This window comes from Cucurbita pepo, chromosome 10, assembly GCF_057944985.1.
Source record: "Cucurbita pepo subsp. pepo isolate OVF chromosome 10, ASM5794498v1, whole genome shotgun sequence".
In the NCBI taxonomy this organism is placed as follows: Eukaryota; Viridiplantae; Streptophyta; class Magnoliopsida; order Cucurbitales; family Cucurbitaceae; genus Cucurbita; species Cucurbita pepo.
Genome location: NC_141807.1, coordinates 19,523,835 through 19,594,374, shown reverse-complemented (window position 1 = coordinate 19,594,374; position 70,540 = coordinate 19,523,835). Strand labels below are relative to the sequence as shown.

At 38.3% G+C, this 70,540-nt stretch overlaps 7 protein-coding genes across 11 annotated transcripts; 2 read left to right on the top strand and 5 right to left on the bottom strand.

The window, feature by feature from the left end:
• Positions 1-23,016: 23,016 nt before the first annotated feature.
• LOC111803271 (Tetratricopeptide repeat (TPR)-like superfamily protein) lies at positions 23,017-26,521 on the bottom strand. 2 transcript variants are annotated; one of them, XM_023687600.2, is made up of 2 exons: positions 23,953-26,519; positions 23,017-23,808 (listed from the first exon to the last, which is right to left on the bottom strand). In XM_023687600.2, exons 1-2 carry the CDS (start codon positions 26,199-26,201, stop codon positions 23,805-23,807), a joined length of 2,253 nt encoding a protein of 750 aa, XP_023543368.2. In that variant the 5' UTR covers positions 26,202-26,519; the 3' UTR covers positions 23,017-23,804. The 2 variants fall into 2 exon arrangements, with proteins under 2 accessions (XP_023543368.2, XP_086983529.1); XM_087127403.1 differs by having other exon boundaries at positions 23,017-26,521.
• Positions 26,522-27,643: 1,122 nt separating this feature from the next.
• On the bottom strand, positions 27,644-50,958 carry LOC111803303 (5'-3' exonuclease family protein). 2 transcript variants are annotated; one of them, XM_023687643.2, is made up of 15 exons: positions 50,704-50,918; positions 50,103-50,334; positions 49,368-49,447; positions 45,892-45,930; positions 44,859-44,877; positions 42,246-42,299; positions 37,916-38,043; positions 37,334-37,402; positions 37,113-37,198; positions 34,968-35,077; positions 31,562-31,612; positions 30,649-30,707; positions 29,570-29,614; positions 28,520-28,594; positions 27,644-27,943 (listed from the first exon to the last, which is right to left on the bottom strand). In XM_023687643.2, exons 1-15 carry the CDS (start codon positions 50,890-50,892, stop codon positions 27,824-27,826), a joined length of 1,356 nt encoding a protein of 451 aa, XP_023543411.2. In that variant the 5' UTR covers positions 50,893-50,918; the 3' UTR covers positions 27,644-27,823. The 2 variants fall into 2 exon arrangements, with proteins under 2 accessions (XP_023543411.2, XP_023543412.2); XM_023687644.2 differs by lacking the exon at positions 42,246-42,299 and having other exon boundaries at positions 50,704-50,958.
• Positions 50,959-53,368: 2,410 nt separating this feature from the next.
• LOC111803304 (Peroxidase superfamily protein) lies at positions 53,369-54,947 on the top strand. Its single transcript, XM_023687645.2, has 4 exons — positions 53,369-53,620; positions 53,706-53,894; positions 54,208-54,370; positions 54,449-54,947. The coding sequence occupies exons 1-4, from the start codon at positions 53,396-53,398 to the stop codon at positions 54,826-54,828; spliced, it is 957 nt and encodes a 318-aa protein (XP_023543413.2). The 5' UTR covers positions 53,369-53,395; the 3' UTR covers positions 54,829-54,947.
• A 365-nt stretch (positions 54,948-55,312) lies between these two features.
• LOC111804381 (extradiol ring-cleavage dioxygenase) lies at positions 55,313-57,591 on the bottom strand. Of its 2 annotated transcripts, none has more exons than XM_023689161.2 (3): positions 56,772-57,591; positions 56,095-56,471; positions 55,313-55,678 (listed from the first exon to the last, which is right to left on the bottom strand). In XM_023689161.2, the coding sequence occupies exons 1-3, from the start codon at positions 57,006-57,008 to the stop codon at positions 55,489-55,491; spliced, it is 804 nt and encodes a 267-aa protein (XP_023544929.2). In that variant the 5' UTR covers positions 57,009-57,591; the 3' UTR covers positions 55,313-55,488. The 2 variants fall into 2 exon arrangements, with proteins under 2 accessions (XP_023544929.2, XP_023544930.2); XM_023689162.2 differs by lacking the exon at positions 55,313-55,678 and adding an exon at positions 55,877-56,006.
• Positions 57,592-57,739: 148 nt separating this feature from the next.
• Positions 57,740-59,826, bottom strand: LOC111804382 (complex 1 protein, LYR family protein). Of its 2 annotated transcripts, none has more exons than XM_023689164.2 (3): positions 59,687-59,826; positions 58,833-59,221; positions 57,740-58,218 (listed from the first exon to the last, which is right to left on the bottom strand). In XM_023689164.2, the coding sequence occupies exons 2-3, from the start codon at positions 59,049-59,051 to the stop codon at positions 58,105-58,107; spliced, it is 333 nt and encodes a 110-aa protein (XP_023544932.2). In that variant the 5' UTR covers positions 59,052-59,221; positions 59,687-59,826; the 3' UTR covers positions 57,740-58,104. The 2 variants fall into 2 exon arrangements, with proteins under 2 accessions (XP_023544932.2, XP_023544933.2); XM_023689165.2 differs by having other exon boundaries at positions 58,833-59,195.
• A 1,504-nt stretch (positions 59,827-61,330) lies between these two features.
• On the top strand, positions 61,331-65,097 carry LOC111804546 (extradiol ring-cleavage dioxygenase). Its single transcript, XM_023689392.2, has 3 exons — positions 61,331-61,696; positions 63,960-64,336; positions 64,669-65,097. The coding sequence occupies exons 1-3, from the start codon at positions 61,460-61,462 to the stop codon at positions 64,877-64,879; spliced, it is 825 nt and encodes a 274-aa protein (XP_023545160.2). The 5' UTR covers positions 61,331-61,459; the 3' UTR covers positions 64,880-65,097.
• A 657-nt stretch (positions 65,098-65,754) lies between these two features.
• On the bottom strand, positions 65,755-70,264 carry LOC111803957 (PHD finger protein At1g33420). The gene is made up of 5 exons (XM_023688580.2): positions 69,837-70,264; positions 69,269-69,395; positions 68,866-69,081; positions 66,838-67,446; positions 65,755-66,738 (listed from the first exon to the last, which is right to left on the bottom strand). The coding sequence occupies exons 1-5, from the start codon at positions 70,210-70,212 to the stop codon at positions 65,946-65,948; spliced, it is 2,121 nt and encodes a 706-aa protein (XP_023544348.2). The 5' UTR covers positions 70,213-70,264; the 3' UTR covers positions 65,755-65,945.
• Between the last annotated feature and the right edge of the window lie 276 nt (positions 70,265-70,540).

Here is a 70,540-nt window from a genome sequence, read left to right as displayed (position 1 = left end):
TTAATGGATGACATGAGAAATTGCTACTATTTTTACAATACCCCGCATTGAGAGTGGATGAAGGACTACATAAGTAGATAGCATAAGGAATCACTATTGTGTGTTTGATAACCCGCCTTTAGAGGGGACGAGTGACTAAACAAGTAGATGATTGAGGATATAATATTGTATGTAGAATAAACCCACCTGAGAGTGGACGAGGCACAACATAAGCAATATTGTGAGAAGCTACTCCAGTGTGTGGAGGAAACCTACTCTGAGAGAAGATAAGGGACTACACAAATTGAATAACTTGTGATAGACACTAGTGTGGTGTGAGGTAACATTCACGGTTTCCTGAACTAGGCTGAACTTCTTAGGACTCTATGGCAAGCTCGTGGAAACATATTAGGTTAAGAATGCGATGAGAGCCTACATGTAGGCTGCTTACTGAGTATTTTATAATCACCCATTTCCCCTTTTCTTTTCTTTTTTTCTTTATTCTTTTATTTCCATTATCTTCTTTTCGTTGTTGTCCGATTTCTCGAAACCTCAAAAATGGCACTATATATCTTATAATTTATTTTATATGATTTGAAAGCAATGAGCGGAAGATTGATAGATTAGGTGAAAAGAGAGATTTAGATAATAAGGTTTATTTCATTGATTGATGAAAGAGCATAGGTATGCATAATTCATTTCATATAGAGTTGGTAGGAGAGGGAATTAGTTGGGTTGGCAAAGCTTGTAAGATCTGCATTCCCAAACGCCAATGAGCGGAACAAAAACTTCACATTCATAATATTGAGCTACCCATACGCCATTGATGACGGCCTCCACTTCCATCTTAAAGTAATAGAGCTTCCCGTTCAACGACACTTGGACTCTAGCATCTATCAAACCCTTCAACCTCAGCTCGAGCCCTAACGCCTGGGCAATAAAATTCAGTGCAAATTGTGCGATTCCAAGAATAATTTGGTCGGCCAAATTCCCAATCGGTTCGAAAATTCCAAGCTTACTACCACCTACTTGTCCGATCGAATCCACCACACCTCCTATGACTCCAAACGTCATCTTGAGCTTTGATGGACAGGGTAACTCTAATATATTAAGAAACCCTCGTAATTCTTCTGCTTTGCTTTGTTTTGCCTTAGGTCAATTGTTTACCACTTTCACCTTTATATATACATATGCTACTCCTCCTTCTTCACCTTCAACTTATGAATCCACGTACATTACATTTGCGAATCTAATTCCAATATAAAAAAAATAAAAATAAAAGTTTCATACTTGTCTACGTATCTAGCTAAATAGATAATTTTGAATATAATTCAATTCATTTCATCATATCATCAAGTTTCTAATATATATCTCTAATTCACCAATATCCATTTTTTTTATATTGCAACTAAGACATTCAACTTTGTTTTATATTAAATTTTGCTTTGTTAAGAATTTTGTATAATAATAGAATCACCGTCTAAATTATATCATCTAGATTGTATTTACTTAATTTTCTCTGAAAATTAAAAATAGAACTTAAATTTTTAAAACCTCTTCAATCAAATTGTTTTCTCAATACTTTTAGAATTAAATAATGTAAAGAAAGAGATGATTTTCTTTTTAAATCTGTCGAACAAAATATAAATTGGCATAAACCTTCCCCTCATTTAACATAAATTGATAGAGATAAATTTTACTTTATATTTTATATGAAGAAAAGAGACCAAAAGAATTATACCCTTACAAAACTTTTAATTAAGTATTTTTTTAAAAAATATAAATTTCATCTTTATATTCTAAACCATCCATAAACTTAACTTTAAAACTTTAACAAATTCCTTTATATCCAAAACCTTAAATTTTATTATTGTATTGCAGGACATAGAATGTAGACCTAGCGAAGTGATTTAATAAATAATATATATATATTGTAAATTCTTGATCTAGAACCATAACGAAATTAAAATAAATAAATAAATAAATAACTATAATCGGTAAATCAATTAGTTCTTACTTTTTGTTGTGGTAGATACAAAAACTTTAAAATTGAGATTAGAGTTGAAAAGAAAAATTAAAGTTATATATAAAAATACGTGAAAGAAATGAAAGAAACGATAGAAGAAATGGAAGAATGTCTAGAAGTAAATTTCATAATTTTTGTAAATTTTAGTTTATCATCGACGTGAGGAACAAATTGGAATTTGGAATTCAATTCCACGTGCTTACATGAAGTTGCTTATAGCAAACAAGTAGGTGAGAAGGTTTCGTCTATCAAGTATCTATTGTGATAAGCCTTAATCAACATTAGAATTATGAAAATGGCAGATCCAGAAATTTAGATAAATCAATTTAGCATAGATTGTATTTAGTGGGAGAACGATACATAACGAGATATCATATGCTCCGTCTCATTGATTTACATCATGAAATTTGTACGTGCCTCACGAGGGTTTTTGGATTGTCATTACAAAAGATGTTTGTATGGGTCAATATCATTTAGAATTTCATGAAAATTATTTTCAAAATAGCAAGGGGGAGAATGAAATATGTCGATATTTTCATAACACAAATGATAACGATCATTAGTGTATGTTTTTATCTTCTAAAGTTTATTGAAAAGATTGTAGAGCAAGAAAATGGAAGTAGAAGGGATCTTATTGAGTATGTAAAGGGACTCATTAGACCGAATTGGACCCATGGGCCATGTCTGATTACGCAGCCCTCAACCAACGCACACGACCACAATCCAGCTCAACCCAATAGAAGATGCTTGTGACCCAACATACGCTCACGGCCCAGTGAGCCACACGGTGCAATGGATACTTGCCCGCCCGAGAACGTAACCCGACCCAACTCGAAGACCCGCGCATTCTCTAGCCTCCTTATATATGCGTGATGGGTGTAACTCACTCGGCTTGACTCTGACTGGAAAAAAAAAACTTATTAGACTATGGTCTTAGATGATAATATGACGTTATATGAGTATGTGAAGACGCTATGTGATGATGTGATGACGTTATGTGATATTGTGATGACGTTATATGAATATGTGAGGATGTACATGATATGATGACATGATGATGATGATGCATGAAAATATGATGATGTAAGATGAATGATGATGAGATGATTTAATATGATGATATTTTATATTAAGATGATGTGTGTATTAAATGCGTTTAAGCATTATGACGATGCGTTTTCTAAGACACAATCCTATTTGGTGTTAACAATGATGAATGTATGAAGACCAATGTCTCCATGTTACTAGGGTAATGTGTCATAAGAATAATTTAAAGATGAATACTATAGGGACCTCATGCATTTTTGTATACATATACATCCGGTTACTTCTCCATTTATGATGATGAATACAGACGCGCAAACGATTATGATGATGATGAGCATGCCTCACATGACACTCAGGGGTCTGCTGACCTCCGAACGTCGTTACAGACAGCTAGCTCGACTATGATGGGTCCAGGACGGTGCGAACCGCCTGGGGATCCACGCTCGCACACGAGAGTCGTGTGTAGGGAAGTACTACACATACGATTTGTCAAGTTTGGAGGCTACCCCTATGATGGTTTTAACGATAGGTCCCTAGATCATGAGTTGAATGTGTTTGCATTCCCTGACTCCAATAATGAGGTCACTTACACAGTATTTCTAAAATACTCAGGCCGTGTGCTACTTCAATTCAAAGTAAAGGCAAGACACCCTATATAGCTTATTTCGTCATCGCAATTCAAGACCATGACACATGCATAGGGTAGTTCTACTTATTTTCTTAGACTTTGGTTAGAGTAGTGTGTTTGTAATTTTAACACTTATTTATTTCATTTAGTATTTTGTTGTGTTGTTTCAAAGATGTTTTAGACCACATAAGTCCGTGACAGTGTTTTAAGATGAAGTTTATGTTTTATTATATAGTTTAAATTCTTATTTTCGCATAAAATAGTTACGTTATGATGACGGTAACGGCTCTAGGTAAATAGAAATTTATGGTCATTACAAGTCTAAAGTCGAATCGAGTCGAAAGTAGGAGTTTCGAGAATCCTCCAAGAACGGTAAGAAAATATGTTTTAGCCAACTTTGGTCGTGAACAAATTTGCATATATTTGATGAAAAATTCCAAGAAAAATACATTAATGTAGATGGAATAGAACTCTACAACTTTCATGAAAGAACCAAATAGAGATGGATTCTATATAAAAAGATATAAAAATAGGAAGAGGTCGAAAAACTCATCAGAATCTCGAAATCAAAATTTCGTAGGCAAAACAAGGGAGGACGCGTGTCGCACAACGAGTGGAGAGGCGCGGTTGGCCAAGAAGTAGACACAAGTCGCACGTGATTGGAAGATGGGAGTGTTGTGATATGCGCTCTGAGTGCTAGATGGACGTTGTTAATCTATTGAGCATGTATGTAGGGATTGTCTGTGTTTACTTGATCTTTAGGAATATTCTTTTATTAAACTTTCATGAATGCTTAGATCATGATTTTTGTGTACTAGGTAACCGACAGATTATCTCTCTAGTAAAACATACATATATCAAAGCAAGTAAGGCGGCAGAACCAGAGTAGTTATGCAATGTCTTAGGTCACGTTACTAGTACGCTGAGTGTCACAATCGCACTTTGATGGCAGCGGACTTGCGATTGTGCGGCACTCATTTCCCAGCAACGAGTTAAGCCTACTTTTTCTTGAGTCACCTACGGCCAAGCGACGTATGCTCGAGCCTCTGGCCCCGTTTCAAGAAGAAAGTTTTTGAAAACGAGGGCCGAGAGATTTCGAAAGAGTGTTTTGAAAGCAAGATTTGAAAATTTGAAATTGGTGTTATATGGGAATGTAAGCAAAAAGGCAACAACAACGGCTTACTGCATATAACTATCGGGTAGGAAGAAGTTGACAACTAGTCATATCCCCTTATAGAACATTTTGGGGCATGTTTGCCCAGGCGGGTGTAGACGTGATTCTGGTGAATGGTCATACACCCCCGTATTGACCCGATATGAAATGGTAAAGATCTATCTAAGATGAAAGCATGAAAAAGGGGTTTGGAATGGGCATGCAACCATATACAACACGCCTTGGACAAGATAACCGTGACATCCTCCCCCATTCAATTGGTTGACGTCCCTGTCAACTGACTCGAACAAGCAAGACTGAGACATCTGTCATGTGGCCATAAGCAACATCCTTTAGACAAGCATGACCGTGACATCCTCCCTGTCAACCGACTTAGACAAGCAAGACTGGGACATCTGTCATGCGGCCATAGGCAATATGCTTTGGACAAGCATGACTGTGACATCCTCCCCCACTCAATTGGTTGACGTCTCTGTCAACCGACTCTTTACAACTCTATGTTGTAGGCTGAGGTTGACTTTTAGGTCTCTTCAATGTGGTTCCAGCTGATTTCAGTGTTGTGGAGTTTTGTCAAAACTGTAAGGAGCTGTTGAAAACTGCTTCTTGGTTCATTGGCTCTTGGCGTCTCCTCCACAAAGTTTACCCTACATCTTGCTTCTGGATTCTTCTTCTATGTGTGAGGTCCTGTCACCTATCTAGGCTTGACGTCTTTTACTTCGGAAGAGTAGCGTTAAATGTTACTGACGTGGACAACGGGGCTAGTCTGCATCCATGGGAGCAAATGGATCCTATACGACCTCTTTCCGATCTTGTGAATAACTTTGACTGGTCCATAGTATTTTCTCACCAGTCTTCGACTCTTGTTGCTTTGATCTCAGAGTTGATCTGACCTCAACTTAATTAGAACTCTCTCTGTCACAATATCTCACGCTCAAAGGTGTGAATAAATATGAAATTATTATTACTCAAAGATAAAAGAGGATAATACAGAGACAACTAAAATAATGAACGGCTTTTCTATGGTTGTGTTTTACCAAGCGTAAGGCTTCTATTTAAACCGAAATAAATCCTATAAATAACTCCTACAAAGACTCAACTAAAATACACCATTGAGGTTGACTCCTAATCAAATTGAATAGCTTAACAACTTGATTAATTCCATCTAACAATAAGTTGCACTAATTTTGACAGCCTCCCTTAGTGCAAGCTTATTTCTCAATAACTTCGAGAGCTTTATGAAAAAATTCAACTTGGTTCAACCGTATGTCTGCCCATGGACTTCCATTATCTCACTCAATCCTTGACTAGGAACATATATGGCCCTCAACAATTTGATATACCTGATTGCATCAAATTTTCTGATCTAAGTGCCACAATCATTCACAAGTCGACATACAATAGCATCGTATGCCACCCGCTTTCTCTTTTCAAGGGGGACCTGTGCAAATGGGAGCAAGAATGGTGGAAAAACAATCCCAAGTCCACGTAAAGTCCACCAAAATTATACAAAGCATCTACAATCACAGTGAGGATCAGCATAATCTGGTTTCATAAGTATGCCCTCTTCTAAAGCCTTAACGGTAGCCCTATATTCCCCCTACTCCAAATAAAGCACTCCCCAGCAATTTCAAAGCTCTAAAATGGGTAGGACAAAGAATCTCCGCCGCCTCCAATACCAACAGAAGCTCTTCCTTTGCCTCTTTGTATCTTCCAAGAACATACAAGCAGTTCCTAGCTCTAAAATGAGGCCTCACGTTAGTAGGTTGCAGCTCACAAGCCCTCTTGAAGCTAACAAGAGCCTCCTTGAAGAGTGGGTGCTCAAATAAAACCCTACCAATTGTCATATGCCCATCAGAAGCCTCCTCTCTCAACCGCGCTCGATCTGCTCGGGTTCTCAAAATCCCTCATTCCTTGAGAAACGAAGCATAGTCATGGCCGGACTCTTCCCAGAAAATCGTCTTCTCAGAAAGCTTCGAAGACATCCCCAATTCTCTCGACCAGCCTGCATTAGAATAGGCATCGAAATTGTCCGCCTCTTTCCTATGAATTTCCTCACATATTAAGAGGTTCAAAGTATCAGATTTCTCACGAGATAAATTCGAATACTTACTAACTCTCGATTGATTGTATAACCTATCACCAACAAATGCTAACGTGCCAGGAACTCCTTCAACATTGCCAAATATGTCATTCACTACCTGAACTAGACCTCCAAAAAGCATAATAAAGAACAACAGACCTAGAAAATTAATACTGGAAACCTTCTTAGTTCTTCCCACAGCCCTCTTACTCTCATTCTTTTTACTCCTAGCAAGAGAAGGAGGCTGACACATACCACTGCCACTCAGCTGCTGTCTCAGGCCTGCATTCTCAATCATCACAAAAGATATCTTACTATTCAATTCAGCAATAGTTGAATGCATACTTCTCAATTTGTCCTCCAACTCCTCTTCATAATGCTTTTTCCCCTACCTGGAAAGTTGCGCACTCTCTCCATTCCTCATCAACCTCGTCTTCCTCTTCTCTTCATCTTCATTTAGAGCACAGGAACTCAATTGGGGATTGATACTTTCTAATCTCAAATCCGGGTTTCCTTCATCCAGGTCTTTCTTCCTCTTCGTCATGCAAATTTTTTCTATTTCCTCTAATTTAATCTTCTGATCGACAATGACATCGTAATACCCCGCATTAAAAGATGGGCAATCCATTCCGTTAGAGACACTATAACCGAAATTTCCAGAACCCGAGTCGTGAGACGACGCTGGCTCTCACCTGAGAATTCATGATCACTACCACCGCTACCATGCTCTAGGGAAGAACAATTTACAATCCTCGGACTCTTTAAGTCCCATCCACCAGAATGGGTTGAAAAACACTAACTACCTGGGTTCTTAATTCAGAAGATTGATAGTTTAGAAACTCACCTTCATTAGGGGATTGCTTGCATGAAACCGCAGAGCTTCCAGATCCTAGAGAGCATGCAAAACTGCAAGCACGAATAGCAGCACCCCAGAAGCTTCTCGGTCAGCCTGTACGTCAACCGAATTGGTAGTTTGATCCAAATCTTCGGAGATGAGGAAATCGTCAGCCTTAGAGGAAATGAAAGGACCGTCAAGATCGCCAAAGGTTAGCTCGAAATCATCATTTTCGTTAGAAAGGAAAGGACCATCAAGATCGCCAAAGGTTAGCTCGAAATCATCATTTTCGTCGAATCCCAAATCCAAGGCCGTGAAATAAACAGAAGGGTCACCAGGGGCGGCATAATTTGCATCATCTGTAGAAACATCATCTTGATGTACAACGTTTGTTGGCTGGTCAAGAACCTCAGTGGTTAAGCAGTATTCCCAAATTGGATCGGAAGAATTTTTACTTTCATGTACAGTATTTGCTTCGGATTCTTGCATTTGGACTCGGCAATTTGGCTTAATATGGCCTAGCTTTCCGCAACGATGACACACCACTTTCACCTGACAATCTCGTTTAAATTGGTCAAGTTTTCCACACCTGTAACAAGCTTTAAATGGCTTCTTTGATGACTCCTCACTTCTAAATTTATTCCCATTACTGGATGAAGGTTTTGAATGATAATTTTGTCTCCTTTGATCTTTAACATACAACGCATCTTCTAACTTTGGAGAAAACTCGTTGCTGCTAGTCATTTGCTTAATCAAGGCTTCCTGATTTGAAAGAAGATTCTCTAGTTCAATTACTGTAGGCTGATTTGCCCACCCTTGTATTGAGGAAACAAAGGGCATTAATTCTTTTCGTAATCCACGAATAAGATAACATCGTAATCGAGCATCACTCACTAGCTCCTCAGCATCTAATTCTAAAATTTAAGAATATAGATTTTTCACATTCAAGAAATAGTCTTCAATAGAAAAATTACCTTGAGTTACCACAACCAGTTCATTCTCTAGAAATTGCAATCGAGCTGTATTTTTCTTAGTGAACAACTTTTGAAGGGTTTCCCACACTCTCTTTGGTGACTTTAAATCACGAACATGATCAATATATTCCTTGCTAATAAGAGTTCACAATGTAAATAAGGCTTTTCCACATTTTATCTTCCATTTTTGGCGTAGTTCAGCATTCTGTGGAGTGTCGGCTGAACCATAGAAGCACTTCCACCATTCATCTCGTTGAGTAATAATATCAACCGTATCAACTTAGCTCTGATACCAACTGTCACAATATCTCACGCTCAAAGGTGTGAATAAACAAGGAGACGGTCGAGAAGGCCCATGTGACTCAATCTGAGGAGGACGAGCCGACTCTTTTCATGGTGACTGCATCAGTCCTACCTGACGTCCCTAATTCTGATTTCAAATCTACGAAGGTAATCAACGACGACATAACTGCTCCAGTGAGTGTCGAACTCGAGGAAGAGCTCCCCAAATACACGGAGGAAATCGACGACAGCATAACTGCTCCAGTGAGCGTCAAACTCGAGGAAGAGCTCCAACTGTGCATAACAAAGGCACCGGCTGGGGAGCCAATTCAACTGAAGGAGGAGCGAGTGTTCGTTCAAATCGGTGAAAGAGGCAAGTAGCAAGAGCATCGGCGATGGGTTCTCGACACAGGGGCAACAAACCATATGATCGGGGCCAAGTCTGCGTTCTTCGAGCTTGACTCGGGGATTCGTGGGACGGCAAAATTTGGCGACGGCTCTGTCGTCGAAATCGAAGGGCGCGGCACCATCCTGTTCGTCGGCAAGGGAGGCAAGCACAACAAGCTGACCGGCGTCTACTTCATCCCGAGGCTCAAGGCTAATATTGTGAGCCTGGGTCAGCTCGATAAGGCCGGCTGCCACATTTCCATCAAGCGCGGGCTACTTAGGATCCGCGATGATCGACGACGGTTGCTCACTCAAGTTCGGTGCACGGCAAACCGCCTTTACATCCTAGAGTTGGAGATAGAGCAACCGGTCAACCTCTCGGCCAGGTACCGGAGGATAGAAGACCTATTAGAAAGAGGTAAACCACCTGGACTGGCGGCGCGCCAGCTCGAAGAAGAGGTGGCCGAACATGACGTGGAGTCTGTAGGACATGCTGCCAGGGACACCGAGCCATAGGGCTCAAATCGGAGTTCAAACAAAATAAGGTAGATATACCACAGGTTTTAGGAGGAGATTGTTAGATAAAACTTGAGGTTTTCCTTATTTAGATTTACACGTTTTCATTAGTTGATTGAATACCTTCGTTTGACCATTTGACAAACACGTCGAATGGATTACCAAATTTTTAGATGGCAATTTTGCAGGAAGTGTTAGGATCGCACAACAACGCACACGCTCGATCTAGATGATCACAAAGAAAAGGATAGCGAGAATTGCAAGGAGAACTCTGGCTAAAAGGATTTTTTATTGATGACTTCAGGCATGTACAACAAGAGAGTACAGAGAGTAGAAAGTACATTTCAAAGCTTTACTGGACGGGATATATATATGGTTCAGTCTACTAAATATAGCTTTACCAGATTTAACCATCTACTATATATAGCTATGTACCATATACAGCTTTACCGGATATAGCTTCACCATATATGGCTTTACCAAACATAGCTTTACAGGATATAGCCATTGACCAAGCTATAAATACAGGGAGCAGACTCCATAACTCAACAATTCTCCCACTTGGAGACTGATCCTACACCATACCAATTAGGGCTTTGCATAGCTTTAATTTTCCAACATCAACACATTTTGTCAACATGTCTGCTGGATTCTTTGCACCATCTATCTTCTCCAAACACATATCGCCTTTTTCCACTAACCTGCGAGTGAAATGGTACCGTCTTCTAATTTGTTTTGTCCTTGAATGATAGACTGGGTTTTTCACCAACTGTATGGCACTCTGACTATCTGTATAAAGAATCTTCTTGCACTGCTTCCGGCCTAATTCTTCTAGATAGTCTGTCATCCATATCATCTCCTTTCCAGCTTCAGCTATGGCCACGTACTCAGCTTCAGTAGATGAAAGAGCAACGCATTTCTGAAGCTTGGACATCCAACTCACTGCTGTTCCATCTATAGTGTAGATATACCCAGATGTGCTCTTGTTGGAGTCTACATCTCCACTCAGATCAGCATCCACAAAACCTTGCAGAACTACTTTGCCATTGCCATAATAAAGTGTAGTATTGGATGTACCTCTCAGATATCTCAGAAGCCACTTCACAGCTTCCCAATGTTCCTTCCCTGGATTTGCCATGTACTTGCTAACAACTTCCACTGCATGTGTTATGTCAGGTCTAGTGCAGATCATAGCATACATCAAACTCCCAATTGCAGAAGCGTACAGAACTGATGCCATGTGCTCACGTTCCTCAACTGTCTTGGGAGATTGCCCCTTTGACAATTTAATATGATTTGCCAAGGGGGTAGTCCTGGGTTTAGCATTATTCATCTTGAATTTGGACAACACCTTCTCAATGTACTGCTCTTGGGATAGATTTAATGTGCCAGCAGATCTATCTCGAGAAATCCTCATCCCAAGGATCTGCTTCGCTGCACCTAAATCTTTCATCTCAAATACTGAAGACAAGCTTGCCTTCAGGTGGTTTATCTCCCTCATACTTGATCCAGCAATTAGTATATCATCCACATACAGAAGTAGAAACACATAAGAATCAGTGTATTTCTTGAGGTAGCAACACTGATCCTTTTCACTTCTGTGGAAACCACTCTTGCTCATGAAGGAGTCAAACTTCTTGTACCATTGTCTCGGTGCTTGTTTCAGTCCATACAAGCTCTTATTGAGCTTACACACCATGTGCTCCTTGCTTGGAGCTGCAAATCCTTCGAGTTGTTGCATATAGATCTCCTCATCTAGATCTCCATGTAAAAATGCCGTTTTTACATCCATTTGCTCAAGGTGCAAATTCTCCGATGCAACAATACTCAGTAGAATTCGGATAGTAGTTAATTTCAAAACTGGAGAAAAGATCTCAGCATAATCAATGCCTTTTCTTTGTGAATATCCTTTAACTACTAACCGAGCCTTAAACCTCCTTCTGCCATCTGGTTCAACCTTGATTTTGAACACCCATTTGTTCAACAGAGCTCTCTTTCCTGTAGGCAACTCAGTCAGCACCCACGTATTATTCCTTTCAAGTGAGCTCATCTCATCATCCATGGCTTGCTCCCACTTAGTTGAATCTTCCACTTGTAGGGCCTCATCAAAGGACTCTGGTTCTCCTTCGTCAGTCAGCAACAGATAATGTAATGAGGTTGAATATCTATCTGGTGCTCTGGTAGTTCTGGATGATCTTCTCAACACCTGCTCAGGTGCAACTTGCTCCACGTCTGGTTCTTCAGCAATAGGATCAGCCACGTCTGGTTCTTTAGCAATAGGATCAGGAGTTTCTTGAGCTTCTGTTGTACCATCACTGTGTGAATTTTCTTGCCACTCAAATTCAACTCCCACTTGCTTCGTAGTCTCAGAGTTTATCTTCTCTCTGTCCTTGTACATGACATTTTCATCAAAGGTCACATCACAGTGTCTTAGGATCTTCATATTTTTCTCATCCCAAAACCTATACCCGAACATGTCAGAGCCATAGCCTATGAAGTAGCATTTCACAGCCTTAGCATCAAGCTTATCTCTCTTCTCTGGATCAACATGAACATACGCAGTACAGCCAAAGGTTCTCAAGTGAGAGTACTTGAGTTCTTTTCCTGTCCATACTTCTTCGGGCAATTTGAACTTCAAGGGTACTGACGGTCCTCTATTAATCAAATATGCTGCTGTGTTCACAGCATCAGCCCAGAATGTCTTTGGCAATCCAGAATGAATCCTCATGCTTCTTGCTCGCTCATTCAAGGTTCTGTTCATCCTTTCTGCAATACCATTTTGTCTTGCCTTACCGGGAATTGTTCTTATTAATCTAATTCTCTCAGCTGCACAAAATGTTATAAACTCTGATTTGTTGTACTCTCCTCCATTGTCAGACCTCAAGCATTTGATCTTCAAACCGGTCTGATTTTCAACTTCAGCTTTCCACTTCTTGAAGGTGGTAAACAATCTGACTTGTGTTTCAGAAAGTAAACCCATACCTTCCTGCTGAAGTCATCGATGAAGGTGACGAAGTACCTTGATCCACCAAGTGATGAAACTGGAGATGGTCCCCAGACGTCTGTATGGACCATTTCCAACCGCACTTTCTTCGATTCTCTGGCAGCCTTTGTGAAACTAACTCGTTTCTGTTTGCCCATAACGCAGCTCTCACAAAGACTCATATCAACAGATTTTAAGCCTTCTAAAGCTCCTTTCGCAGTCAGCATCTTCATTCCTTTGACGCTCATATGTCCAAGTCTATTGTGCCATAGACTTGAATTGGAAGCACTCTCAGCAGCAGCAGTCATGTTTATACACTCTGCAGTAGTGTATAAGGTTCCGGATTTTGTGCCACGCGCAACAACCATGGCGCCCTTCACAATCTTCCAGGAACTCTTTCCAAACTCTGTTGCATAGCCTGTGCTATCCAACTGACCAATAGAGATCAGGTTCTTCTTGAGACCAGGAATGTATCTGACATCTTGTAATGTCCATTGATTTCCTGCTGGAGTTTGTATGGAGACATCTCCCTTTCCTTCAATCTCCAAGGTTTTATTGTCGGCAAGATACACCTTCCCGAAATTTCCTGATTTGAAATTTCGAAACAATTCCTTACTTGGAGACGAATGGAACGATGCACCTGAATCCAAAATCCAGGATTCAGCTGGGCTATCCACACTAAGGATTAAAACGTCCTCAGCATCTTCTATTGTGTATATAGAATCATCATCATCTTCAGATTTATGATTCTGCTTCTTCTTTAGCTTTGTACAATCTGTCCGAAAGTGTCCTTTTCCCCCACAGCTCCAACACGTTACGTTGGGTTTGTTTGGAGATTTTCCCCGGTTCTTTGATTTTGAACGCCCATGTTTGTTTGAGCTCTTTGATTTGCTTCTTCCCCTTCGATCAACACTGAGCATTGCCTGATGAATCTCCAGTTTCCCATTTGCGAATACTTTCGCTGAGAACTACATCTCGAATTTCATCAAACTTCAGTTTATCAGATCCTCGGGAACTGCTGATTGCGGCAACAACAGTATCCCATGACTCGGGTAAGGATGACATCAAAATCAACGCTTTAATTTCATCTTCGAAATTAATTTCCACCGAACCCAGTTGACTTATGATCATATTGAATTCATTTATATGATCCGCAACACGTCCACCTTCAGACATCTGTAGATTGAACAATCTACGCATCAAATACACCTTGTTCATAGCCGACGGTTTTTCATACATATTTGACAGCGCCTTCATCAGATCTGACGTTGTCTTCTCCTTGATGATGTTAAACGCCACGTTTCTGGATAGCGTCAACCGGATCATCCCTAAGGCTTGTTGATCCTTGAGCTTCCACTGTTCCGTGGTCATGGTATCCGGCTTCACCCCCAACAGAGGTTCGTGAAGATCTTTGTGGTACAGATAATCTTCAATCTGCATCTTCCAGAAACCGAAATCGGATCCATCGAACTTCTCAATTTCAATCTTTGAACTTTCCATCTTCACAGATCGTGGTGAATTTTGCCTTGCTCTGATACCAGTTGTTAGGATCGCACAACAACACACACGCTCGATCTAGATGATCACAAAGAAAAGGATAGAGAGAATTGCAAGGAGAACTCTAGCTAAAAGGATTTTTTATTGATGACTTCAGGCATGTACAACAAGAGAGTACAGAGAATAGAAAGTACATTTCAAAGCTTTACTGGACGGGATATATATATGGTTCAGTCTACTAAATATAGCTTTACCAGATTTAACCATCTACTATATATAGCTATGTACCATATATAGCTTTACCGGATATAGCTTCACCATATATGGCTTTACCAAATATAGCTTTACCGGATATAGCCATTGACCAAGCGATAAATATAGGGAGCAGACTCCATAACTCAACAGGAAGTGGATCAGATTTAGTTGGCACTCTCTAGCCATTTTTAGGATAAGTTAGATATTTAAATAGGTAAATCTGTTCAGAAGATTTCATCACCTCATTTTAAGCAAAAGTCTTCAGCAATTCTCTCTCTATTATTTCTCGCATTTTTATTTTCTTCCAACAACTTCCCGTCAATCGATTTCCTCTCACCAGATTTCACTGGCCGATTATCGAAAAACAACAGTATTTGAGGGCCTGATGGACCCAACTATTAGTAAGTCATTTAGCTGGCCGTAGAAATCAGCTAGATCGGGTTCAGATGTATGACATTCATTCGTGGCAGGTGATTCTGCCCCTGATATGACATCAACCTTGCTATTTATCCTCCTAGATGGAGATAAATACTTTTGTCAGGCTTCCTTGTCTCATGTCGCGAGGTTTTTGAGTTGATTGCGAGACTTTTGTTGAGGTTGACTCGCTCGAGCTTCCCTCTTTTGATACGGTAATGGCAATAAGTGTAAGTTCATCACGGTTTAGATCCTGCCTCAACTGTAGTGTTGACATCTTTTTCACCCTTCCTGACTGGCATGTGTTTGTCTGGATAATCGTCGGGTGTGACCCTGTTATTACTAAACATGGCTAGGGGCATGGGGATGACTTTGTGTTTAGGAAGTCTATCCCTAACACGATGTCGAAGTCATCCATCTTGACTATAACAAAGTCGGTTCATCCCGTCCAAGTCCCCAGTTTGATGGGAGTTCTCTTCGCAACTCCTAAGATGGGTAAGGCTGCTGAATTGACGGCCTTCATCTTCCCTCCATCTCAATACCAAAGGATATTCAAACGTTTTGCTTCGTTCTCCATCATGAAGTTATGGGTGGCTCTAGAGTCGACGATAGTGTTTCTGGCTGCTTTATGATTTACCCAAATCACGACATACATAAGACCGCGTTCCACTGGCTCTTCGATCTCTTCCACTCTCTTCTGAAGAGCGGACAAGTACTTTAGTGCCCCATACGGGGATATCCAACAATCCTATCTAATTGTGTTTCTGTTTCTACTGTTTCGTACTCAACTTTTGAATTAGCTCGAAGTTTTTCTTGGAAGGCACGTAATGCTGCCTTCTGTGGGCATTCATATACTTGATGAGCCCCCCTTACATATGAAGCAAGAAGGGGGGTGGTGGCTTTGACTAACTAGTCTGTTTGTATGGTCTCCGCCAACGAGCCCTACCTCTCTGTGGGGAGGATTCGTATTCCTCCTCCTCGTCTTCGGAGCTATCACTTCCCCCACTTCTAAGGGAGTTTAGTCGATAATTCTCATTTTCACCACTTGTGGATGCTCGATTCGCCCCATCTCTAAGGTTTCATCGCTATCAAGATCAAACAATCGTTCGGCAACAACATAGGCTGTGGATGTTGGCTTCTCACAATCGCGAGGAAATCGTCGATGGAATAAAAATGGCCGAAGGAAATTTGTTGAAAGAAAAAAAATAAACGGAAGACTACCAGAGGGAGAAAGTATGCGCTGAAGACCCGATGAATTTCATTTGTCATTAGTTGGGATATTTAAATAACAAATTACATTTAAAAATGGAAAGATGTGGAAAACTTAATTCAGGCGCTTTTGCTCGAGGCGTACTTCCCACTCACTCAAATTGTGTGGGTTTAAAGTTACCTAAAAAATAGTTAACTAAAAGTTACGGATCACCCTCACTCAAAGGTAGGGATTTATCTAACAGTAGAAAGGGATTGAACTCTTTGTTCGTAGAGTTTGGTTTTCACCCACGGCTTCAGCCCCATAATAAAATTGAAGATCTTGTTTGTCTCGGACATATCACGAATATCTAACATAAGCCCAGAAAACTGCCTAACATAGTTGCGGATACTGCCCGTATGCCTCAGCTCTCTTAATTTTCTTCTGACTATTATCTCGACATTACCCGAGAGAAACTGAGAACGGAGTTCTTGTTTCAAGTTATCCCAAGTGTCCACAGTACATCGACCATCTTGAATGTCCATGTACTTGGACCTCCACCATAACTTTGTGTCGTCGGCTAGGTACATTGTCGCCAACATTACCTTCCCTTCCTCTGCCACGATATTTGTGGCTAGGAAGTATTGTTCAAGGTCGAAGATAAAGTTCTCTAGAGCCTTGGCATCTCAAACCCCAAATAAGGTTTTGGGCTTTGGAACCTTTACCTTGTTAAATCGTGCTACACCCTCAATTGGGGTTTGTTTCCCCACGGCTCTCATAGTGAGCTTTAGTTTGGTGTTTAGATCCACCACTTCTGTTAGGATCGCACAACAACGCACACGCTCGATCAAGATGAACACAAAGAACAAGATAGAGAAAAGTGCAAGGAGAACTCTGGCTAAAAGAATTTTTCTATTGATGACTTCACGTATGTACAGTAAGAGAGAATTACAGAGAATAGAAAGTACATTTTCAAAGCTCTACCGGATGGGATATATATATAGTTCAGTTTACTATATATAGCTTTACCAGATTTAACCATCTACTATATATAGCTATTTACCATATATAGCTTTACCGAATATAGCTTTACCAAATATAGCTTTACCGGATATAACCGTTGACCAAGCTATAAATAAGCAGCAGGCTCTATAACCTAACCATTCTCCCACTTGGAGACTGATCTAGTCAACCAAGAATTTCATTCTCAAACGACCATGAGCATCTTCATGGTCTTCATGGCACCATATCAATTGAAGCTTTGCACAACCTCAATATTCCAACATCAACACTTTTTGTCAACATGTTTGCTGGATTCTTTGCACCCTCTATCTTCTCCAAACACATCACCATCTTTCACTAAACTGCAAGTGAAATGGTATCGTCTTCTGTGTTTTCTCTTTAAATGATAGACCGGATTCCTTCGCCAACTGTATGACACTCTGACTATCTCTGTAAAGAATATCTTCGTGCTACTTCTTGCCCATTCTTCCAGATAGTCAGTCATCCATATCGTCTTCTTTCCAGCTTCAACTATTGTCACGTACTCAGCCTCAGTACAACGCATTTTTTAAGCCTAGACGTCTCATCATCCATGGCTTGCTCCTACTTGGTTGTATCCTCCAATTGTAGGGCCTCATCAAAGGGTTGTGGTTCCCTTTCATCAGCAACAGATAGTGTAATGAAGATACATACATATATGGTACTCTTATAGTACAGGATGATCTTCTCAACACCAGTTCAGGTGTCACTTGCTCCACTGCTGATTCCTCCGCAACAACCTCAGGAGTTTGTTGAGTATTTGTTACAAGATCACTTGGTGATTTTCTCCGCAACTCAACCTCAACTCCCACTTGCTTTATTGTCTTGGAACCTTGCTCCACATCTGGTTCCTCAGCAGTAGTTTTAGGAGTTTCTTGAGTATCTGCTACAACATCACTAGGTGAGTTTCCCTACAACTCAAGCTCAACTCCCACTTGCTTCATGGTCTTGGAACCTTGCTCCACATCTGGTTCCATTTCCAACCGCACTTTCTTCAATTCTCTGGCGGTCCTTGTGAAGCTAACTCGTTTCTGCTTGCTCATAACGTAGTTCTCACGACGACCCACATCAACAGATTTCAGACCTTCTAAAACTCCTTTCGCAGCCAGCCTCTTCATTCCTTTCGCGCTCATAGGTTCAAGTCTATTGTGCCGTAGACATTAATTTGAAGCACTCTCAGCAACAGCAACTATGTTCATACACCCTGCAGTGGTGTATAAGGTTCCAGATTTTGAGCCATGTGCTACCACCATAGCACCCTTCTTAATCTTCCACGAACTATTCCCTAACTTTGTTGCATAACCTGTGCTGTCCAACTGACCAATAGAGATCAGGTTCCTTTTGAGACCAGGAATATATCTGACATCCTTTAATGTCCACTCATTTCCTGCCGGAGTTTTTATGCAGACATCTCCTTTTCCTTTAATCTCCAAATCTTTGTTGTCGGCAAGATACACTTTCTCGAAATTTCCAGACTTGAAATTTCGGAACAACTCTTTATTTGGAGACGAATAAAAAGATGCACCTAAATCAAAAATCCAAGATTCAATCGAACTGTCCACGCTGAGGATTAGAGCATCCCCAATGTCTTCTGCTGAATTTATAGAATCATCATCATCTCTAGATTTGTGATTCTGCTTCCTCTTTGGTCTTGTATAACCTGTACGAAAGTGACATTTTTCTCCACAATTTCAACACGTTACGTTTGGACTATTTGGAGATTTTTCTCGGTTCTTTGATTTTGATCGCCCTTTGTTTAGGCCCTTTGGTTTACTTCTTCCCCTTCGATCAACACTGAGAGCATTGCCTGATGAATCTCCAGTTTCTCGTTTGCGAATACTTTCGCTGAGAACTACATCTCGAATTTCACCAAACTTCAGTTTATCAGATCCTCGGGAACTGCTGATTGCTGCAACAATAGTATCCCATGACTCGGGTAAGGATGACATCAAAATCAATGCTTTAATTTCATCTTCGAAATTAATTTCCACCGAACTCAGTTGACTTATGATCATATTGAATTCAATTATATGATCATCAACAGGTCCACCTTCAGACATCGGTAGATTGAACAATCTACGCATCAAATACACCTTGTTCATAGACGATGGTTTTTCATACATATTCGACAGCGCCTTCATCAGATCTGACATTGTCTTCTCCTTGATGATGTTAAACGCCACGTTTCTGGATAGCGTCAACGGGATCATCCCTAAGGCTTGTCGATTCTTGAGCTTCCACTGTTCCGTGGTCATGGTATCCAGCTTCACCCTCAATAGAAGTTCGTGAAGATCTTTCTGGTACAGATAATCTTCAATATGCATCTTCCAGAAAAAGAAATCGGATCCATCGAACTTCCCAATTCCAATTTTTGAACTTTCCATCTTCACAGATCGTGGTGAATTTTGCCTAGCTCTGATACCAGTTGTTAGGATCGCACAACAACGCACACGCTCGATCTAGATGAACACAAAGAACAGGATAGAGAAAAGTGCAAGGAGAACTCTGTCTAAAAGGATTTTTCTATTGATGACTTCACGTATGTACAGTAAGAGAGAATTACAGAGAATAGAAAGTACATTTTCAAAGCTCTACCGGACGGGATATATATATAGTTCAGTTTACTATATATAGTTTTACCAGATTTAACCATCTACTATATATAGCTATTTACTATATATAGCTTTACCCGATTTAACTATCTACTATATATAGCTATTTACCATATATAGCTTTACTGGATATAGCTTTACCAAATATAACTTTACCGGATATAACCGTTGACCAAGCTATAAATAAGCAACAGGCTCCATAACCTAACAACTTCGGCTCTAACCATTCTAAGGGATTCTCTAAAGTCTTCAGACAATTTTGAGACCATCTGGATGATCGCTAGTTGAGCATTGTCTAAGCCCTCGGTGCGTTCCGCCGTTCGAGCAACAGAGCCTGTCGAACAATCCCCACGTTCAAAGATACTAGCTCTTGTGGCCTTGTCTTCTAGGGTCTCGACCCTAGTAATTAACTCAAGGATAGGCGTTGTTTCAAGGTGGCGTGCCATCTCGTTGAACCTGTCGGCTTTAGAAATTTGGTGTTATATGGGAATGTAAGCAAAAGGCAACAACAACGGCTTACTGCATATAACTATCGGGTAGGGAGAAGTTGACAACTAGTCATATCCCCCTATAGTACATTTTGGGGAATTTTTGCCCAAGCGGGTGTAGACGTGATTCTGGTGAATGGTCATACACCCCCGTATTGACCCGATATGAAATGGTAAAGGCCTATCTAAGATGAAAGCATGAAAAAGAGGCTTGGAATAGGCATGCAACCATTGGCAACACGCCTCGGACAAGCATGACCATGACACTAAGCACCCTAGGATCATCAACGACAATCAGAGATCTAGGTGCATCCCGAAATTTGGCTTAGCTACGAGGAGAAAATCACGAGCGATCTAGAAATGTTTGTTGTGACCAAATCCGCCTAGACGCCCTATAACCTAATATATCTCCACGACACCCAAGATATACTACGTGAGTAGCCGATATAATGAGCTACCATTATGTATAATAACCTGCCTTGAGAAGGGACGAAGGACTACATTAATGGATGACATGAGAAATTGCTACTATTTTTACAATACCCCGCATTGAGAGTGGATGAAGGACTACATAAGTAGATAGCACAAGGAATCACTATTGTGTGTTTGATAACCCGCCTTTAGAGGGGACGAGTAACTAAACAAGTAGATGATTGAGGATATAATATTGTATGTAGAATAAACCCACCTGAGAGTGGACGAGGCACAACATAAGCAGTATTGTGAGAAGCTACTCCTGTGTGTGGAGGAAACCTACTATGAGAGAAGATAGGGAACTACACAAATAGAATAACTTGTGATAGCCACTAGTGTGGTGTGAGGTAACATTCATGGTTTCCTGAACTAGGTTGAACTTCTTAGGACTCTATGGCAAGCTCGTGGAAACATATTAGGTTAAGAATGCGATGAGAGCCTACATGTAGGCTGCATACTGAGTATTTTATAATCACCCATTTCCCCTTTTCTTTTTTTTCTTTATTCTTTTATTTCCATTATCTTCTTTTCGTTGTGGTCCGATTTCTCGAAACCTAAAAAATGGCACTATATATCTTATAATTTGTTTTATATGATTTGAAAGCAATGAGTGGAAGATTGATAGATTAGGTGAAAAGAGAGATTTAGATAATAAGGTTTATTTCATTGATTGATGAAAGAGCATAGGTATGCATAATTCATTTCATATAGAGTAGGTAGGAGAGGGAATTAGTTGGGTTGGCAAAGCTTGTAAGATCTGCATTCCCAAACGCCAATGAATGGAACAAAAACTTCACATTCATAATGTTGAGATACCCATACGCCATTGATTACAGCCTCCACTTCCATCTTAAAGTAATAGAGCTTCCCGTGCAACGACACTTGGACTTTAGCATCTATCAAACCCTTCAACTTCAGCTCGATCCTCAACGCTTGGGCAATAAAATTCAGTGCAAATTGTGCAATTCCAAGAATAATTTGGTCGGCCAAATTCCCAATCGGTTCGAAAATTCCAAGCTTGTTACCGCCTACTTGTCCGATCGAATCCACCACACCTCCTATGACTCCAAACGTCATCTTAAGCTTTGATGGATAGGGTAACTCTAATATATTAAGAAACCTTTGTAATTCTTCTGCTTTGCTTTGTTTTGCCTTAGGTCAATTGTTTACCACTTTCACCTTTATATATATGCTGCTCCTCCTTCTTCACCTTCAACTTATGAATCCACTTGCATTATATTTTCGAATCTAATTCCAATATAAAAAAAGAGTTTCATAGCTATCTACATATCTAGTTAAATAGATAATTTTGAATATAATTCAATTCATTTCAGGATAACATCAAGTTTCTAATATATACCTTTAACTTTAATTGACCGATATAAAATATATATATATATATATATATTGAAAATAATACACTCAACTTCCCACAAACCAAAGTCATATATTAAATTTTGCTTAAGAATTTTGTATAATCACAGTCTAAATTATACCATCTACTCTCTATAAATTAAAATCAGAATTTAATCCGATCAATATTATTTATTTTATGAAAAACTCTTCAATCAAATTGTTTTCTCTATCCTTTAAGAATTAAAAAATGTAAATAAAAGTAAAAGATGATTTTCTTTTTAAATCAGTCAAATAAATATAAATTCGCATAAACTTTCACATCATTCAAAAGAGGGGAATAAAAGATAAACATAAATTGGAAGAGATTGAGATTTAGATAGTGTGAGGTAACATTATTTAAATTTTACTTTATATTTTATCAAAAAAAAATTAATTAATTAAGTAAAAGTTTGGAGTAATTTTATGTTGGATAAATTCATAGAAATTTTTTCAAGATGCATGTGAATAAGAACAAAACATACTTAAAGAACTCGCTATCAAGTGTCAAATCTAGATTTCGAATCCTAGACATGGATCCTAAAAATTTTTTTATATATATATAAAAGATATTTAGCTACCCAAGATGAGACCATACTAACAAAAACTCGAGACGAGTAATTGGATGAAACTAGGGGTGACCTTGTAAAAGGCTTGAAAAACTCTACTATAGACGAGCAACAATAACCTGTAGGATTTGGAGTGCATGGTATAAATTTGTTGTCAATCATTGACACACCAAGTAAAATCTTACATAAACTCACTCATTTTCATACCATAGACAAGCACGGCCAAAATTATACTCATATAGAACCATCACTTTCGACTTGCTTATGTGCTTTCATCTTCAACATCCGACAGCAGCTCATCTACAAACCAACACACTTCATTTCACCAAATGGAAAATCAGAGATCCGACAATCAATTTCTAGAATAGTGTGGCCTCATGGGACGGTATCAGACTTGTGAGAGTTTCACATTGGTTGGGGAGAAGAACGAAACACTCTTTATAAGGGTGTGGAAACCTTTCCCTAGCAGACGCGTTTTAAAGCCTTGAGGTGAAGCTAAAAGGGAAAGCCCAAAGAGACGGTGGGCTTGGGCTGTTACAAGACTGGAACAGGTGGTCGTGGGCTCGACTCATCTTGTTGCACAGGTCTTCTTGAACCACATCTATCTGTTCCTACATAGGTTAAGCCGGTCAGTGGGACTTGAAATTTGGACTCAACATTCTCTAACACACTCATTAGCAGGGTCTTTTCCCTTGGCGAGACTGCAAACAAAAAATGCGGTGAGGTCTTTCTCATCTTTGCGTTTGGACATGATTACCATGATTACCACGTATAGGAAGAGTAGTTTAGAGTTTCAGCTGCCCAAAGCGTCTAGCCCGAGGCCTTCATCGTCGATCTCACTGATCGCTCAATATACACGATGTAGTGATGGCACTCGATTCTCAGGCATGATCTCCACAACTTCAAGCCGAATGAGCACTTTCCTATTTGTAGATGATTCGATTGTGATCTTCCCTCAGCTCTTAGCTGAACAACAGGATAGATAATTCACAGATAACAGTATGAAAAATTGAACGTTAACATAATTCACCGTACAAACAATACGTCAAATCCAGCCCAATGAAGAATAAAAGATTGTAAAAGAATTATAGTAAGGCAAGATTCAGTTACCTGATCCAACTGCAGCCTGGTTGTTTGATTGCACCAGTTTTCTTAATCAATTCCCTCACGTTGGCTGCTTCTTGCCAACACCCAGCAGTGGCATATATATTTGACAGAACCACATACACCGATGGATTATCACGTTCTTTCTCTAAAAGGATTCCCGCAACACTTCTTCCTAACCTTAAGTTTCCATGAGCTGCACAAGCACTAAATAATGCCCACCAGACCTGTGTATGCTCTCCATATTGTGCACTTTCTATTGCACTTTCAGCCTGATCAATATACCCCAAACGACCTAGAAGGTCGACGATGCAACATAATTGATCCACACTAGGAACAACGTGATAATATGTCAACATCGCCTCGAAAATCTGACCGGCTTCATCAACTAATCCTGCGTGGCTGCAAGCTGAAAGAACAGTAGTGAATGTGGCTTGATCAGGCATAAATGGGGACATGTCTTGCATAGCCTTGAAACAGCGCACAGCTTCCTTCCCCTGCCCATGTTGTGCATAAGCAGATATTACAGAATTCCAAGATATAATATCCCTTTTGATCATGACATTAAAAACTCTCAGAGACCAATCTAACAACCCACATTTAGAATACATTGTTATAAGGCCATTGCATACAGAAGTTTCTGAGAAGTTACCCGATCTGAGAATGTAACCATGAATCTGTTTCCCAATGTCCAAGGTTGAAATGTTTGAACAAATGCTTAGGACAATGCTGAGTGTAAACGTGCTAGGCTTGAGCTTCGACATTATAAGTTCAGAAAAATGCTCCAATGCTTGCAATGGAAGACCATTTAACAAAAATCCATAAATGACTGTATTCCAAGAGATTAAATTTTTTGGATTGATTCCACTGAAGACTTGATGAGCCTGTGTAATCTTTCCACACTTGGAGTATGAAGAAACTAACGCGTTCAAAGTTTCAATTACGAGGATCAACCCGTTTTTATATACAAAGGCGTGAGCCATATCCACTATGTCGATGAACTCTGAAACTCCTAATAAGCTTCCAAACGTGAACTCATCTGGCCCAATTCCAGTCCTCTGCATTTGTAGAAAAGTAAGAACAGCTGATTTTCCAAAATTTCCTCGGACATGGCTGGAGATCATGGCATTCCATGAGATGAGATCCTTGTCTCTCAGAGTCTGAAAAACTGCATTGGCTGCCTGAAACTCCCCACAAGAAGAGTACATGGTTATGGCCGAATTTGCTACTGAAGTAAAAGATTCAAAGCCTAGCTTAATTGCATGGGAGTGCACTTGTTGGGCAACTCGTACAAATGAACATGAGCTCATAATGCTCACCAAGGTAAGCTCAGTAGGACTGAGACATGCCCTTTGCATATCTTTGAACATGATCAAGGCCTCTTCATCCCTTCCTACGCAGACTAAGCCGTCTATCATTACGTTATATGTAATCTGATCATGAAACACAGCTTCAGTTCCCTCAAAAACCTCAAAGGCATCCTCGTGGTTGCCACTACAGAAATACATAGTAATCAAAGCGTTAATCACAGAAGCTTTGCTAAGATATCCAGCCTTAATCACCAAAGAATGCACCTGTCTTCCCAAATCTTCAACTTGCTTGGTACACAAACTCAAGATACAAGCAAAAGAGTACTTATCAGGCTTAACGCCCATTTTGTGCATTTCATAAAAGATGCTAATGGCAACCCAATCACGTCCACTTTCCGCACACCCAGTTATCACAGCATTCCAACACGCAACATTACCCTTAGGCATTTTATCAAACACCTCATCCGTATATTCAATATGACCCTTTGGCATTATATCAAACACCTCATCTGCATATTCAATATGACCCAATTTTGTAGAAGCTGACAACAACGTAGTCCAAGAATAAACATCTGGGTTCTCAATCTCTTGGAAACCCTTTTTCAAAGACTCTAAATCCTCTGTTTTTGCATAAAGCGAAAGAATGGTATTGGCGACATGAGGGTAGAATTTGAGCCCAGATCGAACAGCGTAACCATGGAGCTGAGACCCGAAGGCAATGTCGCGAAAGTTGGCACAAACGGCAAGTGCAGTGGAGAGATTGTAGTGGTCGGGCCTGATGGTGAAGCAATGAGATGAATGGATTTGAGTGAAGAGTTGCAAAGCGTCGAAGTAGCGACTTGATCGCTTGAGCTCTGCAAGCAATCGGTTGTATTCAAGGAGATTTCGGGGAGCGCTTTTGGTTATGGTTTTCAAGCTTTGTATGGCGTATTGGAGCTTCTTCATTACTCAAATCATCGCCTCGTTGAAATGCCTTATGCTAATAACTTCTTGAACTAGTTGCTTAAAACAACCCTCAATTGGGATTTCAAGGCAACCAATGCATTGAGTGAAAACCAGAGAAAAATTCTGAGTTCGTCAGTTTTCTATGTATCTGGGAGACTGGGAGACCGAAGCGAACTGAAGATCGTTTAAAATTGAATTGCTTTGGTTGGGTTTAATCTGTCCAAGACAGAGTTTAGAGATTTGGATGGATTTTCTGGATGTCACAATGTTATGAACAAAAGGTGGGTTCGTTTTTTATGCACTTGTGGTTTTTTATGCACTTGTCGTTCTTTATGCACCGGTCCCAATCTTAAGATGGCATCATGACATGAGGAAGAGGGGAGGAGAAGAAGTGACGTTCCGTATGAGAGACCTTGTCCCAAGCAGAAACAAAGTCGAGTTGGATGACTTGATCTAGTGTAGAGGCAAGTCAGTTGGGTCGAAGAAGATCGAACATGCACATACAAGCGCACGTGTGTGGTCAAACAAGTTTGAATTTTCAAATAAGTTGTGTTCGATTGGCTAAGGGAAACCTCGCCTTAGGTCTGACAAAGTCACAAAGACACTCAACAATTAAATATGGGGCTTAGATTTTCCTCAAGGCTTGTCATGAGCATGTAGATCATGACGGCGCACGGTTGAAAATGTTCGATCCTGACACCTAACGACTCAGTAGTCCAACACCTTAGCCCGTTAATGACTTGAACCTGATCCATGACCCACGCACCAACTCATTCATGACCCAAGCCCGACCCCCAATGCTTACAACTCAATGCAGCTTCCCTCCTAGCCGCGGCTTGCTCCCTGCCGTCAGCTTCCATTCGACTCGATAGCTTATTCAACTTAGATTGGACAATTTGACCCCATATTACCATTTTGGAGTCATTTTTTAAGTAATTATTAATGTGAGTAAAGCTACTATTTGACTAATTTAAAATATTTGGAGCCAAATTTAGATTAGTTGATGCAATTAGATGAATTAATTTTTTTCAATGATATCTTAAATATGATGTCATGGGACTCCATAGGTGGAATTAAACATGGAGGAACAAGATCAAGTTAACAATGACCTTTAGTGACTTTTACTTGGGCCAAAGAAGTAAGTGGACTCAATATTGAAACACTTTTAAGCATGGTTAGATAAATTCCATGTTGTATGAATGACTCGTACTCTATAACCTATCTACTTGCTATTTATAAACTCCACCAAACTAGTCGTATTCATTGGCAACAACATTATCCTGATATATATGTTAAAAGTCTCATCTTTCAATATTGTAAATATTAAATTTTGAATGAATTTAAAAGCTTAAAATACCTCCATCTTCTAAAGAATCAATATGCTCCAAGTGGAGAAGAAGCCAGTTTTCAGTGATTCACAGCAAGGGATACTCCATCACATGTAAAGCTGAAATTTCCTGTGTTTCTCATTTTCTTTGCTCAAAGGCTACGAAGAACAAGGGGGTATTCATAAACAGAGACTAATTTGGTTTCTAACCTCTGCTAACATCTCTAATTATACAACAAAACCAAATCTACATGCAACAAAGTGGACAAGAGGCTGAGCAAATTGACATCGATCACTAACTTTTTTCAAGCTTCTTCCATAAGTTTAGTACTCTCCTCATGATTGGATCAGCTGAGAATCCTTCTGCATATGCACCAATAGCAGTTAAGAGGCTTGTGAATTTCTCCCCATTATCCTGTACAACCAAAAATTTCTGTCAAAATTCACAGTTGTCCTGCTTCTAAACACCTTCTAGCATTTGAAAGCTGAACACACGCATTACAAATAGCTGAATATATGAATCCCATTACACCATGCACAGCAGTGCATGTTGAGGTCACGACGAGGAGGTTGAACCCCGAAAGGGGGTGGATACGAGGCGTTGAGCCAGCAAGGACGCTGGGCTCGGAGGAGGTGGATTGTAAGATCCTACATCGGTTGGGGAGGAGAACGAAACATTCCTTATAAGGGTGTGGAAACCTCTCCCTAGCAGACACGTTTTAAAAACCTTGAAGGGAAGACCAAAGAGGACAATATCTGCAATATCTGCTAGTAGTGGGCTTGGGGCGTTACATTTGATTATATCAACACTTTAATGAGAATCTTACTCTTAAATGTCTCATTTCTCAAATCAGTATTTTGCCCAATTGAGACCCCATTAGTGGGTCAAATTAAGTCCTTCCTAAAGTTTCAAATAATTTCTAGCAATGCATCACCAGATTGAACAGTAAAATTCGAATAAGTGCCATGTCCTACAAATAATAGCACAAACCTCCGGTTTCTTGAATAAAAGATCTCTGGTGGTAAATGGTACCATATAGAGCGGAAGATCAGATCGCAAGATTGCCTGCAGCATAAATGACTTGGATGAAGCAACAAGTTAAAATAACATGTGGATGCCAATATTTACATTTAAGTCAAGTACAGGTTTTTGCATTTATGTAATAAGAAGAAACAATGGATCCATGCTACTTAGAATTGCATTCCCCTGCCTAACCAGTCGACCATTCCAAGGGATTAAATGAATATTTGTTTAGGAAAATAACAGTTTTTGGAACATATTTCTTAATTTATTCACAAAATGTCATGAAGTAAACAGAAGTTGAGGGCCTCTTTGCGAGGTGTGACAATCGCCTTTTTCTTGGCAGCGGACTTGGCGTTTTTACGGCATGCACTCTTACCACTGAGTGAGTCAAGCCAACTTTCGGATCACGTCGCCTATGGCCAGGCAACGTGTATACTCAAGCCTCTGGCCCCGATTTAAGAAGGTTTTAGAAAGCGGGGCCAAAAAATTTTGAAAGAGGGTTTAAAAGCAAGATTGAGTGAGAGATTGAAAACGGTGTTAATAGCATTCAAGCAAAAGGCAACAACAACAGCTTAAACAGTATATAACTTTTCGGGTAAGGAGAATTTGACAACTAGTCTCATCCCCTATAATACATTTTGGGACATTTCATGTCTACCCGGCGTAGACATGATTTTGCCGAAATGTCATACTCTTAGAAAAAGCAAGAAATAAATTATATAACATGAAAGCAGTAGAGAAAAGCGATAAAGTAGTACAAGGCAAGGGATTCAGCATGTAACGGGCATGCGACCATGGGCAACACGCCTTGTGACGGTGACACGAGGCATGCTTTTCAAAATACTGATTATTGATTAAGACCATAAAGAGTATCAAGGAGAAAAGAGTTAACTAGTCCTTATGATTCTAAAGAAAAAGAAAATTACCCCAAAATATCAACCAAATATAGTATATGCGGAAAAAAAATTCTGCTTTCACAAGAACACAAGTAACCTAATAAAACTGAAGTGAAATTACCAGGTCCTTGCTCAAGATAGCTTGTTCAGCATTTGTTACCAACATCTACAAGAAAAAGGAATGAAAATAAAGACCAAGCATCAAGTATTTGTTGTATTTGCAGTAACTGATGGATCAGTTCTTAGAGTATTGTATATGTCCACCTTTCGCATTATCTTGTGAATGCAAGCATCACAAAGTATGACATATCTGTATAAAAGAAAAATTTACTGGTGTCTCGTGCTCATATCCATGTCGTTCTTCTGCTCATTTCCCGAGCATGCGTTCTTAATTTCACAATGCATATATTTTCACAAACAATTAAACCTTTAAAATCATTGTAAAACAAGTCCATCATTATAATTTCTTTTTCATTTTGTTACATTAACAAAAGCATCTCTACCCAAAACATGCTTACTGAAGTAGATAGAGATAATAAATAGGGATTTATCAAGAAAACTAATTTTCCAGAGATTTCATATTTTCCCTTTAAGATGGAATCTTAATAGGGATGATAATTTGTTCGGGACAAGATACAAAAAATATTTTAATAATCTTAGGAGTGAAGGATTAGTTCAGGACCAATTTCAAATAAAATTTTCAGTCATTAAGGGTGAAAATAAGGAGCTTAGTACCAGCTAGTTTCCATAAACAAATCTGATTACACAGAAACTAGAAAGAAAAAGGAATAAAAGAACAACAAATATAGCAAACTGACTTCAAATATAACTGAGATTATTTAAGACCATTAGATTATAATTTTGTTTTTGTATTTAAAAAATAAGTTTGTTTACTAGAACTTCTTTGCTTTGTTTTCTACTCCTAGAATTGCTTCTCAATCTTAGTCGAATAGTAAATAAACAATTGATTATATATTATTGTATATAAACAATAAATTATCAGAATTGTTTTACAAGTCTGACTTCAACCCAGAAATCTTAAAGGCTGAATGCAATCAAATCCAGCACCGAACAACATGACTAAATTAACAAAATTCATTAATTGTATATGCTTACCGCATCAAATACACTGAAAACAATAGAAGTGTTTTCATACATTTTTTTGTTGAGAAGCCAGTTATTATACTCTGATAGACATACCTTCCTTATACGTTCATCTTCCACTTGATCAACATGTTGCAACAAATTTTCTAATGTGCCTGACAAGTGAATTTGCAAATAAGTAAATGCAAACCATCATATTTCAGGCACAACATACAAGTTAATAAAGGATTAAGATAAGAAACATAATCGAGGAACACAAAAGTATAGTACCAAGGCATTCTCATTTTATACCGTACAAAATAGTTCTAATTAACCTTTTGTGGTCACAAAATGAAAAAAAAAAAAAAACTTTATATTTTAGGATTACTTTTGCAGAAAGCGTCTTAATTAACAAGGAAACACAAGTTTCCACGGATAAAATGAAAAATTACAATGGAAGACTTACTTCCAAAAATTAAAAAGAAAAAAAAAATACAAAATTTATTCAAAGCCTTCGCAGGAAGTGTTTTAAATATTTTTTATGTTTTAGTTAGAAGATTTCTCCTCCATTTCCATTCTTTTATATGTTTTTCACATGAATTTTTTTCTTTTTTTTTTTTTTTCCAATCAAATCAAAAAGAAGAAAGAAAAAAAAAATGTCTAGAACATAAGATAACAAGTTGAACAGCAGTTTCAAAAAGATGCCAGGAGAAATCTAAATCAAATTGCCAAAATATTTTATTGTTCATCTTATATGTTCACGCTTATATGAAATGTAGTTGAAGATTTATAGTCATTTATAACTTCAATACTTACGAACTCCTGACTTACAATTTTTCTTTCAAAAATATCTCCTGATTAATAGGATTTATTATTTCCTTGAATAGATTAGTCCGCCGTAGAAAGCAGGTTTTCACCTTTACCATTATTCTCAATAACAATAAAATATCAGACGGTAAGCATACATGTGATTGAATAAATTGTAGTCCACAATTCTCCGGGAAGGCAATAGTCTCTTAAACCTACTTACCGAATCTAGTGATAAGTTGCACAGCATTGACATTTCCAATTCCATCGACTCCTGCATTTAGGGCACATCAAGCACCATCTAGTCAATTAAAGACTTCACAAACTAGTAATGATAGAAAGGCAATCTACTGCTACATTTTCAGTCCTCGGTTACTTGGGCAAATTTGCCTAATCTTAACTAGTACAAGGTTATAAACTTGGCTAAGTTGTTGGGTTATAGGAAATTTAATTATTAATCACATTCTTAATATTCTATTTATATTCTTACTACTACTCACGTGTGAGTTCATATTTTTTTCCGATAACCAGGAGTCGGAGCTTTGCTCCCTTATACCAAGGGGCACCCGGTGCCCAAGGCTCGGATCTGAGTGAACCTTGGACCCCAAGCCCTTGCCAATGGGGGCCTTTGTGAATTCACATTCCTAATACTCCAATTCATATTTTAACAACTCTCTCACTTATGGGCTTGAAAATTAGTAGAAAATTTAACAAATAATTGTCAACATTACATGGAAAGAAAATGACATTATAGACGTTTGAACACGGGAACTCCAGATTTGATACGAAACTTATTGGGAGGAATTATAATTCCTTTTTATTGTTGGTTTATGTTTTTTGTTGAAGGAATGACATTAATTATATCTATTTAAATCCTAGCCTTAATAATGTCTATATTGTTAGGGATTTATTTTTCTACATTGTTACCTATTTTCTAGGTAGTATCTAGGTACTTTAGTTAGCCTTTCTTTATTATAAAAAGAAAGGTGTACCACTTTGAAAATTAAGTATAAAAAAGCAGCAAGATAATTTTACACTTGCAACAGGGTATCTGAGTCATTCTTTTCTAGGAGGTGTGATTAACTGGCATAGTCTTTCATAGCTTCCGATCTTTCATATTGACCAAATTTATTCGGAGCGTTCATAGGTACCGATCTTCCCACTTGACTAAATTTATTTAGAGCCTTCATGGCTACCAATCTTCCACCTTGACCAAATTTTGGAGCCATCATAGCTACGGTTGAAGTCGTGCCTTGACGTTGAAGTCGTGTCGTCGAAGTTGTGCGATCAATATTGCACATAATCCTTTCCAGCCTAACCTAGCTATTTATTTTCATTCCTCTGTGGAGCTTTGTATCTTTTGAGTACTAGCCTCTTTTCATTCTTCAATCAAAAAAATTTCGTTTCCTTTGAGATTTTTTAAAAAATCTCAAAGAAAATGTCCTGAACTTGTTGAAAGAGACGAGAAATCTTGGGTGTAAACCTGCAGTAACACCCATAGACCTGAATTTAGTTCTACACCAAAATGAAGAAGTTATTCCAGTTGACAAGGGCATGTATCAAAGAATCATGGGAAACTTAATTTATCTTTCAAATACCAGACCAAACAACGCATATTCTGTGAGTTTTGTTAGTCAGTATATGACCATCATCTTAGAGCTATAAACAAAATTTTGAGATACTTGAAAGGAACTCAAGATCATGGGCTATTATCCAAAAAGCCATCAAATAGACTGGTAAAACTCTACACTTAGGCTAGCTGGATAGAGAATTAACAGACTAGAGATCTATAATCGGCATTACTCCTATGTTTAAGGTAACTTGGTCACTTGGAGAAGTAAAAACAAGCTGTTGTAGACTCACCCTGGAAGATTATTCTGTCGAAGAGAAAGAAGGTTGTCAACATGGTCATCATGTTATACTTTAAAAGGTGGAAGGCTCACCCTAATACAAGTCATATAGAAAGATTTTTTAGAAACTACTTATGGAAAGATGATCTACACCTTGTTGGATGAAATATTATAAACCTCCCAACAAAAAAGGGAGGCCTTGGTCTTCTCTCGATAAAGAAGAAGAATAAAGCTCTCCTCGCCAAATGGATATGTAGATATCATTATGAAGAAAAGGCCTTGTGGAGAAATCTTATAAAGGTCAAATATACTCCTACATCAAACAAAAATCACCCCTCCATCTTCTACAAAAGGGCCTTGAAAGTACATAAAGAAACATCAAAACCTCATCACCAACCGAACTTGCCATAAGGTGGGTGATGGAAGAAGCAGATCATTTTGGACCGACCCATGATTGAAAACAACACGCTAGCCTTGAGGTATCCGTTTTTTAACAGTCTCTCATAGCAAAAAAGTCACGATCAAAGAAACATGGAATGTTGTCAACAAATTCTAGGACCTGAAGCTTGGTAGGAATTCAAAGGATAATGAAGCAACGGAATGGGCCGAATTAACTCTTGACCTTGCCTCTATGGTATTGTCAAACAAAGCAGACTCACTGACTTGGCTCCTCAACGCTGATAGGGTCTTTTCTACAAAATCCTTGATGATGGACATGGGGAAAAAGTAGAAGCAATAAATCCCACACTAACAAAGAGAGTATGGAAAGGACATCAGCCTAAAAAGGTGAAGTTTTTCCTTTGGGAAATAGCGCATAAAGCCATTAGCACAAGTGAAAATCTTCTGAAAAGAGTGTCTTACACCACTCTTGCTCCAAATTGGTGTCCAATATGCAAGAAAAAAACGAATCACAAAGTCACTTGTTTATGAAATGCACATACGCTCATAATTTCTAGACAACGATTTTCAATATATTCGAATGTCACATTTCCTAGGGAGGTAAAGGATCTTTTGGATATTGCATTAACGTACCACCCTTTCAAGAATGCAAAAGCCCTACTATGGAAAAACCTCATCATGACTTTCTTTTGGAATCTATGGAAAGAAAAAAAATCAGAGAATATTTACAGAAATGACACAGACCTACACACAACTTTTCAACAATGTTGTTACCAAGCTATATCTTGGTTAAAGTTCTAATATTTTTACTTCCTATAGTTATGTCACCCTCGTTACAAATTGGAAAGGTCTTTTGTAAACACCATGATATTTTATCCCTTTTGTAAATTTCAATCATCAATGAAATTGTCTCTTCTGAAGGAAAAAAAAAAAAGAAGTTGTTGTAGCAAGTTAGTTTAAAATTATACAGTATTATATTTCGATTCTATTCCCGCTTTCGGACAGCTTCTAGGCATTAGAACAATAGGTTTTAATTTTGATTCAAGAAAATTCCTAATAAATAACAGCAAAAAGAAAAACACTCATTAATAAGGAAACAGGACCTTAGTTTCTTCTGCTAAAATTTCCAAATTCAGCATGTTTATGTTGGTAACAATATTACATTCGGTTACAATGATATTTTTGCCCCTAGAGTAATTTTTGTCCCGTGGATTAGACCTGAAGCATGGAAAAGTACTTCAGTTCAAAGTCAAGTCCAAACGAGTTCAATGAACACCAAGTGTGGCGCCAAGACACTTACAAATCATCAAAGTTGCAATTGCGTTGTAATTGGTACAAAACAAAGTTATGGAGGTTTTTAGACAGAGATTCATAAATCACCTGGAATATTATCAGATTTGTCACCAACTAAAGACATCACATCAACGAACTGAGAAGGTTCCAGAACTCCATATTTTTCGGCAAAATCCTCCAGCCCAAAAGAAACCATCCTAAAAATGGGCAGAGAAGCTTAGTAAATGTCGAAGTTTCAAAGAAGGTACCATAAAATCAAATCCAAAAATTGAAGCCACACTGAAAAAAGAAAAAAACAGAAAAAGCCAAAAAAATTTGAACTCATATGATTTAAACATCCTCGCTCTCTCTAAGCATCCCTTCTCCCGGAGTCTCTTCTTTATCTTTATAAACATTTACCCCTCTCTAAGTAATCTCTATTTCAATAATTATATATAAATTCATTGTTTTCATTTTTTTAAACTTTTTTTTCATTGATTGATGAAAAGATAGTGAAATGCTAGGATCAAATTCACCCATCTCTCTAAGCACTCTCTTTTTCAATAATTCTGTATATATCTTCATTTTTTTAATTTTTTTTAAAACAAAAAACAAACTTAGTTTCATTGATTGATGAAAAGATAGTGAAATGTTAGGATCAAACCCACAGAGGGAGTAAATGTCTCCAAATATAAGTGCCAAGAGACATATAAAATATTGAAGAACAAAAATGTCGAAGAAGATCTTGGAAACTTAACGAGCCATAGCTGCAAAAAACACTCCTGCTAAGCTCCAAAGCAGCGCCATGCAATAGCCCAGGAGAAAAGATCAACAAGAAAACTTCGTTGAAAGCCCAAAGATGAAGAAGATGCACCTACTCTTACACCCTGTGCCAAGCTAATCACATCCTCCATCCATCCAGTCTTCCACACAAGAACCTTCACCCAACCTCTATTGAAGACCATTCACCTACCCTAAGCTATAGTTTCAGTGTTCCACGATAATGGACTCACCATATAGTACACAAGATCTCCCCTGGAATCAGCATATAATACACAAGATCTCCCCTGGACTCACCACCATATAATACACAAGATCTCCCCTGGACTCACCATATAATACACAAGATCTCCCCCGCCGAACTCTAACTCTAAAAGTTTCAAACTAAGACAATGATCCTCCCCAAAAATAATAAGCCATGTGGCCACAAAATTGCATCACTTTTAGTACTTCCTCGAACTTCCTTCCAAGTTCCTATTTGAACATCAACCACGGATCAGCTGCATGCTCCATACTACCAGGACACTTAGGAGCCTCAAAAGAGAACTACATCTCCTCCTCTAAGTAACCATATATTCTTCCAATCCATTACTTCCTTCCTTACCAAATAAGTGAATGAAGAAGCAGAATAGGAGGAAGAATTCGCAGAACGATTGTCCCCCTGATTTGGAGCACTTTAGATTCGTGGTAAAACCAGTATCTACCTTATCTTTCTTCTCTTTCGTGGATGATAATCGAAGACCTTGTCCACTAAGGACACTCCACCACCTATGACACACCAATTTTCCCAGGGTTTGAAACCAGCTGAATCTAGATTAATGCTTCAGATGCAACCCACCAACATCAAAATAGATCCTTACCCAAGTAACTGAACCCAATTACAACCTAAGGTTCAACGAAATCTTTAACATATTTTCTTTGTAAATTTCCTCAATCTCCACCTTTCCCAATTCACTAGTTCGAAAAACAAACTGCTCTTGTTCAACCCTCACAATGAAGGGATTTCCTTCCCCAGACTCTCATGGAACCCACCTACATCTCATTTTTCAAGAATAAACTCTATGATCCTATGCAGGTTCAATAATAAAATTTCAAAAGAACGGATTACATTATCGATCATCTTCCCAGTAACAATTAAAAAGTAATAATAAAGAAAAACAGATATTTTTTAGTTTTCTAGTCTAAATATTGAACAAAAAAGCCAGATATAAAAAAATGCATGCCTAATTGTGGTCCTTTAATACGGAGAAAACATTTCATATGCAGGTGTTCTATTTTGGACAACAATCATATGCCAATCCCTCAGCTACGATAAGGAGAACAATATTAATGCATAAAGTATAAGATATAACTATTCTACCCTCAGAGTCCATAGAGAAAATGACTGCAAATTTATCAGGAAAAAACTATTTCTTTTATTAAGTTAGAGGAATTCATTTTTAATGAGTAAACAAGTAATCCATATGTTCTTACTCAAACCCACGTGGAGCTATTCGTAAAAGACGTAATGAAGGAGATATAATCTGGAAGAAGTCTTTGTCAGGGGAGACAACACGAACCTGTTTGACACTCAATAAGATCAAGTAGTGGATGATTAAATATATCCCCATAAAAGAACATAATCTTGGCAAGCATGCAAAATAAATTAAAAAAGGACCCCTATGTCATTCTGAAATATCTATTCAGTGTGTCACCTTACACCCAGCAGCAACACTTCTCAAAGCCAATGTGCCAATCACATCATCAGCCTCCACTCCAGGTACCTATCATTGAGTCTAATTAAAGCCAACCACCAGGGAATAACAGGCTAAATAATCAAACAAACAAAAGACATGACTAATTCTAGAAGAAGATTAGAACAGGTTATTGATAGTAAATATTGTAGGAAAGTACACAAATTTCATCGAGCTGCTAATAAAAAGCTGAATGTAACTACTACATCCTTATATGCAAAGCAAATAATCTGGAAGTAGTCTAATAAAAACATATATTTTTTTCTCTCTAGTCTCTTCCTCCCTCTCTCTCTAAAAATCTGGTAGGCTAATAAAAAAAACTACGAAAAAATCATTTATTTATCTTAATTGAGGGACTAAGAAACATTTTAATTGTGTATGATGTGGAATTTACGTTTCCTTGTATAGGAGAGACCTATTACAAATATAGAAAAAACCTAATACAAATATGGAAAATAATTAAGACAATAAAGATCAAATATTTGATGATCAATAATTACACTCAAACATTCATAAATAGTAGAAATTCCAACAATTTATTACCTCAATCACCTTTACGGACATGGACTTTATGGATGCCTTTAAGTATTGGAGCCCCTGGACTATGGTATCAGGTGTAGGTGGCCTGTTACTCTTGTATGCAGGGTAACGTGTATGACGAAAAGTGGATCCTACATAGACACAGAAGATTGTGCAATTTAGTTGATAACTAGTTTGAACTAATAGACCATTAATACAAGTAGATTTAAATGTAAATATGGTTTCTTAAATAACAAAAAATAACTATATTCTCCAATTAATTTGTTGTGCCATGAAAAAAAAAAAAAAACAGAGCTTGCTTAAATGTATTTTCTTATCTGAAAGCCTTCAAAACCTTCTCAAGCTATAAGAGAGTACAAGAATTCAAAGACTACAAAGCGTAAACTTAAAATTAAAGCATAAATGTAAATTGCAGAAAATAAATACAAAAAAAAAAAAAAAAAAAAAAAAAAAAAAAAAAAGAAAAGGAAGGCAGCCCAAGAATTCTGAAATCCTATAAGAATGACCATGAAAGAATTTAGACAGAATACCATCGACTATCTCGATGAGCTCAAAACAATCCAACCGAACTGTATACTTCTCTTCAAAACCCCATTTTTTTCTTTCCAACTAGATATATGAAACAATGTCCTGGTAAGCATTAAACCATAAGAATTTGGCATGATGGGCATATCAGAAACACATAATGTTTGAAGACCATTAAATATTGAATCCTCTCTGAAGACCCAACTCAAATTTGAGTTGAGAAAACATAGGGTTTGCTCATGACAAACAAACATTCACGGCCATTCTCGTGATTAAAGATGAGAGTTCTAAAAATTTCCCTTGAAGAAAGCCAACAAGTTAGAAGAGTATTACGGTGCATGCTTGATAGCCTAACAAAGATTGCATCTCCACATAGACACATAGATCATGAGATTGAGTTGTTGCCAGGGGAGAAACTACCCACGAAGAACATGTACTACATAGTCCTTCCTAAGTTAGTTGAACTCAAAAACAACTCGATAAATTATTGAATGTTCGGTTCATCCAATCGACAAAAGGTCATAGTGGAGCCCTAGTCCTCTTCCAAAGGAAGTAGAATGGAAGTGTTGGCCCATGCATAGAACACCATACTCTAAAAAAGTTCATCAATGACTTATGAGACCAACATCATGTGGCAAAGTATTTCTTGAACCTCTGGACATGAGAGTAAGTTACTACCAAGTCCGTATGGTGAAGGAGACTAATTGCAAGACAATGCGTCTCACGTAGTACGGGGCTTGTGAGTTTCTTTACATTCCTTATGGCCTTAAAAATGCATCGGCCACCTTATACACATAATGAACCAAGTGTTCCATGAGTATCTTGTGAAGTTTGCTGGTCTACCTGAAAGACACAGTGTCTAGCTTGACTATAGAAGAATGTCATATTCACCTATAACTCATCTTTGAGAAGTTGAGAAAAAATCAGTTGTATGAGGAAAGGGGGAAATGTTCCTTTGCATAACAGTGATCAGCTTTCTGGGCCACCCGATCGAATATGGGCAAATTGGTACATTGAACTCATCCATGGCTGAAAGGTGCTAACTTGCATCACAAAACTGCACTCTTTCCTAGATTATCAATTACTACTGCTTGTTCACTAAAGAATGTTCTAAACAGGGGGGCCCTTGACAGAGATGCTAAAGAAGAACCCTAATTGGAGTTGGATTCTAAAATATCAAGCCACTTTCGATGGATTTTCACAGCAGGTGCTTAGGATTGCCAACCTAGCCAAATTTTTTTGAAGAGGAGATCCATCAAATTTTGTCTTTGGTGGCATACTCCTCAAGACATATCTCATCACAAACGAATGTCAAAAATTGTATGACGCTGAGAAAAGGTATGTCACTTTTGAGAAAGAGGTGTTAATTGTGGTCCACTGTCAAGGGGACTGAAGGACGATATCTCTAAGGGCCAAGATTGTGGTCAAGACTAACAATAGCTTGATATGCCATTGCTTCAACTAATTGAAGTTATCATCAAAGCAAGCTCAATGGCAAGAAAGTACGTCCATGACAACTCACTCCAACTTCCTGCACATCTCCCGCCTGGCCTCCCTCTATCTTCAAGTGTGCTACCCATGCCCACTCTAATACTAGCTTTTGCAAGGCATACCACATGTATGAAGATCGAGGTTTAATACTAGAATTCAATATCGACCCTTCCCTTGCCTTCATCTAATTTGGGTTCTTTTCATTTTGTTTGCATGGGCTTTCTTGATTCAGATAGTTTAAGATGATTTTTCTTTTGGGCTTTGTGTTGAAGCGTCTATGGAGCTGTGAAGATAAAAGCTATTTTCCAACAACTCATGTTTCATAGAAATCGATATGGAAGGGGAATTCATTTCTATAGTTTTGATGGTTGTTTAGCATCTTTGTATAGCTCATTTTTTCCTTCCTACAGTTTTGATGCTTGTTTAGCATCTTTGTATAGCTCATCTTTTCCTTTTTCAAGCTCCTTGGAGATGTATCCAAGCATTCTGTTGTTGTTAGGTTTAGGTAGAATATGTAATGGTTGTTTATGGTTTACGTATAGGCTTTATTCATCATTTGGTTTTGGCTAATCGGGTATGTTGTATTTGTATTTTTTGGTTGGGCAATATATGTTTTTCCAATGAAAGTTATTTACTTTATTCGACTGTGATATTTTATTTTTTTAACTAGATATGAACTTTTCATTGATTAGTGGAAAAGGAAAAAAAAATCAAAGATACAAACTTTTGAGGATACACAGTAACTTTTCATCAACTAAGAGCAGTTACTATATATTTTTAATTATCGACGAAAATTCTATGTATTCTTTGTTATTAACTAGAAACAACTTATTGTATATAATGAAAATGAAAATGTTCAAAGGATACAAAATCTCAAAGGGTGAACCAGAAAAACAAAACAATATCTTAAAGTAGATTCAAACGAAGAGAACAACCCAAAAACAAAAAGGACCCATCAAACCAAAGCTCAGCTCTAAAGAAAACTCAACAACAAGTAACCAAAAGATCCATAACAAACCAACTAAGATACTAAGAACAAAAGCCCCAAAACTCAAACTAAGTAAAGAGAAAGTAAAGACCAAAAAGAGCTGCTCTCTTGAAACTTAATTAAAAACTAATCTTTAAGATATTGAAGGAGGAATTTTCTATAATTCAAGACCACAAGCTTCAATAAGAGATTCAAATTTGCTGGGGACTAAAGAGGGAGGAAGGAATGTGTAAACGATGTCAATGTTTCATCTTCCATGATTTAATGTAAACGGTGCAAGTCCAAAGAATTGGAGAAGTCTTTCAAGGAGAGAGCTCCGTTAATGAATGATATTTTGAGGATCTATGACAGTAACATCACCAAATCTAAGAAACGTATTCCCTCTTTTTTATCCTTGAATTCTATTATAGCTAGAAGAAAACCACACAAATCCCTCTTGCTTCTATATGAGCCTTAGTGCAGTCTAACATATAAAGATTTTGTGAAGAAATACTCTCAAGACCACCAAAGTTATGGTCGATAGCTTCGAATATGCTATTATCCCAACAGGTTAGAGGCAAGTTTTTGATGGAGATCCATCCACCATAACCTTCAATAAAATTCAGATGACTGTTCTTTTCTCAAGACCGTTTTTCAATAAGCAAATGAAAATCACTATGGTCTCCATTTTCCTTCAGACTCAAGAGCCTTGAAGGAGTTTTCACCCTTGAAATTTAGTAAAGTCTTCTAAACCATGAAGGGATTAATCAATACAGAGTCCTTAAAATGAACTTCCAAAGTATGCTTAATTTCCTTCCAACTGTTGTGAGCAAATAAGCTAGGAAAACCAATTAGCTCGTTGAGATTCAACTCACCACTTCTTGGTCTTTTTTAACCCAATAAGAAGAAGAAGGCACCGCTTCAGCAATACTAAAAAGAAACTTTTGAGATCTCAAGACTACAAGTTTCCTTTTTAAAAAAATGTTATAATATAAGATCACAAAATTACATGGCGAGGGGTGAACAAAATAAACTCTATAAATAGTTCTCAGAAAAGCCAAAACTCGACAATTTTATTGAAGCTTTAAAAAAATTAATGAAAAATTGTCTAGTTTTTGTTTTCAAAGAATGAACGAAAAAAACTTAGATTACTCCCATACAAAAGCCATTATACACACCAAAATACTTCAGTTAGAATAGGATTCAAATAAAAGTCGTCTAGATTAAAACGTGTAACCAACAAATATTAATTTCCTTAATTTTAACATGTTAATATCATTTTACTCTTGTTTTAAAAGAGGAAAAAAAAAAGTCACTATCAACTCAATCGTTCAAAGAAGAAGAGCATACCTTTTGCCATGAAATTTTCATTGGATGAATAACAAGTATGACCATATGCATGTCCTGAAAGAAAAGGTTTGTTTTTACCAAAAGGATTAGTTTGTTCTTGGAATTGTGAAATTCCTCAACGCTACCCACCACAATTGGGAAGTGAATTGACACTAAATGCCAAGAAACTCCCATTTTGATAGACAGATACCAATTGAAACTTTACTACAGAAAGTATAAAATCGCCAAGTACTCAGTACTATGTCATCAAAATGCACGAGGCCAGCCTTGAAATTAAATAGAAATCACTTATAACTACCAACTAATTTGTCTAAGAATCCACAATATTTAAATTCTAGAATGAAGTTCAACTGAATGATTTCAAATTGTTGAAGGGAAAAAAAGGTAAACGACGGAAGGCACCTCCATGTACTATTTCTGTCAGCATTGAGTTACAATTAAAGAATGAAGGATGAAAAAGAAAATTCTCGATGGTCAAAAGCTTGACTCTCACATAAATAAGTTTTGATTTTTATGGAGAAGAATATTTTATTTCTTCAATATTTGTAAAGGTAATATACAAGGTCCTCTTATATTTAGTGAGATCGTCTAAAAAAATATGAAGGAATTATACATAAATATGGATAATAAATATTTCCGATCAATATTTACAATCAGTAGAAAGGAAAATCCACCAATAGATTCTCACTCTACACTAACTTCACACCATTTTAATACCCAGTCTCCTCTTTAGCCTCCCAAGTGGTGGAGCAGTTACAAGATCACACGTTGGACTGACATCATTTCCTTCATGCTTGCATCCCCTCTACAACAAGAATCCTCAATCTTGATCTTATCAATTATCATCCACCACCCAAGGGTTGGAAACTTTGAAGCAGTCTTCATTTTAGTCGATCAGTCCTAAAAGTACGTTTTTTTATGATAGAAGGAGGTGCTATTTCATACTCCTTTAGGCCACTTGTTTGCAGTCTTGTGAAATATTGGCTAGAGATGAGTTTTTAGGGGCGTGGAGAGTTTTTGAAAGAGTTTAGGCCTTGACTAGGTTTAGTGTATCCCTTTGGGTTGGGTTTCTATAATGTTCTGTATTTAGTTAGCATTCTCTTCACTAGGTTACACTTCTGTATTCTTCTTTTCTTCTCAATGAAAGTCCGCCTTAGTAGTGCAACTCCAAAATAAGCGTGCACTACAATCTAAAATTTAAGGTTTTGGAAGTTTCTTTTCATTTGTTCAATGAAAAAAATGTATCTTGAGCCTCAATCTCTTTCGTTTATTCAATAAAAAGTTATGTTTCTTGTTCAGAAAAAATATATGTATTATCCTAATAATACTTCTAAAGTCCACTTAATAATATTCCAAACATTTTCTCGTATGTTTTCTTTTTTAATAAACAACCGAACTTTCTTTGAGAAAAAATAAAGAAAAAATACGACGACATACAAAAATAAAGGCCACCATAAAAATGGCCCCCACAAAAGACGGAGGCAAACTAAAGAAATGGCCTCCAATCAAGTAAAATAAGAGCCAACGGGTATTTACGTAACAGCTTAGCTATCAAAACTCACATAGAGATGTTGAACCATATAAGGGTCCAAACATCCCTCTCCAAGGTCTCTCGAACTCTCTAAAGACTATTCCTCTCCCCCCAAATATCCCACAAAATCGCACACACCCTAGCCTACCACAATAACCTTCCTTTCTCATGAAAATGAGGGAAAGAGAGAGCTCCTCAAGCATCTCTTTATAGGCGTTATGTCTAGATACCTTAAGCCAAACTCCTAAAAAAAACAACTCCAAATCTCCTGCGCAATGTCACAGCGTCAGAGTATATGGTCAAGGTCCTCATCCACCTACCTACAAAGTAAACAACAGAACGACCCAATCAAATTGCACAACCTTCTCAAAACTTGATCCAGTGCGTTAACCTATTTGTACCTTCTCGGAACTTGATCCAAGGTGTTAACTTATACATGAAGAACCTACCACCCAAAAAGTTGAACCTTCTTTAACATTTTCACCTTCCACAGTGAAGCAAAGACACCACTCGAGAGAGAGCAATTGACCAGGCCACAAAAAAAAGACTTGCAAGAGAAGCCAACTGAAGAACAAGGGCTCACAAAAAAAAGACTTGCAAGAGAAGCCAACTGAAGAACAAGGGCTCAAAAAACAAACATATTTTCTCCCCAGACTACAACAAAACTTCCCAATCAATGAGAGAATGGAGATAAAATCTGACGTTTTCCTGCTAACAAAAACATCATAATCCCAGCATGTACGAAGAACATAATATCTGAGAAAAGGGCAACATATCCGCCACTGAGTGGTTTAATCGAGGAAAAGTGATATAAACGAGAGAAACAAGTGCAAAGGGGTCTACCCTCCAACACCCTGACCTCGGAGAAAAAAAAAATATCTCTCCCATCACCCATAATCCACTAGACACTAGTATCCGAACTGTCACCCACTGAACATTGGTATCCTTCCCCCATCACCAGGTAAAGTACATGTAAGTAGATAATTATGAAAGCTGCAGATCCAAGAAAAGTAATGGAATACAAGCACATACACGTTCTTGTAGAAATCAGTAATGTGATAATTTCGAATCCTAGATCTTACCATCATGATCAAACACAACCTGCACAACATAGAGAACGTATAAGTGAATATTGCAATTGCATTCATAGTTAAGACAATAAATATGGGAGGCACAAGCTAAACATCAAATCCTGTAAATGTCTGGATATTGATTAGTTATGCTAAAAATAAGAGATGACCCTAAAAAGACGGATGAATGATTCTGTACACGTACATGTCTAATTATCAACAAATCAAATGACATCATCACTTATTAGTCTAACTAACATATTATAGGGATAAATGCTCTTTTGATCCCCGCGGTTAGAGTTTAATATCCATTTTGTCTCTAGGTTTCAAAATCTTACGTTTTTGCCATTTAGGTTTCAATGATGCTCCATTTTGGTACCTGTTGTTGATTTTTTGTTAGTTTCCTTGACAATAAAGATGCCATGGTTTTGTATATATTTCCTTACAATAATTAGCTATTTTATAATTTTATTTTGTTGATGTGACCAAAAAAATATTTTAAAACATTCTCTCTTCAACCAACCACCTCTTTTATTTCTCCCTCCCCACCACCTCCTTTATTTCTCCCTCCCTACCAGTGCCCATCCTCAACCCCAAATCTGGAAAGAAAAAAAAAAACAAATCCGATATGAAGTCAAAGTGGGAGAGGTAGAGGCCTAGAGTCAAAGGAAACCAAGAGAATCCGACGGTGCGGGTGTGGGTAGAGTGGATGTTCGGATGACGTACGGGAGAGCATATTTTTATATATTTTTTTCCACATAAAAAATTCTGGAGTTTTGGTTAAATATTGTCACATCATCCTAAGAAAATTTTAGAAAAAATCACTTCATTTTTAGCCAAAGAAGCTAACAGATAATTAAAAGTAAAAAAAAAAAAAAAAAAAAATGAAGGATTGGTGAAACAAAATTTTTAAAAAATTATGAATGAAATGAAAATCGAACTCAATTTTCAAATACCAAAAAACTTATATTTAAAAGAATCTTAATTGGTTAATGTTTGCAGATAACATAATTAAAGAGAGCAGTGAGGGAAAAAGAAGAGCTACCGCCACATGAGAAGGCATAAACTCCAGAACATCAACAATCTGCAAGAGAATAATAATAATGAGTAAGCACATGAACCACTAAACTAAACAGAAAACTTTAACTTTACCTGCAGAAAAATCACAAATTCTTGCAGAAAAGATGTATAATAGATATATCAATTATCACAAGAAATATCTCCATCTTTCAAAATTTGTAAAACCACCCGTCTTTTTTTGCTTAGAAACAGAAAATGTTTCAGCAAGACATTGAGAAGCACAAGTGAAGGATGTACAATTACACTATAATTACAAAAGACTTTTGTCAATATAACCATGGGTTGAAAACACTTTTGGATTGACACGCGCGCACACACGCACACACTCTCTCTCTTTCTTCTCCTCATCTCTTTCATAATGTGTTAGTGGACTGAAGGATGAGAGCCAGCGGGAAGAGGTTAGGGCTGGTGAGGTGTATACATGTTCAGTGAAGATTGAAAGGAAGAGATGTGTTCAACCTCTAAGATGAATTGACGAAGGTGCTAATTGAACAATATTGTATGATATGGAAACCCTAGCTAGTTGAGTCTAAGAACCCTCGTAAGGTGCCTGGATATCCAAACCCTTAATTCACAAATGCAAAAACACCCAAATCAATTTGATTTCATTCCAAATGATTGCAACTCTTGGGAATTTGATCTAACAACCTTATTGAAGAGTAAAACCTTTTTGATCTAAATATCCAAGAACCACTCCAAGGGAAAGTAAGATCCAAATTACCTTGTTGATCGAATATCTCAAGGCAAGAACACTTATTTGAGATTTGAATTACTCCACAAGCAAGATCAAAGAAACTTAGCTTTTGGCTAAGTCAAGCTTGAATGATTCTAAATTTTCAACATAAACTACATAAAATTACAAAGAAACTTAGCTTTTGGCTAAAAGAAACACAAATGCTATTTTTATTACATTTTCCAAGTCTACTTTACAAAGACAAGATACATGGCGTTATGTAGTCTCAAAATAAAACCATTCACCTTCCATGAGGCATTTCAAGAGTTGTAACATTCATACTTTATGACCATAATTAGCCACCATGTATACTTTATGACCATAATTAGCCACTATGTAAATGTAACATTAAGGTAAATGAAGTGTCTTAAAATGTATTAATAAAATATCATAACTCTAATTTATCATCCACCCAAAATTTGTAACCATACAAGAATAATTAAAGCTTGATTCTTCTTTAATGTGTCATGAATTGCAACTTGATTTTATCTTGTGATAATTTGAACAACATTTTTTTAACATCTTCCTTGAAGTACATATTGCTATTGCATGATTGAGATGCATTGGTTCATATCATTGTTCACTTCTTCAAGAGGATTTGTCCTCAAATCTAATCTATTTGAGAAACTTCGTTGCAAAATTAAATTCAGAAAATACAAAAGACCTCACAGCACTCTCTCACATGTATACACTCAAGAAATTTTAGGGCACTCTGTTTACACTCATTTACATAATAAATGAAGCTCTCATTCTAGATTAGTTTTTAAACTCTAAATCGATTATGGGCTAAAAGAATAAAAATAAATAAAAACCAAATTGATAAGAAACACAAATGATATGGAAACTCTAGTCAATTGAATCTAAGAACTCTCATAAGGCGCCTGGATATGCGAACCTTTATTTCACAAATGCAGAAACCCCCAAATCAATTTGATTCCATTTCAAATGATTGCAACTCTTGAGAATTTGATCTAACAACCTTATTGATGTATACTTTATGACCATAATTCGCCACTATATAAATGTAACCTTAAAGTAAATAAAGTGCCTTAAAATATATTAATAAAACACCATAACTCTTAATTATCATCCACCCAAAATTTGTAATCATACAAGAACCATTGAAACTTGATTCTTCTTTAATATGTCATGAATTGCAACTTGATTTTATCTTGTGGTAATTTGATCATTTTTTTCACATCTTCCTTGAAGTATATACTGCATGATTGAGATGTCTTGGTTCATATCAAAAGTTTCAAATGTGAATGTTCATTTGGGGATATTCATGTGGGTAAGCGATTTTTTTCTTTCATCATCGTGAGATCAAAAGCAAAGAAGTTCTTCGAATAGATATTTGTTCAAATGTCTAACATGAGTTATCGAAGAGGCAGATGTATGATTGCTTTTGAACCCCTTGATGGGTGCCCCAAAAGTATTGCGTGCAAGGGTTGGAAGATTTCTTATGACACTTGCTACAATTCTTTTGAGTAAATCTCAAGTTCATCGAAGGGTCAAACAACATAGGACATCTATGGAGCTACCCTCTTTAGTCAAATTGGTGAAGGAAGGATGAAATCTACGGAAGGAAGTAGTTGCACTTCGGAGAAAATAGAACTGTCTTTTGAGGGTGGTCCAGAGCCTTGTTATCTAGAGTTTGGATGGATTCTTTCTTTGGTGCCAAAAGATCTCTAGGTCCCAGGGACACATCGAGTCATTAGCCGATTTCTCTGGATCAATGGGAGCCAAAGTAGGGACCCTGTCCTCTAAGGTATGAAAATATGTTGATCTCCTATCACTCCTTTTTAAGTTTCTTGGTGGCCAACAAATGTTCCTGAAAGTGGGAAGGTTTCAAATTCATGGGAAAACTCCGCTCACTAAAGGAAGCTTTAGAAAGGTTGGAACAAAAGGCCTTCAGAGATACTAACTTGATGAGGGTACATTCCCTTTTCTACCGCTTCTAAAGTATTGCCTAATGATGGTAGACCTAACAAGTGTCTTGTTGAAATGTAAGATTGAAGAGATGGTAAGGTTAGAGGAAATGAACTGGAAACCGAAAGACAATGTCAAACGGGCCTAGAAGGGAATTGTAACCCACCTCATCACTTCTTTTTCCTTCATCATCTTTATCAGTTCTCGACAGCCACCGATAAACCTCTTGTAGACTAAGAAAACATATCATCATCCCCTTGCACTCATTTGATGAAGGCTCCCCACGACATCACCTTTCTCCAATTGACTCACTACCATACCTATCCACCTTCTTTGAATAGCCTCCCCCTCTTCCCTCTAATACAGCGTCTTTCTCACTAGTTATCACAGACACTACCCCAAAACTTTTAAACCCGAGCTCGACCCACCACCCTTTCATACCATAGAGGCACCCTATGATATAATTATTGAGGATGATTTGGATAGGCCCAAGCTCCTACATGTTGATGATCCCTCATATGTTTCTCTTTTGTTCCCATGGCTAGTCAAACACGGCATATGCATTATGCCAATACCCAACAAGCTGAAAATTGATATTCCAATATTTTATGGTAATATTTTAACAGAAATTACTTCATGGCAAAAAACAACAAAGATGAGGAGAACATTTAGAATAGCATTAGGGTTTGAGGCACTATCAGTAGAATGTATATCATTGTTGGGAAAAGGACAGGTAAAATAACATTTGAAAACAAGAACCTAACAAGAATGTTACTTACAAGTGACATGGCAGTAAATATTGTTAGCACCCAATCTCCATTGCCATCCGCATGTGATAAATGGCCATGATGCAGCTTTGCTGCTCCAAAACAGAAATCCAAACAAACAAATAAATCAAAGAAGTAAATATAGCAAAAACGTATGTTGCTTTTGGTTGGTGTAGTCTTTTTTAAGTTTTAACTGAAGTTGGGTGCTCCCCAAGGGGTGTTCGGGGGCTTTTTTTCAGCTCATTTATGAGACTTCTTTTTGGGGGCAAAGCTAGAGCGTTGTGGTTCAATTCAGTGGTAGTGGTTTTACGGAGACTTTAGTATGAAAGGAACAAGAGGACTTTTCAAGACAGTGAATCCTCTCGTGATGAATGTAGGGAGCAAGTTAGATTGTTTTCACCAAAATGGCGTTCTTTGCTCCCTCATGTTTGTAGTTCTAATTTGATATAAATTAATGCTAATTGGAAATCCTTTTTATAATCCCCTTGGCATTTGGGGATATCTCGTCTCCATTTTTGTATATCTTTTTCTCTATTAATGAAGTTTGTCCGCGTTTCTTATGAAAGAATAAAAATGTTAAGAATTTAAAGTCTACTTCTTTACCAACGGGTTTATGTGTGCCACTTTTCTGCTATCAATTATCCTCTATGCACATAAACCATCTCCAGTGGAAATACGGATTGAAAATATAAGTTAGGATAACAAACTAAGTCAAACTAAAACATTCTGATGACAAATCTAACATACCCAAAAGCTTGTGGTATGCTCTATAAATGATTGATGTGCCATCAATGAGCATGACCCTCGCATCTGAAGGACTATCAATTTCATTTTCTTCTTTGCATGTGGGTGAATTCGATAATGAATCTTGGACTTGCAGCATTTGCTGGCTACTAGAAGATGCCGGACTACCATGATAAGTTGCATTGCTATCTACGTTAATCGCAGCATTTACACTTCTAGATGAACTACAGTAACCCTGAGAAACCGAGAAAAATCCTTAGAAGAAGTCAAAACTGCAGCAGAAAACAGAGGCAAAAAGTTGTATATTGCTTTGAATTTAACCAAACGCTAAAATTAGACGCCATGATCACAACTAAGATCTAAATAGTATCCATTTCTCATGTGGAGATGACAAGAAAAACTATTGCAATAAGAGCCATCAACCACATTCTGCTCTTTGATTAATCGAATTACACTTGCTACCGTAATATATCTCGCCCATTTCACATCGACACAATAACACTCCGCCATTAATGAGCCTCCTACTTTTTGCAACTAAATTTCTCGGTAAATATGCTAGAATCAATTCAGAACAATAAGTACCAATAAGCAGAAACTGAGTTACCTTCGGGGATAGCAGAACGGAGAAAGACGGAAAACAATGGTGACCAGGAGACTGTATCCTCAAAGAAGAAGAAGAAGAAGAAGAGAAACGAAGAGGAGAAGCAAATTTGGCGGTGAAAATGTATCCCAAAAAATTTCTGCAAATGTGCGACGCACTAGCAGTCGCAGTGTGAAGATGGTGGCAGGCCATGAGAACCACCAAAGCGCCTCCTCGACCGCTGCCCGATTCGGATATAACCTTGTTTACGATCTTCGCCCACCCTGAGGGTATTTTGGAGATTCAATTTCTAGCATTAATTACAAGAATAAATAATTACAATTATGATTTATGTCCAAAGCTTGATAATTAATTATTTTTTTAATGGTAATTTGTTTGATTTTATAAATAATTACAAATGATTTAATCTAAATCGTTCACGTGAACACGCATGAGTAGCCGTGAGTTTGTATAAGATTGATTTATTAATATGTTAACTAAAAAGATAAATATTATTTAAATGATAATTCATATGCGACTCGATCTTAATCTTAAATGGGTTGTGAACTTTTGCATGTGAGGGCATGTCATTGGGTTTTCATCGACGAGAGTGGTTTTATAGTTTACCGTTTTAGAATACAAATATAATCATATAATATGAAATTCACTTCTTAACATAATGGGATCTTGATTGTTCAACATGTGTTTGGGCGATCGATCGATTGTGGGTTTCATGTTATAGTCCTACATGGTTTGCGATGGATCGATGTGGGTTTTGTCCCGATCATTTCTCAAGAGGTCTAGTCAACGCGTGGGGTTCCTTTTCTCCCACTCCTTTGTGTGATAACGAGGTGCTTCAGCCCTGCTTCTTTCTCCTTTACACGACCAACACAGTCTTATTGGCATTAGTGGGTTGAAGCTATAGTTCAACGACCAAATTAGGTCAACTTTGTTGGTTTGGTTTGCTCCGATTCAATCAGTTTTTGGTATTTGAACATAGTTCAAAGGAAACACGCTTAATTTGAAAGTTTCACTCGTACCGTAGAAGATATAAGAGAACATCGGGACCATCAAGGAGAGGCACTAAGAGGGAGAAAGACGTGTGAAAAGCACTAGAGCGTTGAAATTGAGGAACACAAATGGTTATAAAAATAATATAAGGAAGAATATGGAAGCCAGCCGTCCCACTCTCCCTTTTTGACTAATCCTTCATTTCCTTTTCTTTTCTTTTTCAAATGCGACACAGCTCTTTCTCCAACCATTATATGCACCTTTTTCACCTCTCCCACCTTCCATTATCTTAAATCCCCACCTTACTATCCTAACTACTCTCTTATACTTAAAGATCCAGCCCGAGCGAGTTTTTTTTTCCGACATCATCGAAATTTTCATAGTTTTATAGGACATTGGGCCCTGAAGAGAGTGGATTGTGAGGTCCCACATCGATTGGAGAGAGGAACGAGTGTCAGCGAGAATGCTGGACTCTGAAGGGAAGAGGATTGTGAGACCCCACATCCATTGGAGAGAGGAACGAAGTGTCAACAAAGATGTTGAACCCCGAAAGGGGTGGATTGTTAGATTCCACATCGATTGGAGAGAGGAACGAGTGTCGGCGAGGACGCTGTACCCTAAAAGGAAGTGGACTGTGAGATCCCACATCGATTAGAGAGAGGAACGAGTGTCAGCGAGGACGCTGGATCCTGAAGGAGAGTGGATTGCAGATCCCACATCGACTGGAGAGAGGAATGAGTGTCAGCAAAGATGCTGAGCCCTAAAGAGAGTGGATTGTTAGATCCCACATCGATGGAGAGAGGAACGAGTGTCAGCAAGGACGCTGGACCTTGAAATTGAGTGGATTGTGAGATCACACATCGATTGGAGAGAGGAACAAGTGTCAGCAAGGACGCTGGACCCTGAAGGAGAGTAGATTGTGAGATCCCATATCGACGGAAGAAAGGAACAAGTGTCAGCAAAGATGCTGAGTCCCGAAGGGGGTGGATTGTTAGATCCCACATCGATTGGAGAGAGGAATGAGTCTCGGACGCTGGACCCTGGAGGGGAGTGGATTGTGAGGTCCCACATCGATTGGAGAGAGAAACGAGTGTCAGCAAATATGTTGAGCCCCGAAGGGGGTGAATTGTTAAATCTCACATCAATTAGAACGAGAAACGAGTGTCCAACGAGAACACTGGGCTCCGAAGAAGAGTGGATTATGAGATCCCACATCGATTGGAGAGGGAAACGAAACATTCTTTATAAAGGTATGAAAACCTGTATTTAACAGACATATTTTAAAAACCCTGAGGGAAAGTCTAAAAGGTACAACTTAGATGAAACAATATTTACTAGCGATAGACTTATGTCGTTATGTAACGAGCTTCCTAATGAATAATTTATGTTACGATCATGTGTATGTGTGTGTGGATGTTGATTTCAAACACATTTTCAATTATTTATGTGAATTGGAATCCAGATTTGATTGAATTGTTGGTGTTAGGTTTAATAATCCAACATGCAATGAACACATCAAAAAAGCTGTATACAAATCATTAATTATTTAATATCATGGCTTGTTTGAGTGGACAATGTGATGAACCCACTCTCCTTGTTCTTCACTTCAAACTATACTCTCCATGTCCATGTATAAATACACAAACTCCCACCACAACTCTTCTTTAACCATCTTCTATTCTCATTCAACCTAGCTACTTTCGAAATGTCATGGTTGATGTCGATGTCGATGAACTTAGTTAGTATTATCGTGTTGGTGGGCGTTAGTGTAACATTTAGAGGCGTAAATGGGTTGAGTATGGGATATTACTTGATGAGCTGCCCGTTTGTGGATCCGATTGTGAAGAACACGGTGAATCGAGCTCTTCAAAATGATCCCACTTTGGCTGCATCGCTCATTCGAATGCATTTTCATGACTGTTTCGTTGAGGTAAATTAGACTTTAAACATCCCATTTTCCTCAATCTCGTGTTTTTTTTAATTAAAGATGCAAATACTGATCTTGATATGAATAGGGATGCGATGGATCAGTGTTGATTGATTCGACACGAGACAACACAGCAGAAAAGGATTCTCCAGCCAACGAAAGCTTACGAGGTTACGAGGTTATTGATGACATTAAGGAACAATTAGAAAACCAATGTCCTGGTGTTGTTTCTTGCGCCGACATTGTCGCCATGGCGGCCAGAGATGCAGTCTTTTGGGTAATTTTTAAATTTTTTTCCCTCGATCCTAATGAAAAATATATTTTTGGTTAATGGGTTTTGGATATAATTTTCATTTCATCGTTAAGTTTCAAAATATCACACTTTTATTCGAGCTTGTTGGATGATGGAAGTCCCACATCCGCTAATTTAGGGAATTATCATGGGTTTATAAGCGAGGAATACTAACTCCATTGGTATGAGGCCAAAAGCCCAAAAAAGCCATGAGAGCTTATACTCAAAGTGGACAATATCATACCATTGTGGAGAGTCGTGTTCGTCTAACAGAGCTTACTAACGAGTAACTTAACAGGCGGGAGGTCCATTTTATGACATACCGAAGGGAAGAAAGGACGGAACGAGATCCAGAATCGAAGACACCGCCAATTTGCCTTCGCCTTTCTTCAATGCATCTCAGCTTGTTAATACCTTCGCCCGCCGTGGCTTTACTGCTCAGCAAATGGTCGCACTTTCCGGTAAACTTTAGACCATCTCTAACACCCAACTTAAACGGTTAATTATATAACTCATCGATAATTGACATGTATGTTTAGGGGCGCATACATTGGGAGTGGCACGATGCGTATCATTCAAAGACAGACTGGAGGGCACCGACCCTCTTCTGAGTCCCAACTTTGGGAGAACACTATCAAGAACATGCAGCAACGGCGACAATGCAATACAAACATTCGACGCCACGGCCGACAGCTTCGACAACGTCTATTACAACGCGCTGTCGAGAGGAGCCGGGGTTCTGTTTTCGGACCAGACGTTGTTCGCTAGCCCGCGTACGAGGGGCATTGTCAATGCCTACGCCATGAACCAAGCTCTGTTCTTCTTGGACTTCCAACAGGCCATCATCAAAATGGGTATGCTTGATGTAAAGGAAGGTCGTTGGGGCCAAGTCCGCCGCAACTGCCGTAGGGTTAATTGATTTAGATGTATTAGTTGTTAATAATAAGTAATGCAACACTCACGTGTGGATGTCGGTGTTTTGTGTGCGTGCGAGTGTGTGATAACGATCATATTATAGTTATTTGTAATTAACTCTTGTTCACTAAAGTTCTCTCTCTTTTAGAACCGTGTTTGTAACAGCTCAAGTTCACTACTAAAAGATATTGTCCGCTTTAGTCCGTTACGTACTATCATCCCCTTTCCAACCAATGTGGGTTCTTACAATCTACCCCCTTAGGGTCAGCGTCCTCGCTGGCGCACCGTTCGTCGGGCTCTGATACCATTTATAATAGCCCAAACCTATCGCTAGTAGATATTGTCCGTTTTGGCCCGTTACGTATTGTTGTCAGCCTCACGATTTTAAAACGTGTCTACTAGGGAGAGGTTTCCACATTCTTATAAGGAATATTTTGTTCCCCTCTCCAACCAAAGTGGGATCTCGTAATATGGTAGTGCTATTTCAATTCACTGAACAATAAACGTTCATACAATGTTGTAATAAACCAAAACCAAATTATATGGTTTGTCACAGAAATAAATAGGATCATTTTACAAACATACTCCATTATATTAACAAAGATACAAGGCAACTAGAAGAGTTGGAGGTTTGTAATGTTGATGCGATTAGTGGGTTTAGGGTTTAAGAGGCTGTGAACTGGTAGGAGGCGTAGGACATGGTGCCAAGGTCCCAGCTATGGTGGACTAGCTTCGTTTTGGGGTGGCCTCCGGCTGCCCCGATCGCGACATGGAGCGGAAATAGGTGGTCGGGACTTGGATGTGCCTTTTCTGCATTTGGAGCCTTCTTTTTGTACTCGTTCACATCTTCGTATCTACCACACGAAATATTCTTCTAATTCTCAAACAAAAAATATTTATTTAAGCTAAATGAGCAAAGAATAAGTGAGAGATGTCTACTTCAACCGTTGAAGGTGTTATGGATATTTAATATTGAATTATAGCTTACCATATATATCATATTGATCTTTTATTACTGTAACGGCCCAAGCCCAACCCCACCGCACAGCCCCACCCCACCGCACAGATATTGTCTTCTTTGGACTTTTCCTTTCGGGTTTCCCTTCAAGACTTTAAAACGCGTCTGCTAGAGAAAGATTTTGTACACCCTTTGTACACCAGGGTGTTTCGTTCTCCTCCCAACTAATGTGGGATATTACAATTATAGGCAAATATTTTTTATAAGTATCTTTCTATATCTTTTAATTTATTTGATTAGAAGTGAAATTACCTTCCTTGAAGGAGAGCATGTTTAAGCCAATCGTCAAATTCAATGGCCCATGAGGCGTTGACAGAAGACCTGGCGTGGCGGTCGAGTGTCCTAAGGTTGTGTGTGGCACTTCCTGACCCAACAATGAGAACCCCTTCATCCTTAAGAGGGGCCAATGCCTTGCCCATGTTGTAATGGTGTGTCCCATTTAGGCGTGATTGTACTGAAAGTTGGCAAACTGGAATGTCTGCCTCTGGATACATGAACATCAGAGGAACCCATGCTCCATGGTCCAGCCCTCGCCCTTTCTCCTCGTCCACCCGCTCGAACCCGGCCCCCTTCAGAGCTTCCTTCACCCTCTTCGCCAATGCCGGAGCTCCTGGTGCTGGATATTTTAACTGTTTTTCACATCATTTATGCATTATTGTTATCAATATTGGAAAATTTCTCTCAAAGTGTTCAAAGCTTGAAAATATATAAATGCCTAAACGGTTGAGAATTGTTGGAAGAGGTGTCCCACATCGGCTAATAAAGGGTTGATCATGAGTTTATAAGTAAGAAATACATCTCCATTGGTACGAGGTCTTTTGGGGAAACCAAAAGCAAAGTAATGAGAGCTTATGCTCAAAGCGAACAATATCATACCATTGTGAAGAGTCGTGGTTCCTAACATACACTTGCTAGGTTTAGTATGTTACCTCGTACATGGAGGAGGGGAAACCATAGAAGTCGTAGATGGTGTCGTTGGGGCCAGAAACGACGTTGACGGTGGGATAGGCGGTGTCGAAATGGGCAGAGACACAAAGAATGGCTTTGGGTGTTTGGGAAAAAACCTTGTCCTTCCATGATTTGAAGAAGTGCCTTGCTTTGATGCCATCGTCGATGGTTAGCGTTGGGGATCCATGGGATACATAGAAAGTGTCGTTCAAAGCCATCAGAAATAAGCTAGTAAGGTAAAGGCATGGAGTGCAGTGGGGAAGGGATATATAGAGCTCAATGTGAGGCACAAGCACATGCCGTTGAATGCGTGGGAAATTAGTCCTCAAATAGTAATCCTTCCACAAACGTGGGAAATTCAATTCTATCCCGTAATTATTGAACCACCATTAAATCTCTCTGTTGTAAGAGAACAGTTATAAATAGATTTGTTATCTATACAGAAATGTCTAAATCAATTATAGAAATGAAAACGTTTGACAGGTGACATTGGAGGTCTTCCATCTCCTTCAATTATATGTTACTTAGACCTAAAATGGGTTATTCTCGTATTTGTAGATAGAGTATGAAACCAAAGGCAATGCCTATTTTTCAATTCTAATACTTCATAAATGACTAAAACAGGTGAACCCGTAAGCAGGTTAGATGCATGAGACAAAAGGCACGTGATACCTTCCTGCGCAATTATACAATGGACGGGATGGAGCCCAAATATAATACAAAGAGAATAGACTCTCGAATGAGACTAAGCAGTCATCGACTGTTCCAGCATTTCTAGTACCAACTAATTCATTAAGACAAAATATCTTACGATGTCATGATGCACCCGTTCCTATGGCCTCATCATCTAAAGTGACTTCCAATTACTCAGAAATTCTATATGGGGGGCTTGGATGATGAGCAAAATAATTGATCAAGAAGTTGGTCAAAGTGAAAATGAGTAAACACATAACTTCAAACGGTTGGTTGATTATATTGCGATGAAAACACCTACAACTAAGATCCAACTAAGTCAAAGTGCCTCTTGATCAAAATTCAACGGCTCTTTTTCACGTTATTGAAGTACATATTATATGGAAATGAAACAAATAACTCACCAGATTGCTGTCAAACTCACCCTCAGAAGTTGTAATAAGAGGAAAAACCTTCGTAGCTGAACTTTGCTTCTTCCAATGCACATAAAACTGAAGTATCAGATGGTAGAAGATCAACAATATTAAAGTCTGCTGGTACAGAGGCAGCTCATCGAAGTCATTATTCTTCTTTTCTTAGGAGGAACAAAGTAATTCTGCTTAATAAAACAACCACAGGGCGTCAGGGTTGATAAACCTCCGGAAGTTTAAGCCCCACACTTGCTGCAGACTTGCCCAATATCCGCTTCATTTCATCTGATCTATCAACAGCAATGTTGTACGAGAACAGCAAGTCCTGAACATACATAACCAATAAAAATTACAATTATTAACAAACATCAAATGAGGAAACGAAGCAGAAGTTCATTTATTCTTGATTCTGAGCTATAATTTGTCTTCTGCTAGAATTTGAATATCTCATTACTCTGTAATTGCAGATAGTAGAACGTAAGAAGTAGCTATTTTCCCCATCAAATCTTGCATTGAAGATCTACAAATTGATTGATAAACCACCTAATGAAACAGTATCTATATTATACGTCGTACTTAGATTAATGAACCATTAACAAGTCCTCATTTGTCAAAAATCCTCAATGGACTACAAATTAATCTACATTGTAAAAGAAAATTATAGTGAATGAATCACATAACCAAACAAAAGATTACTGAGGCCCCACTAGTCAACACTACTTCCACCTATAGCCAAAGGGTTGAATGTTTTTGAAATTCAAGCCAAGTTCGAAAAAAAATTGTTTTTGAAATTCGACTAAGAATCTGAAGGTTCCCTTATAAGTTATAAAAGATGAAATTCATTCTAAAGAAACTATGAAAAATACAACAATGGTTATCAAGGCCTAATTCTTTATTCGAACAAGCAAAAAGTTTTAAATAGTGGAAGTGAAGTATTGCCTTTTGATGGTGCACGCTGTTAAGTAGAAATGTGTAATCGCGAGCAAGCTTGATTTTCTGTTGAACAGAATGGGGTTTCGAAAGTGTGCTTGTCTCCCTGAACTTCTGAGCCACATAGTCCACAAAATGCTTCTTGTTCTCTTCCTTTCCAATATGGTTCTTTACAGCTTTGAGAATCTGGCGGTAAACCTTAGCTACCTGCAAGGCTTCTGAATTCATTTCCAACTTAAAAAGTCTTCAAGGGCCTCTTCTTGTCACTCAAAAAGTCTACGATTTCACTATGTGCTCTGCCCAGAAAATATTGACTAATAACATAATAGATTTGAGAACTTCATGGCAATGGTGGCGGCAGATACAGTAGAGCTGTAATGAGATTTGAGAAGAAACACCTATGCAGTTAAAAATGGATCAATACAATAAATAAATATATAGTCACCAAAAATGAATCTCATTCGTAATTATATTGGCCGACTGAACAATATCATATCATATGACCGGTAACAGAACCATCTTGAATTAGTTTGGTTTAATTTGAAATGGCCAGAGAAATTAGCCAAACTGAACCTCCTTGATTCGAATAATCGATTTGATTTGGTTTCTGGAAATACGACGGTTGAGTGAAGATTTATTCGAGAACTTCATTGCCACTAAAAACAGAAAGAAAGGAAGCCCTGATTCTAAGAACGGAGTAAACAGACAGCACAAATGTAAGTACATCAACAAAAATTGGCAAATTTGTATCCAAAAATATGCAAAGCCAAGAGAAAATCATCACAGAAATAGAAAAATGCTTAATCAATGGTGCCAAATTAAGAAGAATCTGCAACTTTCAATCAAGAAGCGGCTAAACTGACCTTGAAGAGAACGCAACGAGACTCGCGATTCGACCCTGAAGCCCTAATTCTGAGGAAATCCGATTGGAATGGTTTCGAATACACAAGCACGGATCCACTTCGAATATGAATGCAGGTCTTCTATTTATTTATTTGTTATTTTTTTTCGAAAAAAAAAAAAAAATACATCTCTAATTACTAATTTTAAAATTTCAAAATTTTACATTTTTATTTTTAACTTAATTATTTGAAATATGTGAGGTATATTCGCTAATTTACACGATCATTGTCAGCAATGAATACATCTCTATTGACACGAGACCTTTCGGAGAAATCCAAAGCAAAATTATGATAACTTAAGCTCAAACTAGGCAATATCATATCATTGTAGAAAGTCGTGATTCCTTTTTATATAATTTGAACCCTATATACTTGTTATAACTACCAACTAAAATAGTTTTCTAAGGGTAGGGCCGAAGACTTGAGCATACATCGTCCATGCCAACAACGATCCAAGTTTGGTCGGTTGATTTACTCGAGGGCAAGAGTAAATACCGCACAATTGCAATACGAGTCCTATAAGATGCGATTGTGACACATGCCGTTTGTTAGATTCTCATGAGAGTTGAAACTTCATGATGGAAAATCACTAGTCACCGTTCTCTCCTTACCTACATCAAAAGGAAAACTCTGTGCAAGTGGTTCGAGCTAATCGTTCAAATGTCATTTGCATTATTTTTAGAGCAAATTTGGCATTATTATACCTAACCAATGACCACATTGAATTCTACTTTTTTTGGCGGCAGACTTTTACAATTATGTAGCATTGATTCCCAATATTGAATGAGTCAAGCCAATTTGGATTCGCGTCGTTGCGACCAAGCAACGTATGTTCGAACCTCTGACCCTGTTTTGAAGAGAAGTTTTAGAAAACAGGAAGATTTTTGAAAAAGATTTTGAAAGCAAGGTTGAAAGAGAGTTTGAAAGTCTTATATGACTATAAACCAAGAAAGAAACATCACAACTAAAATATTATATAATTTGGGTAGGAAGAACTGACAACTAGTCGCTGTTGGATGATGAAAATCTCACATCGCCTAATTTAGAGAATGTGAGATTTTGTATAATTTAAGATATGCATGACCGTGAATAAAGAGTTTGGTATGACCTGGGCATGCAGCCACGAACAACACGTCCTAGAAAAGCATGACCGTGAATAAAGAGTTTGGTATGACCTGGGCATGTGGCCACGAACAACACGTCCTAGAAAAGCATGATCGTGAATAAAGAATTTGGTATGACTTGGGGATGCGGCCACGAACAGCACGTCCTAGAAAAGCATGACCGTGAATAAAGAGTTTGGTATGACCTGGGCATGTGGCCACGAACAACCCGTCCTAGAAAAGCATGACCGTGAATAAAGAGTTTGGTATGACCTGGGTATGTGGCCACGAACAACAGGTTCTAGAAAAGTATGACCGTGACATATGACATACAATATTGAAACCGTGTATGCGGCCACGAACAAGACGTCCTAGAAAAGCATGACTGTGACATATGACATTTGAAACCGTGTATTAAAAATAGTTCTGTTTTTGCAAATATTTTACCATTTTTTTTTGAAAGAGCTCTGATTTGAATATACACGTAAATATGTGCTTGTTGTACCTAACGTTGAGAACCTCCCCCACCTACCCCCGACCTCCGCCTCAAATATAGCCATCATTTTGGTGTAGTTGACCCTAAAATTTCGATCAAATTCAGAGCCAATAGAATCCGATCGCGCATTATTCCATGGCTTTGAACGACACTTTTTACCTCTCCCATGGCTCTCCGATGCTCAGCATCGACGATAGCATAAAAGCGAGGCAGTTCTTCAAATCTTGGAAGAACGAGGTCGTTGCGGTCAAACCCAAAGCCATTCTCTGCATTTCTGCCCATTACGACACCACTTTCCCCACTGTCAATGTCGTCTCAGGTCCTAATGATACCATCTACGACTTCTATGGCTTCCCCTCCTCTATGTACAAGGTAATGGAATGTACTCTTTTCATTTCTGGCTTTAGGATCATTTCTTTTATGATGTTTTTCTGGAATTATCAATGATTGTTTGGATTTAGCATCCATTTTTTCCATTTTTGAATTCAATAACATGAGGTGTTGGAGAATTCTGAATTGGATTTTGTGCTCTGAATTTTGTATTTAGGATATGGAAATGGTTCCATTTATCAGGTTGCTTCTCATTCCTGGTTAACATAGTCTGTTTATATTTTAACCTTTGAACTTCACCTTTCAAAAATATATTAGTAATGATGTAATTGCGTGATTCCACAGCCTCAACCCTTATGAAAAGACCCTCGTGGAGGCATCCGAATCACTATCTGAAAAACCTTTGTTTCTTTCTATGTTTTTCGACGAATCTATAAGGAAACGCTCAAGTTTAAAAATCTTACACATATAAATGGTTAAAATACGAATTTTTTCACTTTCGCTTCCGGGCCATTTTGCACTCAAATTCCAATTGTTGAATTAAAATGAAGAAAGTCAAAATGTTGACTTTCATCTAATGGAAAAATCCATGTTAGTGGAATTTTGAGGTGTCAAAATTTGGTTTAACCAAACTTGCATATTTGCCAAATAAACCCCACAAGTTTGAGTGGAATTCTCAACTTTTGAGAAGGATGTGATTGACCAAAAGTGTCAGCTCCATCAACAACTCTGATTGAAGGATCAGCTTGATCAACAACTGTTGTTGTTTTATCAGTAGCTTCTTTAGAAATCTCACTTAATACTAGTTTGCTACGAAGTTGATGATTGCTTACGTGGTCTTCCTCTAAGAATGTAGCGTTCGTTGATACAAACACTCTATTTTCTTGAGGATCATAAAACAAACCACCTTTCGTCTCTTTGGGGTATCCTACGAATAGACATAATTTTGAACGACGTTCTAATTTCTTGGGATTTTGCAACAACACATGTGCTGGACATCCCCAAATTCTGAAGTGACGTAAACTACCTTTACGCCCTTTCCATAACTCATAAGGTGTTTCTGAAACACTCTTAGTAGGAACCATGTTCAAAATGTATGTAGCAGTCTCCACTGCATATCCCCAAAACGGATCGGGTAATTGAGCGAAACTCATCATAGACCGAACCATGTCTAATAGAGTTCTATTTCTCCTTTCTGATACACCATTTTGTTGAGGCATACTAGGGGCTGAGAGTTGAGACCTTATTCCATGTTCTATCATATAGTCCTGAAATCTTAAATCCATGTACTCTCCTCCTCGATCTGATCGAAGTGTTTTAATAGTTTTACCTAATAGATTCTCAACCTCAGTCTTATACTCTCTGAATTTTTCAAGAGCTTCGGACTTGTGATGCATTAGGTAAAGATAGCCATACCTTGAATAATCATCAATAAAACTGATGAAATATACATACCCTTCTCGTGCTTTGACATTCATTGGACCACAGAGATCTGTATGCACGAGTTCTAAGGTTTCTTTGGCTCTATAACCTTTTTCGCAAAATGATCGTTTAGTCATTTTACCCTCAAGACAAGACTCACATGGAGGTAAAGAATTGTCTTCTAACTTATTTAGAAGTCCTCTTTTAACCAATCTCTCAATCCTATTGAGATTAATGTGGCCTAGTCTTAAGTGCCAAAGATAGGTATTAGGAGAAATCTTTTGTCGTTTATTTTGAGTTTCAGCTGTTTTAAACATTTCAGTATTTAAAATAGCTTTTGTTTTGCTTGGTTTTAACATATATAAGTTGTTTTCTAGTTTTGCAGAACAAATATGAATACCTCTTTTGCAAATGAACACTTCATTGATTTCAAAAGATACTTTATACAATTGTTCTAATAAACAAGAGATGGATATTAGATTTCTTTTCATTCCAGGAACAAAATCGAAGGGGGTGGACACAAGGTGATGTGCCAGCAAGAACGCTGGGCCCGAAGAAGGGTGGATTGAGGGGTCCCACATTGACTGGAGAAGGGAACGAGTGCCAGCGAAGACGCTGGGCCTCGAAGAGGGTGAATTGTGAGATCCCACATCGGTTGGAGAGGGGAACAAAAGCATTCTTTACAAGGGTGTGGAAACCTCTCCCTAGCACACACGTTTTAAAACCTAGAGGTAGACTTGGACGGTGGAATATTATTAACGTGAGAATTCCATTCAAATGTAGAAAATGAGGTTTAAACAAGCACCTTCTCTGTCACCATCCCTGTTTGGCTTTGGTTCAACATAGATAGAGCCCTAACATGTTTAGAATGACTTGAAAACAGATTAAATATCCAGCACCCGGAGCTCCAGAGTTGGCGAAGAGGGTGAAGGAGACTCTGATAAGGGCCGGGTTCGAGCGAGTCGACGAGGAGCGAGGGCGGGGGCTGGACCATGGAGCATGGGTTCCTCTAATGTTCATGTATCCAGAGGCAGACATACCAGTTTGCCAACTTTCAGTACAATCACACCTAAATGGGACACATCATTACAACTTGGGCAAAGCATTGGCTCCTCTTAAGGATGAAGGAGTTCTAATAATTGGGTCAGGAAGTGCCACACACAACCTTAGGACTCTCAACCGCAGTGGTAAGCCTTCAGCCACTGCCCCATGGGCTCTTGAGTTTGATACTTGGCTTAAAGATGCTCTTCTTCAAGGAAGGTACGTTCATCACTTTCACTGTTTGTACCTTAATTATGTGCCTAAGTTGTTTTAGATGCTTTCATGGTTTAGTCGAAGCATCTTTTCAATTTATTGTTTTTTTTTGTATTTCCTTTTGGACTTCCCCTCAAAATTTTAAAAATACGTCTGTTAGGGAGAGGTTTCCATACCCTTATAAACAATGATTAGTTCTCCTCCCCAACCGATTCATATGAAACTTTTGAAGAGACTTTTGAATTTAGTTTTTGAAGAGACATTTCACTTTCTTGAAGAAAAAATGTTTTGTTTCTTTTTCTTAACCGGGAATCAGAATAAAAATGTTTTATGGGTAGATATGACGATGTGAACGAGTACGAGAAGAAGGCTCCACATGCAAAAATGGCACATCCGAGTCCGGACCACTTTTACCCACTCCACGTTGCGATCGGGGCAGCAGGAGGCGACCCGAAAACCAAGCTAATCCATCATAGCTGGGACCATGGCACCATGTCCTATGCCTCCTACCAATTCACAGCCTCTTCCCCCTCCCACCAGTCACACTAACATTACAACAAACCTCAAAATCTCTGTTGTTTATAGGCTGCAAATGTTTGTGTTGTGTGCACGTTCAAATGTAAAACATGATTGTGTTTAAAATTGTCGTGTTTATCTCTGTTGGAGATACCATATGATTTGGTTTGCTTGTACTTGTGCGACAGAGCAGCTTATGAATTCTTGTACTGTATAATTAACAATACAATAATGATATTATGTTTTTTTAAGGATGTTTGGGACATTCTTGAACATAGTGTGTTTATGATGTCTTTCCAATGTTTATTCTCTTAGTTTAAAATCTTGTATCTACAAGGTTTAAAATACTTTTGAATGGATGGAGGTGGTGAATTTGTTCATCGTTACCTAACATTCTATCTAATATTCTATCTCGCTAGGGCTAAAACTCCACAAGATGTACTATAAAAGAATGCGACTAGTTGTCAATTCTTCCTACCCGAGTTATATGCTATCAAAGTCGTTGTTGCCTACTCGTTTTTAGCTTATAACATTGCTTTCTTTAAAACTGTTTTCAACGTATTTCTTTGCTCACGTTTTCTAAAACATTTCTATCAAACATGACTCGAGACTCAAGCATACACCAATATTGTTCACGAAATGTGAATTTTACATGACTTATTTGTTCATTGATTTAGAACAAGTGTCACACAATCGTTGTCGAGTTTCTAATATCCTAATATCCATGCCGTGGTGTTATTAGCTTAAACAATCTTATCTCGAGTTTCTAATTTCAATCTCATATTCGCATCATCTAGCTCTACAGTTCATCTATTATCGTCGTTCAACGTATTCAATTCTAGGAAAATTCTATCCTAAGACATAATCATAATTCGATTCGACCCAATTCGACGATGACCCTACAAACATTTCTTAAGAAACAAGTTAGCGAGTTTCATTTCAACTCATCATCCTTTTTCCTATGAACATGTACAAGAATAACAAAACGAGGAAACAAATGTAATCAGAGATTTTGGCCTAACTTCAGCTGTACACATTCACAAGGCCCCAACAAAAACAGAACTGAAACCAAATCTATATACACAAATACAGTTCTCAACTAACATAACCGACTCCGCATGGTATCGGCCTCCGTTTCCCCATTGGTATTCATTGCAACAATGGAGCTTCTGCATTTATAACATACAAATTTCCCTGGGACCGTGTCGGAGTCTCGAATCCCCGAGCATCTTGTATGTTGCCAAACCCCACACAAGTCGCAGGCTAGCATTTTCTCCCCGTCGTCGTCCTTGGCTCCACAACTACATTCAACTGTCCACCTTTCTACCCCCCTCTCCATTCGAAACCTGTTCAGCGCGATCTTCACTTGGCATCTTCCTCTAACACGCACCGACTCGGTTTGTCCGAACAGCAGCTTGACCTGGGTGGAATCATCTACACCCCCATGGTCGACTATCTCTTCTACTTGAAACCTTCTGAACATCAAATATACATCTTGGAAAGCTTTTGATGCTTCTAGCTTCAGGTCAGACATGGTAGCATTAGATGTAAGTACAACTAGCTCTGGAGGGGGCCTTGAGGAATTGTCTTTTGAGTCGTCCACGACTTCGACCTCGCACAAGAGACATATCGAAAAAGGATTCAACTTAGTCGACAGCTTCTCGGGCTTATAATCTTTTACAAATTGCTTGCAGTCTATGAGCTTCACAGCTGAGCTCACTGCTGCTGCCCTTCTTGGCTGGGGCCCATAGTTCACCATAGAATGTGGATGAAGCATGGCATTGTACAAAAATCTCAAGTCCAACAGAAGATTCTCTTCAGATGGGTAGCTAGAGATGGATGATTCAGTACAATCAGTAGCAGTATTCAATGAAACACGGCCGGGTTCGAGCCTGCATAACAACAAATCTACCCCTTGAGAGACCACACATTACGAACAAAGCCTTGCTACAAGTGTACAAAACAGTATTATGAACAAGCAATTCATTTACCTGTATTCGAAAGCACCTGATTGAGGATTGCGTTGAGCATTGACAACCATCCCATCAGATGATATTTTTCCACCAAGATTCTTAAGGCAATAATCAAGCAGTTCAGGTGGACCTGCTTTGCACACAGCACCACGAAGGGTGCGCCAAGTGACCCAATTCGACCCAGATACAGCATGCAGCACTTTCAGCATTGCTTCTTCGACACGTGTAATGTCACTTCTTGTCCACGAGCACAAGACCCTTGATGGCTGCTTCTCATCCGTTACATCAGTAATGGATGTTGATGACTTGCGAACATTATGAATCAAGCTCATCAGAAACCTAAAGAGATCTCTTACGTTTACAAGTTTGCGCTCTGACAAAGACTGATAATACAAAATTATGTCCTGCAGATGAGAACGGGGCTTACGTCCTTGAGATGTAAAGATTGACAAAGGAAGGCTGGAGAGGGTTTCAACAGCCATTTTGTAAGCATCGGGAGTGACAGCAAAACTACCAGCACCAAATTCATAACCCCAATCGCCATACCACGGATGACCTTTGGTGACGGCATGAAGCAGCCGGTACCCAACCCCATACTTCTTGGACACATCCATCACGCTCACCTTTCTACTCAAATACAGAATACAAAAATTCAATAAACCCATGTACCCATAACAAGGAAGAACATGCCACTATCACCATTTGCAGCACAGACAGAGAGGCATTGGCTGAATTTTTCATTGATAAATATAAAGAGAAACAGAACTCAACCAACCATTGACAACAATGTGTAGACTTGATAAAAGAAGAAAAAACAGAATTAATAGAAATAAATGCAAAGATAAGGGAAAGAGTAAAATCACAACTCATATATAAAAGGCCCCAGATTGTTACAAATGTCATTAAGAGGATAAGCAGCAAAATGTTGACAATAAACACCACAGAGAAGCTTTAATTTTGATAAATTCATTCCGATCCATCCAATCAAGAGACTTGTTTCAAAAACTCATAGATTTCTGTCCAACAAAAAATCTGAGAGTAGCTTTGGAAGGCATAACAACTAAGCTTTTGTGGGAAGAGCTAGCCCCAAAAAGAACTTAGAGAATATTAGATCTGGAATCCTCCCCAAGGATCCAACACATAATGAAGAGAATAGGGCACTGAGGTTGAATTTTTTTTAAGAGACAATGGAGTACAGATACCACCGAAAAATACAGGGTACAACACTTATTATTGACCTCAGATAAAATACTCAAATATAGGCACACACCAACGTCGATAGAATAGCATTGAGAGATTCAACATCCGTTGGAGAAGGGAACGAAACATTTTTTGTAAGGGTGTGGAAGCCTCTCCCTAGTAGACGTGTTTTAAAACCTTGAGGGGAAGATTGGAAGGGCAAGTTCAAAGAGAACAATATCTACTAGCAATGGACTTGGGCTGTTACAAGCATCTTCCCAATTTCATTTGTAACAATGCACTAGGAATAAAACATAATTAAAATAAAACAGATGTTCCACTTTATGATCATGCATTGTGTGTGAGTACCAAATTTGCAAAGGAAAATTATAATAAATAATGAAAGCTTTTCTTTCCTTTGGTTATGATGGAAAGAGTGCTGAAGTGCCCTTCCATTGCATAAAATTACAAACTTGTAGGTTTCACTCGAGCAGTTTGCTTTATACATCATAATAAATCAAACCAAGCTTACTTCACCATGTTTTTTCCAATAATAGTTCATAAGGTAGCAAACAAAAATATTTGCAGATTAATTGTGACAACCCAAGCTCACCGCTAGCAGATATTGTCCTCTTTGGACTTTCCCTTTCAGGCTTTCTCTCAAGGTTTTCAAAACGTGTCTGCTAGGGACGAGGTTTCCACACCCTTACAAGGAATGCTTCGTTCTCCTCCCAAACCGATGTGGTATCTCACGTTAATAAATGCAAGAGGCTAGATGTAAATACTTCAATTGACAATGTGATGTGAACTGAAACAAGCTATCATAAACACATTTTCAAAAGGATTCACTGTAGGGGGTTGCCTTACCTTACTCCAAGCATTTTACAAAATCGATCCCAAAAATTCATGATATGGCATCCAGATAAGTGGCTTGAGCCACCCTCTCTTCCATTGACCCTGAGTAGGTGCCCATAACCATTGGAGTGAACCACAGCATGTAAGAGATGGGTATTGTTCTCCAACTGCTGGTACACCCAATCTTCTACATCATCTGCACTCGTTACATGGTTGCACGACTTGCATCTACAAATCCAAATATAATAAGAAACTCTTCAAAATCGTGAGAAAAACAACTGCAAAAATCATATCTAATCCCAAAAGCAATCACACAAACCCATTGAGCTAAAAGGAAGAACAAAGGTACAAATTAAAGGAAAATCTGGATTGTTGAGTCCAGAAGGGAAAAAAGGGGTGTGGTAAATGAGCTCACTTGGACTCGGAGAGATGCAAGACGTCTCCACAGCACATACATGGCTTATGATAACCTCCAATGGAGCTTCCATTAGCCTTTATTATGAAATGGTACCGTTTGGCGCACACAGGATGTGCACTCCACCCTAACCAATGCCATACAATTCCAAACAATTCATATCAATCATCAAACAAAAACACCCTTTTCTGCCTTCTTCTACAGATAACCCATAAGAACATCATCATAACCCTAAACTTACAAATCAAAACATCAAAACGTATAAAAGAAATCGATATTCGAAGTGTTTCAAACAAAAAAGAACAAATAATTTTGTCAGATTTCCAAAAGAAATTAAGAAAATGGTCCAAAAGCGAAGCCCCAAAAGAACAAAAATAATATCCAATTATCTTTTATTCCGCCACGTGTAACACATCCAACGGTCGTCTCAACAAGGCCCCACGGAAAGAAAAAATCTCGTAGATATCGCCATCAGTCAAATTCTCAAACATCACATCGCGAGATTTTCAGAGAGAGAGAGAGAGAGAGAGAGAGAGAGAGATCGGCGAATCGGTGTAAGGAGACTCACCAACAACACGGCACTGGTCGCAGTAGAGGGATCTGGATCTGGCGACGTCTTCCTCGACGATATCGAGATAAACAAGGGCAGGTTGAGAGTCGGGGCCGTGGAGGCCGAGGTCGCCGACGCGGAAGAGGATCTGCCAGGTGAGAAGGTGAGGGAACAAGGAAGAGGGCGAGGGGAGGAGGGCGTGCTTGGAGAGGAAGGTGCGGACGTTGTTCCGGAAGGGGCAGGTGAAGAGATGGTCGTGGTCGTGGTCGTGGTCGGGATCATGGGCGGCGCCGGCGGCGGACATGGAGGAAGAAGAAGGGAAGGAGAGGAAGTCGAAGAGATCAGCCGTGACACGTCTCTTCATTCTCTTGTGGGGACGGGCGTTAACGACCATAGCTGGAAGGCGGAAGAGAGAAAGAGACGGCGGAGATTAGAGTTAGAGAGAGAGAAATCGGGGGAGGGAGGTGGAGAGATAGCGGTTCAGGGTTTTTTCTGTCCCCTTCGGTTTGGTTTTTTTTCTTTGGTTTTAGTGAATTCTGAACCGAAGAAAAGAGAAGAGAGTCGGTTTAATTAAAGAGAGAGAGAATTGGTTTTTAATGATAAAGAGAGAGAAACGGAGGATTTAAACAAAAAAATAAATTATTAAATATTTTCGTTTTTTTAAATTTTTTTATTTTATTTTTTATTTTTTTAATTTAAAGATATAAATATTTTTATTAAAA

Bases quoted from the DNA above. Each gene is read 5' to 3' on its own strand.
- LOC111803271 (XM_087127403.1), bottom strand. From the start codon at position 26,201: ATGAAGAAGCTCCAATACGCCATACAAAGCTTGAAAACCATAACCAAA.
- LOC111803303 (XM_023687643.2), bottom strand. From the start codon at position 50,892: ATGGCCTGCCACCATCTTCACACTGCGACTGCTAGTGCGTCGCACATT. The intron at 49,448-50,102 runs GTATGTTAGATT...GTTTTGGAGCAG, and splicing joins AGCATACCACAAGCTTTTGG to CAAAGCTGCATCATGGCCAT. The intron at 29,615-30,648 runs GTATGTCTATCA...TTTTTCTTGTAG, and splicing joins AAGATGAACGTATAAGGAAG to ATGTTGGTAACAAATGCTGA.
- LOC111803304 (XM_023687645.2), top strand. From the start codon at position 53,396: ATGTCATGGTTGATGTCGATGTCGATGAACTTAGTTAGTATTATCGTG. The intron at 53,621-53,705 runs GTAAATTAGACT...TGATATGAATAG, and splicing joins TTCATGACTGTTTCGTTGAG to GGATGCGATGGATCAGTGTT. The intron at 53,895-54,207 runs GTAATTTTTAAA...GTAACTTAACAG, and splicing joins CCAGAGATGCAGTCTTTTGG to GCGGGAGGTCCATTTTATGA.
- LOC111804381 (XM_023689161.2), bottom strand. From the start codon at position 57,008: ATGGCTTTGAACGACACTTTCTATGTATCCCATGGATCCCCAACGCTA. The intron at 56,472-56,771 runs GTAACATACTAA...TGTGAAAAACAG, and splicing joins TCCCCTCCTCCATGTACGAG to TTAAAATATCCAGCACCAGG. The intron at 55,679-56,094 runs GTAATTTCACTT...TTCGTGTGGTAG, and splicing joins CATGCTCTCCTTCAAGGAAG to ATACGAAGATGTGAACGAGT.
- LOC111804382 (XM_023689164.2), bottom strand. From the start codon at position 59,051: ATGAATTCAGAAGCCTTGCAGGTAGCTAAGGTTTACCGCCAGATTCTC. The intron at 58,219-58,832 runs GCAATACTTCAC...ATGTATGTTCAG, and splicing joins ACAGCGTGCACCATCAAAAG to GACTTGCTGTTCTCGTACAA.
- LOC111804546 (XM_023689392.2), top strand. From the start codon at position 61,460: ATGGCTTTGAACGACACTTTTTACCTCTCCCATGGCTCTCCGATGCTC. The intron at 61,697-63,959 runs GTAATGGAATGT...ACTTGAAAACAG, and splicing joins TCCCCTCCTCTATGTACAAG to ATTAAATATCCAGCACCCGG. The intron at 64,337-64,668 runs GTACGTTCATCA...TTTTATGGGTAG, and splicing joins GATGCTCTTCTTCAAGGAAG to ATATGACGATGTGAACGAGT.
- LOC111803957 (XM_023688580.2), bottom strand. From the start codon at position 70,212: ATGGTCGTTAACGCCCGTCCCCACAAGAGAATGAAGAGACGTGTCACG. The intron at 69,396-69,836 runs GTGAGTCTCCTT...GGCATTGGTTAG, and splicing joins CGACCAGTGCCGTGTTGTTG to GGTGGAGTGCACATCCTGTG. The intron at 67,447-68,865 runs GTAAGGCAACCC...GTATTTGAGTAG, and splicing joins TGTAAAATGCTTGGAGTAAG to AAAGGTGAGCGTGATGGATG.